At 36.8% G+C, this 72,089-nt stretch overlaps 1 long non-coding RNA gene across 4 annotated transcripts; it reads left to right on the top strand.

Moving 5' to 3' along the window:
• The first annotated feature begins 18,094 nt into the window (after window positions 1-18,094).
• Window positions 18,095-34,282, top strand: LOC139731477 (uncharacterized). Of its 4 annotated transcripts, none has more exons than XR_011710968.1 (7): window positions 18,095-18,224; window positions 19,529-19,573; window positions 21,563-21,673; window positions 22,342-22,475; window positions 23,516-23,588; window positions 33,363-33,386; window positions 34,115-34,282. It is a non-coding gene; the product is annotated as an uncharacterized lncRNA (long non-coding RNA). The 4 variants fall into 4 exon arrangements; XR_011710967.1 differs by having other exon boundaries at window positions 34,118-34,254; XR_011710966.1 differs by having other exon boundaries at window positions 23,516-23,580; window positions 34,118-34,210.
• Window positions 34,283-72,089: the final 37,807 nt, after the last annotated feature.

Below are 72,089 nucleotides of genomic sequence, written 5' to 3'. Positions count from 1 at the left end.
TGTGACTGAAAGTACTGACTGATCATTATACTTTAAATACTAATGACCGTGGTCATGAGCATAAATATGTGTTAGACAAAATAGATGCACGTTCATGTGTATGCTTTCAACCAGTCAGTTAAGTAATATCTGCTTCATCATTTTATAATAAATATTACCATTCTTATTCAGATTAACATTCTCTTGTGAAGTAGAATCTTGATGTACTGGTTCTGGGCTGGTTGAAATCTTTTATTGCCATGATCAATGTGCATTGGTGGTTCTATTCTTAGATGGTGGGCCTGACCAGTTTAACAAATGTGGTAAAGATATGTGATGATGGTTTGGGGTGTGTCATAGTATTACTGTGGAAGTAAGAGCACGCGGTTTCTTTCACATATATTTATTATTTTTTTAATGACTATTGCTATTGGCAAAATATTGATTTAGCTACTACTGCTGCTTCTACCACTATTTTTTTGTACTGATGATAATTATAGCCCCCATGATGAATTTTAGTGGCACTTGAAATGGTGTGAAAATCGTTGTCATCTGTTTTATCATTATGTCATCATCATTATTATTATGATTTTATTATTATAACTCCGCCAACGAAGTGGCCGGAGGCATTATGTTTTCGGGTCGTCCGTCCGTCCGTCCGTCCATCTGTCCCGTTTTGTTTTTGTCGATATCTCAAGAACCGTGTGGTGGTTTTACATCAAACTTGGTATGAGGGTATATCCTGGGGGGATAATACTTTGTTTGGATTTTAGGGTCACGGAGTCAAAGGTCAAAGGTCACAGGTTATTTTGTGAAAAAAGGTTGAAAATTCATGTTTTTCTCCATATCTCGCAAATGGTTCAAGGTATCTTCATGGAACTTAGTATATATGCTTGTTCCAATGGGCAATGATTATCTAGGGAAGTTGGGGGTCATGGTTCAAAGGTCAGGGGGTCAAAGGTCAAGGTCAACTCCTCAAAATATCACTACTTTCCTTATATTTATGCAATGCCTGAAAGTTTTCTTCTTCTTTTTAAACGTGATGTATACATGTATTACCCAATATATATTCTGTGGGAAGTTTCTTGCCAAAAGGTCAAAGGTCAAGTGAAAGTGCTGAATTGCACTTTTTCCTCCATATCTCAAAAGTAACTCAAGGTATCATCCTGAAACTTACATATTTATGCATGTTCAACCTAACAGTGATTCTCTTTGGAACTGTGAGGTCAAAGGTCAAAGGCCAGGTTTAGATAATGCTATTTTCCCATTTGATACTGAAATTATGCTTTTTCTCAATACCTTAAAAATTACTCAATGCGTAAACTTATAAAAGGGTCAAAAGTCAAGTAAAAATCATCAGTTCCCCAAATACCTGCACTCTGACATTTTAATCATTCATCCAGTTGAACCTAGTTCTAGGAAAGTGAACATTCAGCACATTTGTGTCAAACCTGTCATTTTAATATTTTGCCAATTGTGTGAAACTGTCATCACACATTGTCAAGACATTGAACTATAGACCTATTAGGAGAACCATGCATTATGGCGGAGGCATATCAGTCGCCGTAGCGATATATCTAGTTATTATTATTATTATTATTATTATTATTATTATTATTATTATTATTATCATTATTATCATTATTATCATTATTATTATCATCATCATTATCATCATCATCATCATCATCGATCACATTGTTTTATGATTAATGTTACTATCATTGCCATTATCATTTATCCCTTTCATGACCACCAGCTCAAAATCCAAATGCCTTTGTCTAAACATATTGCAAACAGGATTGAGAGAGTTCATTCATCTCTGTGAATCAGACCCCTCCTTTATATCACTCTCTTTGTGTTTGAGGTGAGAAGGGCTCTTCAGATGCAGTGCTTCAGAGCTCAGTTTGTCTGCAACAGGTGGCTGTATGTTCTCTGTTCTGTTCAACCCGTTGAGGACGGGCTGATTTTGCTACAACATGTACTGTAAAATGAGGAATGTTTGCGTGCATTATAATTTCGCTAATTTCGTGAGAGCCAAGATTCGTGAAATTAAAATGCACGTGAAAGTTCTTGTCTACACTATATGCATTGATTGTTAGAGGCAACTCGCGAAAATGTCATGCCGCGAAAAAGGCTGTTGGCTCCAATTCGCGAAAATTTCGTGCCGTGAAAATATTGTGTTTTACAGTATTTCCCATCTGACACTTGCCTGTGTATACTTGGGACTCATCCTCAATGGGTTAACCCATCCATAGCTGGACAAGATTTTTCTTTGGGAAAGTGTTCTCTATAATATCAAGTAACCCAGGGTGAACAAGGTGGTTTAGTGAGATATATTGACACAGGATGAAAAGGTTCTGTGAGAAGAAGATGAGGTAGAATCCCCTCTTCCTTCTCTCTCTCTCTCTACCCTCATGCGGTTTTAACACCCTTCACAAAACTTGTGTTTGCTTAGTCGAGGGACTTTTGTTTCCTCCCTCAGTACAGAATTCATACTTCTTACTTCAAACCCCTGTGTTTTCCATTATTTGGAAGAAACTTTCAAACTTTTCAAGGATCTTTCTCAACCCTTCAAGTACCAGACATTGTGACTTGAAGGTGTCATTTCATTCCACATTCCATTTAAGGTTGATGGAAAGAGTAAAAGCGAACGAACAGAGTGATAGTGGTTTCGTCACAATTGCACCTGCAATTGGAAAGTTTGGACTTGTAAGAAAGTTAGCAACTTCCTACCTGATGCAATGTTTATCCTTTGCAAACTTTGCCTTGTATACTTTTGTTTGTTTTATAAGGAAAACTCTGTTCTATATTCAAGTTAGATAAGGATTATAGATCAAAACAAATCATCAGTTATAAGTTTCATGAAAATCAGACAAAAGAAGAGAGATGTGAATTATGTCAAGCTTTTTTATATTTTATAGAACAGTAAATTCTGGCTGCCATCAAGTATGCAAATTAGTTAAGAATTATGATGTTGTCCCACACGGATCTGCTTGTTTCAAACGTGAAAATATCAAGAAGTCATTCACCGTGTCAGTAATTCAGCAACTGTACTGTAAATTCCTCTGATAAAGGCCTATAGAGTAATCTTTGCAAAATCACTACATCTGTATTCTAATTTGATGTGATGGTTTCTTTATGAATTCATGTCAAAATGGGAGGTTCAGACTGCCATGTGTGTGATGAAGTGACTGAAAAACTTGTGAGGCCCTGATATCATTACCTCAATTCATATCAGCTTCCTAAACTATCTCATCTCATGCCTGATTTTGATTTTTTTAAAAAAATGTTTTAGTTGTAGTCTTTTTACGAGAGTCGTCTTGAACATGACATGAATTTTCACTCTGATGTATTAAAAAAAAAAATGGTGTAAGAAATGCACTCTTCATCCTCATTCCATGTAAGTCTTATGGCTCATGATGTATTGAGGTTAACTCACAACACGTCTCGCATCAAAGCTTTACCCCATTGCATAATTGCATGAGATTTGTATGAGCTGTCAGTTCACTTACATTACAGGCCAAGATAAGACATTTTTAAAATGCAATCTCACATTCTCATTCTATTGAGGCATATTGTACTTGATTTTTTAGGACATGTTCAGGCCAAGTAAAGTTAAAAAGAATGAGTTAAAGTTACCTTCAAGGACTCCTTTTTTTTTTGGGGGGGGGGGAGGGAGATGTGTTGATTGTAAATTGTTTTGATCAAACTTTGGATTTCCATGTTTACCAAAAGAAAATTAGACCTGTCAAAAGGTATATAAACAGATAATATTTGTAGTATGAGAAAGGTATCATTGCAGGCCTATTTGAAAGGTGCACAGAATTTAGACTGATCAGCAATCAGAGTTGCTGTCTTTATGATTATCATTTAGCACCATTAAACATTTTTAAAGATGCACTGTAAGTGATTCTTCTTCTTCTTAATTTTTGTTAAACTGTGTTATTATTATCATTAGCATCTGTGTTGTATTAGATGCCAGTGGTATTTTAATGTTATGACCTCAGCTTATAAAGCAATGTAATGACTTCTTGTATTTGTCCCATTTAAACATGAGATATTATGTAAATGTGTCAAGAAATGTGTAGCAGTAATTCGACATTTGGCAACAGTTAGAAATCTGTTTGCGTACATAGGGATACAAAGGATGCCACATGCTTCCATTTTCGTTTTATCTATTTACCTCTCGAATGCATTGTTGGTTTTGATTATGTAACAGAATCAAGCTGGGTAGCTGGCAGAATTGCCCGTTTTTGTATTGTTGTCATCATTAGATCAGATGATCCTTAAAAGAGGCTTCCTGCTTCATCAATAAAACCAATCCCTTCTCATAAAAACCTAACAAGAACCAGTCAAGTGTTTGCCCCAATTTGAAGCTCTTGAGGCCCAGGTGGCACTTCCATTTTCCCCTATGTCTTTTGCATGGTATGGCTACCAGGAACCAGAGTTATTTCCATAACTCCCTCACTGGTCCACTCAATCATCATCCAAACTGTATGTTCATGCTTCTTCTAATGATACATATACAGGTGTAAAATTATATACTGTATAACGTGATGTATTCGCGGCATGAAATTTGCATGAATTGGAACCGATGGCATTTTCTGCGGCATGAAATTTTCACAAATTTCCACTAGCATTCAATGCATTGAACAGCGTAGACAAGAACTTGTTCATGCATTTTAATTTTGTGAATCTTTGCTCTTGCAAAATTAAAATACACATGAACATTCCTTGTTTTACATTATATCTCTCAGACCAGAGATTTCCAACCAGTGCACCCCCTCCCCTCCACAGTGGTAATATCTTGCGTTAAAACTCGCTCCTTTGCGAGACCATTTTAATTGGCAGGGGGTTGTTACCTCCCCCTTGGGGAGTTTGCCACAAGTGGTATTATACCCCTCCCTATTCATCACCCCCCTCTTGTCTGGCAAACCCTTTATGAGCGCAGATCGCAGCAATTGGAACCCCACTGACTGTCCGACAGGTTAGACAAAAGGTGATTTTGGTGTCAGTCGAATCTGGACTGCCCCCCTCCTTTAATCCCTCGGCATGTCTTGCCTTGAAACAGGTAGGAAACTGGAGCGGTGTGTGCACCCATTCATGTAACTGGAGGTGTCCGTCTTCTCTTTGATTCTATTGGCACAGGAGCGGACAGTTGTATGAGTTCTGCTTTAGCCACGGAACTCTGCCACGGCTGGAGGAGGATCCTATCGGCTTGGAGCGATATTTGCCGGAGTCATCGGGGAAACTTTGCACCGCTGTGCAGTAGATCTGTGGTCTTTGCTGAAGAGATGCCAGATTTTTGATCATTGACAGGTAAACGTGAGTGATTTATCTTTAAAGTGGGCGATGGATTATATAAAGCAGAATGCCGCGTTGTTGCCGTAGCTCCGCACTGAAATCTCCCTGCTGCCCTGCACCGGGTGTTTTTGTAAAGCAAGTGTGAAATTCTGAAACCCTTGGCGCTCAGTCACACTAAGTCGGTAGACTCTGACAGCAGAAATTTACATAGCTGTGCTCTTTATCTTATTAATTATCAGTCACATGCCAATGTTAACTCTTGACTAACACTCTTATTTACCACTTTGTTTGATTTTGTCGCTTCCATTTGACACCTGTTTATCTGCAGTCTAAATTTGCATTTGGATGTGATAGTTCTGAGTGGGTTAACGATGGAGAAGTTGACTCACTAGGGCTATTTGCAGTGGGCTTGAAACCTCGCAAAGTTACAAAACCTTTGAAGTTAAGGACAATGTTTGCCTTGTAATCATTCCAAATTCCACAGGAAACTTTGCATGAAAAGTGCAGAATTTCCAACTTTGCATGAAACTTCACAAGGTGTTTTGTAAAGAGAACATACACAGCAGAAAAAATTGCAATGTTATACATACGATTTTTGCAGATCCGCTCTTCAGTTATAGTGCATGTTGAATGAGTAAACTGGGTATGCACAGTTCTCCCAGAAATTTCGTGAGGTAATTTCACAAGTTTTTGGAGTATTGAGGACACACCGTTTAAGTTTTTATGTCTCAAAATTTTATAGTGAATATGGCCGTACTATCAGATTTTGTTCAGTAAGATTTTTTTTTTTCCTGGCTGAGCATGTCATTCGCAAGTGAGAAAGTTTTGAGTTCACTTCATCTTTGGTCATTAGATCCATCGATCAGAAACATGATGAAAAATCTTGACCACTTGCATTAAACTAAACCTATCTGCTATGACTGGACCATTTGTGGTCATATGTGTAAATTAGACAAAATAACAATGTCCTCTGCTCATAAACCTTCACAAATTTTCTTTTTTTTTTAGTGCAAAAAAAAAGAATTATCTCCATGACAACTATTGTAAAGTTGTCAGTGCCTGATGGTGTTAAGACATGTTTTTGAAGGATGGTGGGTTGCGGTTTGCATAATTACTAAACTTTAACATGACTTTTGTAGCATATTAGTCCACAACCAATCAGGAAGCTAGGAGGTGATTACATCATCCAGTCATGTGGTTTGCATGTATGGTAGTGACCCATATCACTGGTGCATGAAAACATGTGAGATTTTAATATTCATCAGTTCTTTCCATTACCAGTTTTGATTTAACTTTTTCCTTTCCGATTGTTATATCGACAACTTCTTTGACATTGTTCTTCAGATTTACTATGCCTGTGTAAAGTGGTGGTCAGTATTGGTGGAGATGAGGATTGGGTTTTGAACTTTTTGCTTATGAAAACCACTTATGAAATAATACAGAGCATACCATTCTAAGAGGAATTTAGAGTTTATTTAATGAAAATCGGTTTTGGAATGGCTGTGATATCTAAAAACAAAGGAGAACAAAGTGATTGTAATAGAAGGTAGGTCCCACCTTTTATTAGGACTGTTTTGGATATCTCAGCCATTTCAAAACCGATTTTCATGAAATAAATGTTCAATTCCTCTTGAAGGGCATGGCTAGTAACTGATTAGTGGGAATGCTGGGGGATGATTGTTACAATTCTTGTGGGATTCATTTAAGAGTACATTATATATCTATTGTTGCGTGAAAATTATTTGCTTCAGAATGGTCTCATATTCAAATAATGTGCACTTTGATGTTTCCAGGTTAGCATGCCTGTACAGTGACGGAGCATTAAACTGCACATTACTTGAATATGAGACCGTTCTGAAGCAAATAATTTTCACGCAACAATAGATATATAATGTACTCTTAAATGAATCCCACAAGAATTGTAACAATCATCCCCCAGCATTCCCACTGATTCCCACTGATCAGTTACTAGCCATCCCCTTTAAAATCACATGCTCTTTTATATTTCATAAGAGGTTTCTCATTATCTCACACACACAAAAAAGTTAGAAACCAAAAAATTAGGTCTCAACCAAAACTATATGATTCCTTTAAAGATAATTTGAATATTGAAATACAACTGAATTTGAAGACCATTTCTTACATTGTGATAGGTGAGAAGTGACACTGTGGCTCAGAGATTGGTCAAACTTTCCTTTTATCATGTTTGATAATATCACTCTTGGGCAGAAAGTTGAAGTTATAGGGTCTTTTGTTTATCTGAAATGAAATAGGCTAAAAGCATAATTTCACATTTTACAAAAAGTACCAGGTAGCGGATTTTCAGCTGAGTTGGTTTCTAAAGATGCCCAAGGCAATTTACCTCCAAGTTATGTCAAATCTATTAAAAAGTAGTTCATGCAATCCTGGCTTTATTCCAAATGGTGCAGGTAGTTTGATATCATCCCACGCTGAATATGATTACCTGAAGGAATTTTCCATCTAAAGCTGTAACGCATTTCATTTGATATGAAGAAACACCCGCCTGAAACATACTGACACTTTTGCAATTTCAATGCATTCCTGCATTTGCATATTGATTGGATGAAAACAAATTTTCAATACTTGTTAGCAGCCCCCAAACCTCTCTTTTATCTTTCCCGACAAGTTTTAAAGGATTATTTGATGTACTTGTGTTATATGAAATGTGAAACAAACAAACAACAAAAACTCATATATTTTTTTTCTTTGGAAGGGTGCTTTTTATGATTTCAAAGATCTGCGCCGAATGCAAAATCTGACAGTCTGTTCAAAGTTATGAATCTTTAAAATTTTTGTGCAGCCATCGCTGGATGAGAAGACTACGATAGACCTCCAGTTTGTAATATCACATATGAAGAATGCTCAAAATATAAAGAAAATTCAACATATTGTCACTTTTCTGATATAATAATTAGGGCACTTGACTTGACTCTTCAATGAAGCAGGGAAATAATATTAGACTTAAACATATGTCAGTAACATGTCGAGGGAATGTGTGCTTTTCATAGAAAATGAAACGTTGTAAAATTCTCGTTATTTTTCTTTACTATTTATCATTCTTCATATGATTATGGCATCACAAACTGTAGCATTGTTCTCATCTGGCATTGGCAGCTCACTGAAACTTTCAAATTTTTGAATTGATTGTCCAATTTTCCCCCAATCTTTCCCTGATGTGTTTTACTAATATAGCCGTATGATTCAATCCACACATATATTAGGGTGAAATTGTCCTTTGAATTCCCCATAGCCAAATTTACCTCTCCCATCCACCCAGAAAAAGAAGGAAGACCCTATTGAATAAAGACTAGTTGATAATAAACTTCAAAACCAAATGCCCAACATGAATAACCATGTTCACAAAATATCCATATTCACTTAATCTTTTTTTTTTTTTTTTTTTTGTAAGGAAGATATCAGAACATAGAGCCTTTTTGGGACCAGTATTTTCTAATGCCTGTCAAACTAATGTCAGTCAGTAGTCTGATCATTGCAAATACGAGGAATGTTTGCTTGCATTTTAATTTCGCGAAGTTCGTGAGAGCCAAGATTCGTGGAATCAAAATGCACACAAAAGTTCTTGTCTACACTATATGCATTTAACAAAAATTTGACAGCGTGAAAAAGGCTGTTGGCCCCAATTCCCCCAAAATTCATGCAGTAAGCAGATCTTGCTTCGCTGTATCTTGTTTGTGCGTGTGTACATGTGTGCAGGCTTTGAGCACACAGCAGCAAGAAATGATCATCTAGGCAGATTTTTTCAGTACAATAGCATACATTTTAAACTTAAACATATATCAAGGACCTTATGATTTATGAAACACACACACACAGATACACACACACATTTATATAATGTATATTTTACTTTTTTACATATACAAGTATGTATTAAAGTATGCCTTTACTAACCTTTAGTAATATACAGAAATTTCAATGTGTGGTGAACCTGGGTTTGATGTAGAATGTTGGTTTTGAGTGATCTGATTCCATGTCTAGAGGATTGTAGATACTCTGGTCATTTATTTTATCCAGTTTTTGCATGTTTGAGGCTTCTTTCAGTCTCACGTTTGAGTGTTTTTATTTCTTTCTTTTTCTGTTTTTTTCACCAGGCATTGGAAATGCACTGGATTAGGATTTTTCATATTCATAGTTTCATGTTTTTTAGGGAGCAGTTAAATGCCAGGATTATTTAGGAAGTTTCACTTCATACGCTTTGAAGATGTCAGCGGTAAGTGAAGAATTTCTTGCATACTTTTGAGGAGTTGAGAGGAGATGGATTTCAGGCCGCACTGTATAGTTGCCGCCGCTTCAGGCAGTTTTACCAGATTGTGTCATCTTTACTGAAAAGCGATGTACGTAATCCCAACATCACTCCAGATGCCATTTTGATCTTCATACATCCCTAATCACAGAGGAAAAATTCATTGAAGTCTTGGAAGAAAAGAATTGAAAAAAAAAGAAGAAACTGATAGTAGCCAGTTTACTGGTTCGGCATTTCTTTTGATCACCTAGAAGATTTAAAGGCTAATGGAAAAGATTGATGTCTGGTGTAGGCTTTTGTTTCTTGAAGAAAGATGACATGTTTTATATTCATAGAAGAAGCAGATCTCATTCATATGGTAAATAATTATACCTGTTAACTGCCTTTTCAATTATTTTCTTTTAATGAATATGTGATCAGTTGACATCTTTCATGTCTTTTTATGGGCAGTGCTGGTGTTTTAGCTGAGATCGATCTGCAAAATTTAACTAATTCACCCCTTAGCAGGTGGGCCAGCTCTGGAATTGATTCTTATTTATATATATTTTTACTGAAATGGGATAAGAAAAAAAAGTTTGTCTTCGAGATAGTTTCTCATAAAGTAGCCTGCTTGTGAAAAGATGATATTTTACGTCTTGGTCCACTGGCATTGAAGTTTTTGATTAAAATGAAACATAGAAATCAAACATATCTTGATTTTCAAACAGATATTGAGAGTGGCCGGTTGGCATGAAATAGATTGGAAAAGAAAAAATAATTGGATGATCACTGCTTTTGAAGCAATTGAATCATGTGTTTGCTCTGTTCCTGTTTAAATCCCACCGAAAGTTTTCAAAAGTTGTCGCCGTGAATTGCTCCATACAACCCGTCTCTTTCAAATCACTCCAAATTTTTGCTCAAAATGCAAAGCTGGGCTAATCTTCCCCAAGCCCACTGTGTGAGCTCTCGTAGTTTCAGGCGCCCGGGAATTCTCTTCTTGACTCAGTAAAACGATACATGTTTACCGGAGCCTGTATGGTTTCCCATTTCTATTGTACAAAGCAGTTACAGGCATGCAGTCAACACAGCAGGCTTTTTTCCCCTCGAGTAAGCATTGTGTTTGGCATGCATAAACTTTTTTTTTGAGGACAGTTTAAGTTTAGGCTTTGTAGAGTCATTGTTATGCCGGTTCGTCTTTGGTCTGACTCCAAACAGGTTGAAATGGTATAGGGAGCCAATTCCTTGGTTTACTTTCCCCAGCAAAAGGTCGAGAGCAATTATCTTAACATTCATGGATATTCCATTAATTTATGGACACCTTGTATGGACCATGACAAATATGATTATGGGAAACAAACATTCAGAAATCATAACTTCATTGCTTAAGAGGACTTTACACTATGAGTCAGTTCATATACATTGATAGGAATCATTGAACCATTTTTCTTTTCAAGTCAAAGGGTTAGGCATTTTGCCGACACCTCAACATTTTTGAAGTTCTTTGACAGCGCTGTGTCTGAAAGTAGGGTACCTCCTTGAAGGTGCTGCAGTTTGAAAAAATTTGCAAATATTTTCCCAGAAATGTTCCATTAAGTAAAGTCCACCTTGAATGATATCTATGTTTACTGAGATATATGACGAGGATGGAACAGTATTGTGACATGTACATAGTAATTTCCTGTCGGTGAAATAGGACTACTGTCTGATATGAATTTGCTTTATGTGCCAATAAATAAGTTTTCTTTCCAATTCAGAGGCTTTGTAGAAACTCTGTTGGGTGTTAACAATCACCGGGAGAGCAAACAATGACTGCTAGCTTCCTTTGTATGTATGTTTTAATACTCAGTTTAGCTATCATGTAATATTATGAGGATATTCACCCTGAAGACCTATCATTCAATACACCTATTCTTGGTGGAAAACATTGAAACCCAGTTTTTTCTGAAAAGCATTGGCAAACTTTCCTATGGTCAGGAACAGCCTTTATCATAATGTATGCATGAAGATTAAATACATTAATATAAACCACTCTGGTATGATAATACATGCAGCATTTGATTCCTGGTATGAATGAGCTGGTACACAAGACCATACCGGTCTACTAATATTCTACTTCCTGGTATGGATTATAGACAAAGAAAAAGAAACTAGAGATTGTAATTTGTCATCACTGACAAATTAAGGTGATCCGACTTTTTTCTATCAATGATTCGAGTCCTGGTCGCAATACGCATGACCATACAGGTTTCATATGTGTTTAGAGACATTGGCCGTGTGATGTTTGGATTCTCATTTAGAAAAGGGAGTCACATCTGCCATCTTTGGTGCCAAATTCTGTATACACTAAATAACGAAGATACAACAACAAATACATATGACCTTTGACTCGACTTTACACTCCTAAGTTGGCATCTGAGGAAGAAGTCGTTATTTTGTGAAATGATTCTTCCTACATCGTCTATACGTGTGCAAAATATGGGGAAAATAGGACAGGTGTTCACCAAGATACAAGATGAAACATTTATGACTTTTGACCCTAATTTACATACCCAAGATGGTGTCCGATCAAGTAGTGGTGTTTTATAAAATAAAGTACGTGACATGAACTAAACATGTGCAAAATATGGGGATGTTAAGGGCTGTTTTTCTTGAGTTACTGCAAAGAAAGTTGCAGAAAGAGTATCTCAATACATCGAAGTTAACCTTCAGTTTAACCAAGTTTTTAACGCGATTCCGACATCGTGTGAAAAAACGAAGGAGACTCATACGATAGCGCAAAGCCTCAGCTACAACATATCAATATCTGAGAGAAATTCACCGAGGGTGTTGAAGTTAGGCAGTGCTCGATAAAGACAATCATGTCAATTTTCACATCCAGAAAAATTCCCTCCCGTATGTACGTCATAACGAAGATACCTGTAGAAAGAAGTACACCACCTTTGAACGCACTTTGCACAGACAAGATGCCATCTAAGCAAAAAGTGGTTGTTTTATGAAATGATTCTTGTAACATGGTCTTTGCGTGTGTAAAATATGAGAAAGGTAGGTCATGTATTCACCAAAATAGAGGATGAAACATCTATCACCTTTGACCCTAATTTATACATACCGAAAAATGGCAGATATGACTCCTTTTTCTACATGAGAATGCAAACATCACACGGCCAATGTCTCTAGACACATTTGAAACCTGTATGGTCATCCTTTTGCGATCAGGAAACGAATCATTGATAAAAAAAAATCGGAACACCTTAATTTGTCAGTCATGACAAATTACAATCTCTATGGTTTTGTGAAACGATTCTTGGGCATTGTCTATACGTGTGCAAAATATGTGAAAGATAGGACAGGTGTTCACCAAGATGCAGGGTGAAACATTTATGACCTTTGTGTCTATACTTTACATACCCAAGATGTGTCCGATCAAGAAGTTGTTACGTTATAAAATAATGTATATGATATGAAGTAAACATGTTCAAAATATGGTTGTGGTAGGGGCCGTTTTTTAATAGTTATTGCAAAGAAAGTTGCAGAAAGAAAGAAATATCTCAGTACATCGAAGATAGGCTTTAATTTCAACCAGGTTTTCTAACGTGATCACAACATTGCTTGAAAAAACGAAGGGCACACATGCGATAGCGCAAAGTGTCAGCTACAACATATTAAAATCTGGGAGAAATTCACTGAAGGGTGAATGAGCAAGTGCTTGATAAAGGGGATCATGTCAATTTTCACTTCTAATCCCGACATCGGGTGAAAACATGGAGGACGCTCACACTACATCTCAAAGTGTCAGCTACAACATATTAAAATGTGGGAGAAATTCAGTTAAGGGTAAGTGAGCTAGTACTCGATAAAGACAATCATGTCAGTTTTCATATCTGGAAAAATTCCTTCCCATAGAGATAACACGTACGATCATGAAGATACAGAAAGAAGTACCTGGTGTAGTACGTATGTCGAACTTTGACTCCACTTTGCACAGGCTAGATGGCATCTGTGCAAAAAGCAGTTATTTTGTGAGATGATTCTTGTGAAATGGTTTTTGCGTGTGCGAAATATGGGAGAGATAGGACATGTATTCACCAAGATACAGGATGAGAAAATTGTGACCTTTGTCCCTAATTTACATACCCAAGATGGTATCCGATCAAGTAGTTGTAGTTATTTTGTGAAATAATGTGCGTGACATGAACTAAACATATGCAAAATATTGGGGTGATGGGGCTGTTTTTCATGCGTTTCTGCAAAGAAATTTGCAGAAAGAAATAATTATGCAGACCGATTTTTCGGCCAACGGCTACCCATGAAAGGGGGAAATGTACCATTCATCGCCGCAGCTTTGAGAATATTACTAGTACATGGGCGTCACCAGGGGGGGTGCGTTGGGTGCGAACGCACCCCCCCTTCAGATCCTTTAAAAAAAAAAAATAAAAAAAAAATTAGTCTGCGAGCGACCTCAACGCCGGACGCTAAATAATTATTCTTTTCTACTTTTTTTTATATTTTGCACCAGGGACACACACACACACACACACACACACACACACACACACACACAAAACAATTCGCACCCCTGGTTCTGGCAGCACTGATTTTATACTTATCTATTAGTATTCTACAGTATTTACTATTTATCGACCATACTGTACATCCGTACGATACGGAGCACTTATACACGTTTGCATGTACGTGTGCTACTTACAAGTATGTAGGGTCTATGTACGTTATTTCTGACCAATCCATATTGCCAGCCCAAGAGCGAGCCTTAGCCTCATAAAAAAAAATAAAAAGAAATGGAGGGGCAAGCATATTAATTGCCCCCCCCCCCGTAATCAATAATTCCCGAAATGAGAAGATTTTCTTGCTTTTGAAAGAAAACAAAAATGTTGCCCCCATGAAAATATTGGAAGGCAAGCGCACCATTTGCCCCACCCCACATAATCATAATTCCCGCGATGAAAAGATTTTCTTGCTTTTTTGTTAGAATTCAAGAAATCTGTCCAATTATTTCACCCAAAAGCAATGGCGTAACTACGGAGAGGGGGGGGGGGGGTGCGGCCCCTCCCAATGCGCTGGTTAAAAAAAAAAGGATTTCCCGAAATAGTAGTTCAAGTGTTAGTAAACTGCTTTTGAATGAAAGGGTGATCCAGAAATAAGATATCTTTCTATGATTTCTTTTAACCATAATTAAATAGGTATATAGTGTGAAACATTGTTCAAAAAGCCCGGACCCGACAAAAGATTGTGATTCCTGGTTGGCATTCTGCATATAAGCAGGATGTGCGCAGTGTACTCAGTACATCCGAACGAAGAGTCGCTACAATCAGGGCTTCCACCTCCCTGCTACAATGTTGCGCAATGTGATGTAGAATGTACACCTTTGTACGTTACGCTTCGTTATATCAAAGCTAGATCATTGATTTTGCAGTGTTGCTTTACATACTAGTCTATATATATATATATATATATATATATATATATATATATATATATATATAAATGTCTTGCATTGCCAATAAAAAGACTTGACCTGGGTTAATTCCTAACTTTTCCATGTATATAATATACACACACACAAACAAACACGCACAATTAGTTTAGGGGATGCTCTAAAGTGCAGATTTTGGACGTCCTTTCAACGCTTGGTCACTTCGACGCCACCTCGCTGGTCATACCTCCCCCAGTCATGAACATAAACCCACACCCTTGACTACCAGTGGCGGATCCAGGGGGTGGGGCGCACCGGGGCGTCCCCCCCACCCCTTTAATTTTCAAAGCGAAAAAAAAAATAGCTGCAAACGGCAGTTTGTGGACAGTAAATAATGTCAAATTTTCAAGCTTGCTCGCTCCTCTCGCTTGCATTTAGTCGTAATGCCATTCTCCTGGAGTTGCTGCCAGTAATTGCCGGCAGTTGCGCCTGGTGCGCCCCCCTTAATTTCCAAAGCGAAAAAATATACTTGAAGCTACAAACGGCAGTTTGGGGACTGTAAAATGTCAAAATTTTCAAGCTCGCTCGCTCCGTTCGCTCGCATTTAATCTGTATGCCATTCTTCTGATGTTGCTGCCAGTAATTGCCTGCAGTTGCGCCCGGTGCGCCCCCCCCCCCCCCCCTTAATTTCCAAAGCGAAAAAATATGGCTAAGAACGGCAGTTTTTAGACTGTAAAATGTAAAATTTTCAAGCTCGCTCTCTTCACTCACTCGCATTCAATCTTTATGCCATTCTTCTGATGTTGCTGCCAGTAATTGCCGGCAGTTGCGCCTGGTGCGCCCCCCCTTAATTTCCAAAGCGAAAAAATATAGCTACAAACGGCAGTTTGGGGAATGTAAAATGTCAAAATTTTCAAGCTCGCTCGCTCCGTTCGCTCGCATTTAATCTTTATGCCATTCTTCTGATGTTGCTGCCAGTAATTGCCTGCAGTTGCGCCCGGTGCGCCCCCCCCCCTTAATTTCCAAAGCGAAAAAATATGGCTAAGAACGGCAGTTTTTAGACTGTAAAATGTAAAATTTTCAAGCTCGCTCTCTTCGCTCGCTCGCATTTAATCTTTATGCCATTCTTCTGATGTTGCTTCCAGTACTTGCCTGCAGTTGCGCCCGTTGCGCCTCCCCCTTAATTTCCAAAGCGAAAAATATGGCTAAGAACGGCAGTTTTTGGACTGTAAAATGCAAAATTTTCAAGCTCGCTCATTCCGCTCGCTCGAATGTAATCATTATGCTCTCTTGATATTGCTGCCAGTATTTGCCAGCAATTGCGCCCGATGCGCCCCCTTAAATTCTAAAGCGAAGAAATATAGCTACAAACGGCAGTTTGTTTGTTTTTTACTGTAAAATGTCAACAATTTCAAGCTCGCTCGCTCGCTCGCTCGCATTTAATTGTTACGCAATTCTCCTGATGTTGCTGCCAGCAATTGCCGGCAGTTGCGCCCGGTGCGCCCCCCCCCCCTCCTTTATTTCCAAAGCGAAAAAATATGGCTCCAAAAGGCAGTTTTTAGATTGTAAAATGTCAAAATTTTCAAGCTCGCTCTCTTCGCTCGCTCGCATTTAATTGTTATGCCATTCACCTGATGTTGCTGCCAGTAAAATTGCCAGCAGTTGCGCCCGGTGCGCCCCCCCCCCCTTAATTTCCAAAGCAAAAAAAAATATGGCTACAAATGGCAGTTTTTGGACTGTAAAATGTCAAAATTTTCAAGCTCGCTCGCTCGCTCGCTCGCATTTAATTGTTATGCAATTCTCCTGATGTTGCTGCCAGTAATTACCGACAGTTGCGCCCCGTTGCGCCCCCACCCCTCCTTTATTTCCAAAGCGAAGAAATATGGCTCCAAACGGCAGTTTTTGGACTGTAAAATGTCAAAAATTTTCAAGCTCGCTCTCTTCGCTCGCTCGCATTTAATTGCTATGCCATTCACCTGATGTTGCTGCCAGTAATTGCCAGCAGTTGCGCCCGGTGCGCCCCCCTTAATTTCCAAAGCAAATAGATATGGCTACAAACGGCAGTTTTTGGACTGTAATGTCAAAATTTTCAAGCTCGCTCGCTCCCCTCGGTCGCATTTAATTGTTATGCAATTCTCCTGATGTTGCTACCAGTAATTACCGGCAGTTGCACCCGTTGCGCCCCCCCCCCCCCCACGCCTCCTTTACTTCCAAAGCGAAAAAATATGGCTCCAAATGGCAGTTTTGGACTGTAAAATGTCAAAATTTCCAAACTCGCTCTCTTTGCTCGCTCGCATTTAATTACTATGCAGTTTACCTGATGTTGCTGCCAGTAATTGCCAGCAGTTGCGCCCGGTGCGCCCCCCTTAATTTACAAAGCAAAAAAATATGGCTACAAACGGCAGTTTTTGGACTGTAAAATGTCAAAATTTTCAAGCTCGCTCGCTCCCCTCGCTCGCATGTAGTCGTCATGCCATTCTCCTGATATCGCTGCCAGTAATTTGTCGTTTCACACCGTCATTCCATAATCCATTTATAGGGGGTATACCCTAACCCTTTCCCCGCTTGGTTTCCCTCAAAAAACAGTAAAAGTCTAGGGATTGAGAGCTTCCTATATTCCAAATGTCTGTCCAAAAAATCTCGTAAACATTTAGTGTCAAAACGCACCCCCCTTGAAAAAAAGCTGGTGACGCCCCTGCTAGTATGTGAAGACAAAGTTGTGCGTAAATTGTTTCATAAAGCTGTTCGTATATCAAGTTACGAACAACTTACGAGCGACTGGTGATCACTTTTCGATTGCTATAGTTATTAGAATTTCAATAATTCAGCACAAGAACTGATCACCAGTCGGTCGAAAGTTGTTGGTGACTTTACGAACAGCTTTATGAAACACCCACGAATTCTCGGGCGTGTGCGACGGGCTTTCCATGGTAGTATCGCGTCTCTCGCAGTGCTCCCTCCGTGATCCACACAGTGCATGCCTGCGTGGAGTGTACGTACGTACTAAAGAGTATAGAAGCGCACGCGTGCTCGTACGCTTATACCATGGCTCTACTCTGTTAGTAGCTCCATGCTTTATGCGTAGTACCTTACCCACATATACAATACGGAGGTGGTGTACGTGTTTGTCAATTCGTAACCTACTGCATTGGCGTGGCAGCGCAGCGACAGGCTCACAAATACGACTTCTGAAGACCTTTGCGTGAGACTGACGGTTTGATTAGTTTGGAGTTCGAGTACCAGGTGGGTATTAGTCTGTAAACGCAGGCATGCCTAAACACAGATGTTTGGGTTTTTAGAACAAAATTTCATGTGTGTAGTCGTGGTGCTGTTAGTGTTAGTGACTATAATAAACGTTAGGGTCTATCAGTAGTATCACTCTTATGTGTTCAGTAGTGTCTGGGGACATGCCCATCGTATCACCACAGCTCAGGCCCTATACGTGTACGAAGCTGTTGTAGTGCGTAGACCGTACGTTTAAATGTCAGGAGTATCAGGAAGGAAGTTGCGAAGTTTTTAACGTTAGACCGCGTTTCCTGAATGGACAAGGTGTGAGCCATATCATGATTTGCTATGTAATTACTAGGAAGGCTAAGTTCCAAAGAACCTACTTTAAGAGTTGACGTTGACTAAGAGGGCTTAGCGTTACTCTGGTGATTTGCTTCTGCCAAATCTGGGCGAGATGCGGGCGCCATACTTTAATGCGTAGCTAACACCACGACCAGTAGAGGGCGTATTTTACAGTGCTATATAGCGGTGATTCCTGTCCCCCTTTCCTGTCCCGTAAATATTCCCTGTCCCCCTTTCCTGTCCCGTAAATATTCAATATTGAATGATGCGCCTTTAAGCACCACCAACAACAACAACCCTTTCATTTCACCTTTTTTTATAGGGGGCATGCAGGGGAAGAAATATAACGTTACTTAGCCTGGACCTTGTTTTGTCATACAGAAGTATCATTCCTGTTTAATCATGAAATGTAACTGAAGAGAAGTCATTTATTTTCCAATATGTAGTCCCACAATTACACATCACAAGCTTGACTTTGACCTAATTTCACTGAGTTATGCTGACCGTGTTATAACAATAGGGTTTCCCTGTGCAGATGTGTGCACAGTGAAAAATGTGTTTTTAAGCAAGATTATAAGTTTAAAAGATGGTTTTCCTTTGTTATAAGAATTGTTTAGATTGCAGGAACAGTAAAATAATTTTACAAAGATTTGTATAAAAAATTTGGGTGTTGTGCCTCATATTCCTCTCAAGTACCGGTATGTATTTTCAGAATGTGTGTACCTCACATTATTAGTGGTCTGTCCTTAACACAAGGTCCTCAGGACCAGAAAAATGTGCTTGTTATAATGAAACCTTGTTATATCAGGGTTACAAAAATAATACAATACAAATTGAAATTACAATCTAGGACCACAAAAAAATTACCTTGTTATAGTGAACTTCGTCGTATCAGTGATAATTGTAGAGAGTTCACTGTATAGCCTATACAGGTATTGTTGTAACGTTTGTATTTTTCCTTTCTTTTCTTTCTGCAGGTACTGGTTGCTTTGGAAGGAGATTTATGTTGGTCTTTGTTGAAAGTACGTTTGTGTTTGTGTTTGTTATTTGTTGAATCATCTTCATCCTACATTTCATCTCATACCATTTCACCTTCATCCTTGAATATTCAGTGAATATTCACTGAGATTACATCTGGAAATTCATCCTGGAATTCACGAACTCATCCCTGAAATATCTGAAATATACCTGAAATACCTGAACTTTACCTGAAATACCTTAACTTGAACTTTACCTGAAATACCTTAACTTGAACTTGAAGAAAGCTGAGAACAGAGAACTTCTGAGTGCATGAGAATAAGACAGTATCAGAAGGAGAGAAAGTTTCAGAATCAGAGGCAGAAAGGGTTAGAGTCAAAGAGAAAAAGAGTGAAATCAAAGAGAGGAAGAGTGAGAGTTGACGAAAAAGGAGTAAAAATTAAGCAGAATAACAGAGTTTTAAAGAGTGTTTGAATGAAAGAGTGCATTCTTTAAAAGGATAGTTAAAAACTGGAAAGAGAATTGTCCTAGAGAAGGCGAGAAGTTTGCTGGAAACTTGAAAATAGAAACAGTTAATTTGAGAAAAGGTGTTTAAGAGTCCAGATTACACTGAAAGATTATTAAAGAGTGCCGTCATAAGACGAAAGCATTATAGTGTTGTAAACTAATTGGGGTAGACAAAATTTGCACCTTCAAGGATTATTTGATATTTGATATATTCTGCATTGAAAGTTGCTGCAAATAAATCAACTACAGTTGGCAAGAGCTAATAGCTAGGAGTTGAAATTTTGAAGGAATTGTTAAAAGTGTGAGAAACAATTTATGAGGTGAGGCGAGAAGTATACTAAAAATTTTATGTAAAAAAAGTTTTTGGTATCTTGAGTCTTGAATTTTCGTTAATTGTTAATAGGATAAAAGAATAATTGAAGAGCGCCATCTTCAGATAAAAGCATTTTAGTCATAGTAAATGAAGGGAGAGACGTTAATATTGCACCTTAAAGGGCTATTTATAAATATTGGGCTGTGAAAACAAAAGCACAATTAGTAAAAGACATACCTTTATTGCAAAAGGAGTCATCTCAAAACAGAAACATTACTGTTTCTTTAATTGTCAGTGAAGACAAAGAATAATTGGTGAAATTGAAATTTTTGTTGCGAAAGACCCTACCCTAAGAGAAAAACATATAAGGGAGACCGATTATTGTGCAGTTAAGGCAAAAGCATAATTGGTAAAATTGTAACCTTTTTTACAAAGAGCATAATCTCGAGATAAAGGCATAATTTAGTCAAATCAAATGTTAGAGAATTGAAGCTGAAATTTCTGTTGGCAGATATCGTAAAAGGAAATTGGCATAGCTTTTCTATAAAGTAGGAATTGAAGCACGTAACAGACAAAGAGTGCCACCTGTTGCTAGAAACAAGCAAACATTGTAGAAATATCCCCACCTGTTGGTAGAAACATTATATGGATCGGTGTTGCAGCCTTCTGCTGGAATTTGTATTGCAGTGAAATATAGTACATGTACTGTACACATGTATTAGTGCAACTTTCAAAGCTATTCAATCCGACAATTTTGTTACCAATCGCAGTACTAGTGGAGTAGGTGTGATTCATAAAAGTATAGTGATTCAAGGAATATAACTGTGTTGATTGACAGTTGATTGATATACATTTATTTAGTAATAGGTACCATTATACTTTCAAAGATTCGAAAGCCCTGTAGTTTGACAATGGAAGCAAGTGAATTCAAGATTGTTATTGGTGATATCCTAGATATCCTCCATAGTTGTGACTTGATGAGAAATGTAGAGGTCAGTGAATGTGATGCATGTTGCAGTGTGATCAATGAAAATGAAAGCAGAGTACCATGTGAGGATTGTGGCAAGCAGTTTCATGTGATGTGTACAGGAACTATTTCTCATGAGGCTAGAATGTGTGATGCAAGGTTGATTTGGATATGTTCAGCATGTGGAAGCAATAATATTGCCCATCGCATCTTTGACAAAATTGGCATTCCTTGTCATTTCAATAGATACGAACTTCTCGAAGACCTTGGTGATGAAGATTTTCATGTTGATGTTTCACTTACATCACGCAAGAGCAACCAGAGAAAGAAACCAACGAAGATGAGACTGAAAAAGAGGTATGTGAGAAGAAAGAACAAACGTGGTGTTCTAGAAATGACAAATGTGTGTGTGGAGGAAAGAGCAAATTGTGACAGAGATGAATCAGATCCGACATTCATCTCAAATCTCACTAGGAGGCAATTTGAACCATTAGAAACTGCAGTTGATGATGGTTGGACAACTGTGAAATCAAGGAAGACAAAAGTGATTGAGAAGGCCAAACTGACAACATCCCAAACAATGACTAACAATCCTAAGACCAAGACCAATAACAAGAGCACAGTGAGATCAGTAAATGGTGTGATTCTCCAACCTGGCGTGACCTACATTGGCAAAGCAATGAAAGGCTACTATCTTGAAAAACAGAGAAGAGCCAAGACCAGCAAAGGCAAAAAATCAAAAGTAGAAACAAGGCAAGAAGAACATGGTGAACTCGTGAAGCGAAATATGAATCGAAACTTGGACACAGAACGAAATGATAGTCTGCAGGTGTATACTGAATCTGTATTGAATGTATATTCAAAGTGTGTTCAGTCACCTCATGTTATGGCAAAATACTCTGAGCAAATCTATGCAAAAACACAGAGAAGTTGGGCTGATGTGGCTAAAAGCACTCCGAATATGACTAATGGATGTTTCGTACTGAGTGGTGATCAGGCTACATGTGTCTCTGTCCTTTCCACAGACATTGAAAAAGAAGTTTGGAATGTAAACAGGCTCTATGGAGGTGGAAATGCACGGCAACCAAGAAAGAAAGGTCGTTTCACGAAGATCCGCAACAAACAAAGTGTGCCAGTGGTTAAAAATGCTGACTCACAGGTGCGTAACAATGAAAAGGTGAAACATGACATTTTTGAAGGAGAACATGCAGCAAAGAATGAAAAGTTGTGTAAGAATGAAATATCTGACCGTGAGGACAGTAATTCCACAAATAGAGACAACACAGGCTCGAATGATATGTCCAAAGTGAAGTGTGACAGAATCCACGATATGCATGAACTAAACCCATGTTACAGCGAAACAAAAGATGTTGAAGGTGACAGTCAAATATCAGTGAATGAATTGTTCTCTGTGAATTCTACTACAAATGTAAATGTTCACTCTCCGTGTCACAAACCTGTTTCAGGTATGCAAAACATGTGTGTTCAAGTTTGTAATGAATCAATATTCCTGCCTGAACGTGAAAAAACTATTAATCCATCTGATTGCATAGTAATGAATGCTGGTTCTGCAAATAGTGTTGACCACCATAATTCATATGATGTTCAAGAATCGTCTGTACTTATATTAGATGGTGAACCAGCTGCAAATGATTTAGAGACTGAAGAACGTGTCTGTAAGCCTGTTTCTCTTTCAGATTCAGAATATGATAGAAGGCAATCATATCCTCTGACTAAAACAATCGCACAAGGAAATTTTAATCAAGGTGATCAACGATTTGGTTATACTGCTGGCAAACAATGTGCATGTAATTCTATTGTGGCAGTTCTCTACATTCAAACAAAGAATGGAATCGAAATGAGACCTCGTGATCTTGATCAGATTCTGACCCTTGGGAATGAGTTGTATTATTACATAAAGAAGGATTCACAACTGAATGAAGAGCTTGTAATGATAGATGAATTACCGAAGGAACTTCATATTCTGGATGAAAAATTTCAAATAACCTATGGTGAATCGAAATATGGAGTGTTGGAAGGAGATCAAAACAATTTGTCAAATTTTGGTGCTTTGCCATTGAGTCAAGCATTAGAACAAGAACTGTGCCGATATGATGCATGTCTTATGAATTTTGCTGAGAGTACATTTGCAATCATTAGGCATCACAGTGGTTATTATGTGTTTGATTCTCATTCCAGAAGTCATGATGGATACTTGGTACAAGATGGATGCAGTGTCTTGCTTAGCATTTCATCATGGCAAGGTATACAGGTACACTGTTTGAATTTGGCAAAATCTATGGCATGTGATTTACGTACTACTCAGTTTGAATTAACCGGTCTGGCAGTAGAATTCAATTCTAAGAAAAATGTATTGACAACTAGTGGCTCTAAGAGATCAAAGACCCTAAATACTGCGTGTGGGAATATAAATGATCAAAACAGCGACTATTCGCAACATTGTCATCATATTGAAAGAAATCTGAGTTATAGTGATGAGACTCAAAATGTAACAATAAAGGAAACCAGAGTTAATGTAAGCAGTGATGACTATGGAAGTGAGAATGAAGTTGAATTTGTTTCACTTGAAAAGACAACACAAAGAAGAGATAGAAACTTCAAATTTGCACCAATTACATATGTGGACAAGCAGTGTTTGTGCAATAGATTAAATGTCAATTACTGTGGCGCAGCCAGTGAACCAGTGGAAGATACAAATGAAAATTTGTGTATGAGGAAACCTGTAAATATCAAGAGAGTTATGGGTGATGGCAACTGCTTTTACAGAAGTATTTCTCATGTAGTTACTGGCAGTGAAGGAAACCATTTCATGCTCAGGAAATCCAATGTGGCACATTTACTGGAAACGGGTGATTTATTTAAAAATTTAATTAACACAGTGAAATATCAGAATGTCAGGGACTTTGTACTTCAAGAGAAATTGATGGATTTAGGAACATGGGCTGGTCACACTGATATTAGTTCAATGGCACATATGCTAGATTGTGATATATATGTGTATGATGATCGTACAAAAAATTGGCAAATTTTGTCTGCAAGGAAACCGGGGTACTATAACAAGGTAACAACTGAAAGAGGCATATATATTGTGTTCACTGGAAGCAATCATTTTGATGTAGTTGAAAGTGTAACTGCTGTTCAGTCTAGTACTTTGGATGAAAAATTAAGTGTGTTTCATGTGAATTCAGATGCAAATGTGGAAAGTAAAAAAGAAAGTCATCATGAATCATCTAAGGCTACCGAAAACTTGACATTGAAGAAAGGCAGTGTTAGAGTGAAGAAAATGATGTCCAAACAAATAATGGTGTCAAACTTGCAAGAGACACAAATTCCATTACAAAACACATGTCAACAGACAGTAGTCGATGTTGATGCATCCGAGGTGAAGCAAGTGGGAGAAATTAAAAAGATTAATCTCATGTACACACCTGTGAATAAATTTGACAGAGAGAAGTTTTGTTGCAAATTAGGCATAAAAGTTAATGACAAATGTAGCAGTAATGATGTGCCAAAAGATATGGTGGAAAATGGTAATATTACTGTCCTGTCACAACCATTAACTATCTATAAAATTAGTGGTGATGGAAATTGCTTTTACAGAGCTATGTCATATGTCACATGTGGCAAGGAAGATTCACACCGTGATGTTCGAAAAGCAACAGTTATGCATATTTTACAAAACAAGCAAGATTATGTAAGCCTTTTAAAATCAGGATACACAGATGTTGTAAAATACATTGCAAAGGAAAGAGTATTCAACAATGGCACATGGGCTACAGAATTGGAAATAATGGCCTTATCAAATCTACTAGATACTGATATTTATACATATGAAGAAAACTGTTCAAAATGGAAATTATTTGGTGCAAGCAAACTTCAGTTTGGAATTGTTACATCACAAAGAGGTGTTTACTTGCAACACACAAATGGCAATCATTACGATGTTGTAGAGTCTGTATGTCCAAGGATCCAAACATTAAGTTCATGCCAAAACTTGTCAAGACCACAAAACATTACCGCTATGGAAACGCCTGTGACAAGAAAGAGAAGACTCACAACTGAGAGAAAAGTTACGAAACAAGTCGGTGATTGTCAAATAAATGTATTGAACAATGAAGTTTTAGAGGATGACATTGAACGTGCTGTTAAAATGAGTAGGGATACTGAAGAATCTGAAGAAGTTGAAACTACAAGGCAAACTACAAAAAGGAAAAAACAAAGAAAAAAAAGTAATGCAAATATTACCAGACGAAAAAATAGAGATCGAATGAGAGCACAGAGAGAAAAGAAAAAAAATGAGCAAAGACAGTTAGAAATAGAATGTTTATCAGATGTTCAGCCTTTTCTATTCCGCAAACTAAAAAATGCAGCTGCAAAGAAAGTAAAATATCAAACAGATGAACCTTACCGGTTCGAAAAGAGAAGAGAAATTAAGGAGAGACAAAGAAACAGGTACTTGTTCGATCCTACTTACAGAGAAAATGTCAAGAGAGCAATGAGCAGAAAGATGAGAGCTAGATATCAACGCAATGCTTTATTAAGAGAAAAAATCAAGAAAATGATGAGGACAAAGATGAAAGCTAGATACCAAAATGATGCTTCATTTCGAGAAAAAATTAAGAAAAGGATGAGAACAAAGATGAAAGCCAAATATCAAAACAGTGCTTCATTCAGAAAAAGGCTGAAGACAATGAGGAAAGTAAACTATGGGTGCAATGTTCTACATAGAGAAAGGCTTAAGAAAATGAGGAAAGCTAGATATCAAAACAATGCTTTATTCAGAGAGAGGCGTAAGAAAATTATGAGGAAAGTTTCAAACATTAAGTACAAGACAAATTTTTTGTACAGACAGCAGGTTGCAATGAGAAACATGAAACGAAAAAAACAAGAAAAAATGAATATGAGAAATTGTGACCATGTTTTGAAAAAATTTAGGGAAATTGTTTCACACGGCCCTGAATATGTATGTTGCGTATGTTTGAAATTATTATTCAAGAATCAAGTATTGAAGTGTACAAAAGCAAAATATAACGATTTGAGGTGCTTAAAGGAGGAGTATTTACATACATGCAGCGATGACTGTGATATTGACTGTCAAATAGTAAAGTCATCAAGAAATTTTTTATGGGTTTGTTACACTTGCCACAGGAAATTATTAGCTGGTAATATGCCTGCTGAAGCTAGCAGAAATAATTTAGAATTACGTGCTATTCCTGCGGAACTTGGAAATCTGAATCAGTTGGAAACACATTTGATTGCACTAAACATTCCATTTATGAAAGTTTTGAATTTGCCTAAAGGAGGACAATATGGAGTGCATGGCCCAACAGTTTGTGTACCTTCACGCACAAATGAAACTGTGAAGATATTACCTCGACCGGAGACTGATGATCAATTAATTCGCGTAAAGCTAAAGAGGAAACTGTCATATAAAGGACATTATGAATATCAGTTTGTCAAGAAAAACAATGTCCTAGCTGCATTGGAATATTTGAAAAAGAATAATAAGTGGTATTCTGATATTGCTATTGATAGCGAATGGGACTCTGATTTATCAGACAAAAATAGTAAAACAGCTTGTGGTAAACTATTTGATTTAAGTGAAACTAATGATGATGATGATGATATAGAGGATGATCAAGATGGACGATTACAAGGCATTCAGTTGGGCACATGTTTGCAGAAGGTCGATATGAGACAAGAAGTGCTTGATCAGTTTTTTGATGATATTATATGCTGTGCTCCTTGTGAAAAGAATAGTCCTGTGTCACTATTGATGGATGAGAGTAATGAGGCAAAATGTTTTCCTGCTCTGTTTCCAACAGGCCAGCCAACATTTCATGATACCAGGTACATTAAAGTAACACTTGGTCGTTATTTGCATAATCGTTTGATGCATGTAGACAACAGATTTGCAAAAAATACAGAATATATTTTCTATGCTCAGTGTATTTATGAACTGCAACAAATACTTTCTAGTGTTTCTATAGCTGTCAGAAAAAGCTCAGAGAAAATAGATAATTCCACATTGATGCGATGTTCAGATCTAAAGGATGCAAGAAAACTTCATGAGATACTGGATTCGAATAAAGGATATAAATTTCTGAAACAAATACGAGGAACACCTCCATACTGGCAATCTACACAGAAAGATGTATTAGCAATGGTTAGACAACTTGGAAAGCCTACATGGTTTGCATCATTTTCATCAGCTGAAATGAGATGGCCTGAAGTTATTAACACATTGCTAAATCAACAAGGTGATGGGAGAAAAGCAAGTGATCTGGATTGGACAGATAAGTGTAATTTATTAAAATCAAATCCAGTGACAGTAGCTCGTATGTTTGATAAACGCTTTCATGCATTTTTGAACAGAGTGATTCTTTCTGAGGCAGAACCTATTGGCAAGATAATTGACTATTTTTACAGGATTGAATTTCAACAGAGAGGATCTCCACATACACACTGTTTATTCTGGGTTGAAAATGCACCTAATTTGGGTGTCGAGAAAGATGAAACTGTCATAGATTTTATTGATAAGTATATTTCATGCAACATTCCATGTGAGGATGAAGATGAAGAACTGTATGAAATAGTGAAGAATGTTCAGCTTCACTCAAAGAAACATTCAAAATCATGCAAGAAAAAGGGAACCTCCTGTAGATTTAATTTTCCAAGACCACCTTCTGAGAAAACATTTGTTGTGAAGCCTGATGATAATCCAGAAGTTACAGATGAGGCTCAAGATGTTCTGTCTGCAGTAAAGAATTCATCATGTGTGGAAGGCAAATATGATAATGCTAGGCAGCTCTTTGAAGCTCTTGGGATGTCTCAAAAGGAATTTGAAGATGCCTATAATGCTGTAGCTACAAAAGAAGATGTAGTCATGAAAAGAGATCCAAAAGATATATGGGTTAATCAATATAATTCATTCTTACTCAGAGCTTGGAATGCCAATATGGATTTGCAGTATATAACAAATGAGTATGCCTGCATTGTTTATGTTGTGTCATACATGTCAAAAGCAGAAAGAGAAATGAGTTTGCTCTTGAAAAATGCTGAAAGTGAAATGAGAGAGGGCAATGAAGATGCTCGAAAGAGTATGAAAGAAATAGGACATGTGTATATGCAAAACTGTGAAGTTTCAGCACAAGAAAGTGTGTATCGTGTTTGTGGCCTGAGATTGAAAGAGTGCTCAAGAAAAGTAGAGTTTATACCTGTTGGACCAAACCCTGTGAGAATGAGTCTACCACTGAGTGTTATTCAAAGCAGACGAGACGATGATGATAGGAGCCCATGGATGCCAAGCAGAATTGATAAATATAAAGCCCGACCTGATGGTTTTGAATTTGAAAATATGTGTTTAGCCACATTTTGTTCAAAGTATAGACTACTCAGTGAATCTGATATAAAGGGTAAGAAACAGAAACAGAGTGTGTTTAAATTGAGAGATCAGCTGGGCTATATACAAAAAAGAACAAGAACCAATGATGCTGTAGTGAGATACCCTCGTTTTTCACCGACTGTAACCCCAGAAAAATATTATCAGAGTATATTGCAACTATTTTTGCCATATCGTACTGATAAACAGTTAAAACCTGACCAATTTTTGACATATGAGGAATTTTATCAAAATGGATCTGTTCGAATGTTTAATAAGAATTTGGAAAGTGTCAAAAGTATTGCCAATGAAAATCTCAGGCAGTATGAAAAAAACGCTGATACAATTGATCAGGCACAAGAATATCTTGAGAAATTTGGTGCACAAGAAGATGCATGGGGATTACTCTGTCCAGAAACAGAAGTTGAAAGACATGAAACAGCTAAAATCCATGTAGAAGTTGAAGATGCTGACAATGAGTTTAGAATCCCAGATCTTGAATCTAAATCTCAGGAGAAAGAGTCATATGGCATAGAATTTCGATCATGTAGCATTTCGAGAGAAGACAGTAATGTCTTATTAAGAACTTTAAACAGCAAGCAGCAAAAAGTGTTCTACAAAATACGACAATGGTGTCTTGACAGAGTTAATGGAAAAGAAGCCACACCGTTTCAGATATTTGTGACAGGTGGTGCTGGAACAGGAAAAAGTCATCTGGTGAAATGCATATGTAATGAAGGGACAAGAATTCTAGGTAAAATGATGCATAATCCAGATGATCTTTCAATTATGAAAGTAGCTCCAACTGGAATTGCAGCCTACAATATTGATGGTAGTACTATTCATAATGCACTGTCCATACCCATTTCTGCTTCATTACCTTATCAACCCCTTGGAGAAGAAAAGATAAGTCATTTACGTACTCAGCTGGGCCAATTACAGATACTAATAATTGATGAAATATCCATGGTTGATCAGAAGCTACTGTGGTATGTACATGGACGTTTAAGGCAAATAAAGCAGACGCGTGATGATGCTCCATTTGGAAAGGTTTCAGTTATTGCAGTTGGAGATTTTTATCAGTTACCCCCAGTAAAAGGTACTCCTTTGTATAAAGATACATTGCAAAGTTCTTTATGGACAGACAACTTCTCTATGATTAACTTGGATGAAATAATGAGACAAAAGGATGATGCAGACTTTGCTGTTCTTTTGAACAAATTAAGGGTAAAAGAAAAGAAAGATGAATTATCAAGTGATGATTTTGCAGTTCTTCAATCATGCCAAACTGGAGAGCAATGTGAGGATGCACTGCATATATATTCTTCAAACAAACAAGTAAATGACTGGAATAAAATAATGCTTCACAAGAAATGCACAAATATCATCTGTCTTGATGCAGAAGATTTTGAACTTGGCGATAAGGGTAAAAACAAAGCATGTGACAAGCCACGGAGATGTACTAAAGCTTCTTTGCCAGCATATCTTTGGGTTGCTGAAAATTCTAGAGTGATGCTGATCAAAAATGTGAATGTGACCAAAGGTTTATCAAATGGCTGCATTGGCACTGTAACTGACTTAGTAAGAGTAAATGAAAATGCCAGACCCTCAAGTGTGCTTGTGAAATTTGACAATGAAAAAGTAGGAACACAGTCAATAGAAATGCAACAGGAATCAATTGGGAAAAAATATACGAGGAAACAATTTCCCTTGAAATTAGCATATGCATGCACAATACATAAAGTACAGGGCATGACAATGGAAAAAGCTGTTGTTTCTCTGAAAAATATATTTTTGCCCGGACAAGCATATGTTGCTCTGAGCCGTGTCACATCAATACGTGGACTAACTATTGAAGATTTTGATCCCAAAGTTATATATTGCAATCCAACTGTTAAAGAAAGTTTAGAAAACATGCCAACATTTGTTGATGAAAAGAGCTTTGATAATGATGTTTCTGTTGCGACTCTGAATATAATGCTACATAACATTCAAGGTCTTAAAGCACATTTCAAAGATATCCAATCAAACCTCCTATGTAGAAATTCTGATATTATTTGTTTAACTGAAACTTGGCTTAATGATGACATTTTTGATGTGAATTTAGATCATTTTAAAATGTACAATCAACCTCGGTCAAAATCTTATTCAGATGAAAGTCCCTTATTTTCGGCACTGAAAAATCAAGCACATGGTGGAGTTGCAGTGTACAGTAAAATCAAATCTATTAGTAGGCTGGATTTACATGTCAATAATCTAGAATATATTACATTTGCAGTAACTTGTCCTTCATGTCTCATTTCTGTGATATATAGACCTCCCAGATATGATAAGAAACAATTTTGTGAGAAACTGAAGAGACTACTCGTAGAATTGCAGCAGAGAAGTACGAAACGCATAGTTATTGGTGACTTCAATGAAAATCTCAGACAAGGTTCAAGTGATTCATGTGTGCATAAATTGATGTATTCTTACGGATATCAACAACATGTACTTGATGCTACAACAGAAGGTAATACATTGATTGATCATGTATATAGCACAGGTATAGACTCACTTCATGTTGAAGTTATTCCACTTTACTACAGTTACCATGAGGCTATCAGAATACAGTTCTGATGAGTGATGTCTTGAGTTTACGCAAAGTAATGTGGCACATATATTCAAATCAATTGATATTTATTTTCTTTTGTCATCATATTTCCTTTTGTAATACAGAATGAGGAAAATAAAAAAGTGTGAATAGGACAGAGCATACAGCAATTCAAAAACAAATGAGTAGAAGTGATACTTATGATCAATACTGAGGTGTTTGAAGTTAAAAAAAAAAAATTGCAATGAGTAAAACATGTGAAGTATGGAGGGTTCCACTGGGAAGATTATGCTTGTGAATATGAAACAAGACTTCAACAAAAGTATGACTACTAGTACTACAGAAAACAGCGACATTATGAGACAGAAAGTGACAATTCAGTGATTATAGACTTCCTAAATATGACCCAAAAATAATGTGAGAAATTATGGAAATTAGTTGTTGAATTGCACCAAATAAGCACAAAAAGCATAGTTATTGGTGAATTTAATGAAATTCTCAGACAAGGTTCAAGTGATTTGCTTGGCATAATTTGATGTGTTCTTATGAATATCAACAACATGAAGTTGATGCTACAACAGAAGGTGGCACATTTATCGGTCATGTATGTAGTATAGGTATTAATGATCTCACCATTGAAGTTATTCGCCTTTACTACAGTTACCATGAAGCTATTTGAATACTGTTTCACTGAACTTGTTTTTACTAATAACATTAGATGTTTATTCAAGGTTTTTTTCACAATGCTGAAATCAAATGAAATATATTTTCATCTTTCATCATACATATTTTTATGATGTTATGGAGAATAGATGAAATATGATGAATGAAATGAACAGAATGTTCAACAGTAGTGAAACCTTATGATAATATTAAATTGTAATGAATACTGAAGTGATTGAAGTGAGGAAAACAGTGTGCCATGAGCAAAGTGTGCAAAGGGTGGAGAGATCCACTGAAGCGACCTTGATTGTGCACAGGAAACAAAACTTGGGCAACAATAAAAGTACTACATAACACATTGACATTATAAAGAAAAAATAAATAGACAACGACAAGAGCATGCAACAGAAACAATGATCTTTGATTGCTTGTTGAAAGAAATGTGGGCTTGCATGTCAAGAAGAAGGAAAAACACATAAATTGTGTAATTGCAAAAATGATTTAAAGGACTGTAATTATAATGTTACATGTATGTCAGCAATAGTGGTGATATTAAAAATTTATGAAGTGGTAATGCTGAATCTAGGTGAGAATTATCAACCCTTTTCACAAAGCAGTAGCTGAGCTGGTAGTTGCTCTTCTCTAAATATCATTGTTGGAAATGTAACTATAAAAGGAAGATACAAGTTCAGTATGGAACAGAAATAAAACAAAAGACAGAAAATGGAATTGAAATAGAATAGACAAAGAATAAAAATAGAACAGGCACAACAGAAATAAAACATAGCCCAGAAAATGACAGTGCAGAAAGGTAGATTTTGGCATAATAATCATTTTGAAAAATATTTTTTTTCAGAGAATTAAATGCTGATAATGATAAGTTTGTGTTACTATTTGATGAGCGTTTAGAGCTGAGGAAAATCAAATTGTAAATGCTGATGAAAGTGCTTTGAAATAAATGGAAAAAGTAGGAGTTGCATTTATATGTGCAAAACCTGATCAATAGGCATATGTTGTAATTGATAGAAATGAATATTTCACCAGAGAAGATAGAGTGAAATCCATGAGTGATCATGTATGTGGTGCAAGAATTGTATTTATTACGTAAACATTATGAGCTACATAGCACAAGTTTTGATTGATTTCATGCAAATTTATGAAAAATGTTTTGAGTTTTCAAACCCCTGTTTCTCAAACATTTGCTTTCATTGATTGATGTCATTGTTTCTCTTTAGCACCCATGGTAGTGAGAATAAAGCACTGGCCAAAATGAAAAAAGCATCAATTAGGTGTATTTCATCTAGGTGTTTATGGCTAACATCTTTATGTCTTTACATTTGCCTGGTGAATGATGAACTGGTCTGTGCTTGTGCCGCAATCATGTCCAGCCTTGTACCCAAGTGTTTCCACCGGTGAGTTTTATTTCTTTTTTGCTTTTTTTTCCCCCTACTTTTTGTCAGATTTGTATGCATTTAACTTTTCACACAACTTTTTGACAAAATCAGGCTCAATCATACTCAGTGTTCAAATTAAATTCTCACAATAATCTCTCCAGGTGTGTTTTTAAGCTGTATTAGCATAACCTGTAGAATTATGCATACACAGGTGTTTCTTCAGAATTATTTTTTTTTCCCCTGAAATGTTTGTAATATATGTTCTATCATCTAAAGTCTGTGATCTGAAACAGTTTGTTAATTCCATATTACATTTATGAAATGTTATTCACATATTCCTTATTCTTATAAATGTGACTGTACAAGTGTAGTTTTGTTCTGTCCAATTTACATCGTAGCTAAACATGATATACATCCAGAGAACTATGATGTATATGCTGTACTCCTGTAAGAGAAATAGGTGTATGTATTCATGAAAAGAAAGGTTAACATAAAAGGTGATGTGATGTTATGTGAAGTTGTGAATGTTTCAGTACAGTTGTGTTCGCAAGTTATGACTACAAGAAATTGGTTGTATCTGTCTAAAATATGTAAAACATAATGTAACTTTCTTCGTAACATTTGTGATAATGATATTTATGTTCTCCCATTCTAACAACACATATTTCAGTTCTTTCATTTTATCGATGTTAAAAGATAAGCAGTGTACTTCATTTGTAACAGTATGTTGTTTATGTATTTTAAAGCAGGGTCTTGACCAACAGAGAGAACACACCAGCTTTGCTTTGCAGCGTTGGTGTAGCACAGGGAGTAGAACTCTACTGGTTAAAGGCTCAAAACCAGTCAATTGGACCAGGTGTGGATCGCATCTATTTCAACTGTGTGGACAGCTGTCAATCTTGGATCAAACTTGGTTGACATGCAAGCACTTCATATCAGATGATAACAGATGAGCAACGTAATAGTTTCTCAGGACTTCCACTCTCTTCCATCTACAATAATTCTAAGCACAGTGAACAGTATGCATGATAAATGCAAAAGCAAAGGGTATAAATGTAATTGAAGTATTGTGGAATGATTTACGCAACATAAAATACCTCAATAATTATTAATTTTATGTTTATGTGGTGGTAATCAGATCATGTGTAGTATTGGAAGGTACGGTAAGTTAGCCATAGTGGCATGTTAAGCCACCGTCCCTGGAGACACTCAAGTGGTAACGTGTTAATGACCCATAGCATAATCATTTACACCACCATATTGTTTTCGTGATTGACACAGAAACGTCTTTGATTAAGGGCAAAACCAAAATGTAGACCATAAAAGTAGAAGTATGTGAAATGCAAATGTGCAGTATTTTTACATTTTTCCATTATGGATCAAAGCTATGACTTAGATATTAGATGATGATTGTGAGAAGCAAGTGTGGGTCTTTTTTTCTGTTTTATCCTTTGAATAATTGCAAAGATGCAAAGTTTAAAAAAAATTAACAACAAGATTTTCATGACTTAGTGTCTTTGCGCTCGCGCAAACGAGAAGGGTATTCCCCCTCCCACAGTAAGGAGCCTTTTTTAAATTTGTAGCTGTTAATAAAGGATCTGGTGCATAATTAAGTGACTATTGTTTGCTAATTTGGCATGATGAAGGGAAATACACCTTCAATTGCAAGCATCACTTCAATCCTTTTAGCTACACTCCTCATTTTTGGTTCAAGTTGCAATTTCACTTGATGTCTGAGAAAAATGGGTACTATGTGTGAAATCGTGAGACAGACCCTAAATGCATGAGTCTCACCATAATGAGAGACTTGGTCTGTAATTGATGCATATATTTTGTGTATGCACATATATGTAAACCTTCAGTAATGCTCTAGGTGTGGGGTTAGTTGAGGAAGACTCTATGACCCTGTTTACAGTGTGGGGCTGCACCATGCTGCGGCCAAGCCGTGGTTGAGCATAACCTCAATTGCGAGGCCAAGCCCCGCAATTTTGTTCCTTTACACTACTGGGCTCGGCCGCGCTTTTATTTCAAACCTTTTAATATTTTGTCATAGTGGCGCTCTACTTGTAAACAAACACAATTCGGTGTTGTCTGGTTTTCAGACCCTTTGCCAACTGAATTTCATGGCAACGAAATCACCGTTCGGGCAAAGGCCTTTTCTGAAGGGAAAGATCCTTTGCAGGACAAGATCACATTAAACTATGCTAGTTTTCGATGTTGAGGGGGTTAATATCCTGAATAGTGAAATAGTACAAGTACGGGGTTTGGAAACCAGAATAAAATTGGCAGCGCATTTGGCCCCATTTGCGTTTACACAGAGAAAAAGGCCAGGCTCAGCCGCGGCTTAGCCACCTCCAGAGCGAGGCCAAATGCAAGGCCAACTTTGGCCTTGCATTTGGCCTTTTGCACGTTTACACTGAAATGGAGGTTGGCTGGGCTATCGTTGAACTGCGGCCAAGCCTCGCATCGTAAACAGGGTCTATGTGGCAAATTGAGCTATGGCTCAACTTGCCCTAAAGACCTGCATTCATGTCCATGGTACAATTGAAAACATAGTTGAGACCATGGACAATTTGTATGGAGCACTAGGCGTGGTGTGGCCTATTTTGTTAGGAAATTAGTCATTTGTCAACGTAATGACCATTTCTTTAAAAAATGTTCATTTCATTCAACATTTTGAAACATTACAAAGTGACTGATTTTGTAATGAAATAGGCCATGCAATATTTAAGGCTCTATTCAAATAGTCCATGATTTCAATTTTACCATCTTCATAAATTTATGCCATAAAGTCTAGCACATTTTACTAAATATAATGCGTGTAATCACTTCATACTTTTAAATACTTCTGAGATATGAAACTAAAAAAAAGAAGTCCATTTGATTTATGTTGGATAGTAAAAAACAAAACAAAAAACAAAAACATGTTTTTTAAAGAGAGTTTCAAAACTTACACTGCTTCTCTGTGTGGGAGTAGCAAGTAAGCACTACATGTTGCTACCTCGAATTTTTCCAGAGGATTAATTGCAATGGCATGACACAAATTTCTGCAAGACACTCAGTTATTTCTGATGCATCATGCGAAAAACAAAAATTGACCCATAATACCTTACATTCACCAAGTGCAGATAAAGTAAAATTTTAAACCATTTGAGGGTTTTCATGAAACAAGAATGGAATTTGTGTGTAGAATATGTTTCAGTGGTAATTCTAGATGCTGCATTTTTCTGGGGAAAAATATATTTGAAGAGGTTGCTTTGTCATATTTAGAATTGTTGAATATTGTCATTTGAATTGAATCAAATGATGGAAAAATCTTTTGTGTTATAAATTGTGCATTAGGAAATTTAGTGTCCATATAACATATTGTCAATGTGACTTGAAAGAAAATGATGGCCATGTTGAAAGTAGCTCTCATTGCTTATTCAATATTTTGTTTCATTGTAAGTGTAATCAATTCCAGCAGTATTGATGTTTTAGTTATATGTTTTAATAGATATTTATTGCCTACATATCAGATATGACCTGTGACAAAAGTGGTGCCATTTTTGTAGCTGCTTGCTTTCTTCAAGAAAGCTGCCATTGTTAATTGATGTTTTTTGATATTGTTTATAAAGGTTTAAAGTTGAAGGGAAGAAATGTTTCTCTTTTGTATTATAAATCACAGATCAGCAGTTTCTACTGTTTTTATATTCAGCTGAGCATTGGTTAGTGTCAAAAAAGGCTGCCATTGTCATAATGATTGCCATTGTTTATTTGAAATTCTTTGACATTGTCAAATCAATTTAAGGATTGGAACTATTTGTATGTGTGAGTGTGTGTGTGTGTGTGTGTGTGTGTGTGTGTGTATAAATCAGGAATTTCATTGTCCATGTTTTAGTTAAAGTGGCAAATAATTGAGTCAATATTGTGACAAGTCAATTTTTAAAGCCATGATGCGCCAAGTAATGGACATCATGAAGACTGTAGTTGATGTCCTGAACCCCGGTCAGATTCCAGTCCTTACATGTAATCAAGCACTCTACACTATGGCAAAGGGGGTCCAATGGAGCAGCCCTAGAAGTTATATTCCAGGGATTATTCCATAGTGATTTTTGGTTGACGATGCGTTTTGAGGATATCCTGACTCATATCACATTGTGTCAGATCTAAACACACATTGCAGCAGATAGGATCAACCCAGTCCTGAATGCAGTTTGCAGAGCTATCTCTGGATGTCTGCGACCAACAAGAGTAGATGACCTTTATTAACTGTGTGGTATTGCCCCACCACACATCAGGCGAGAGGTCTCAGCACAGATGGAGAAAACCAAGCAAGAAGTTAACCCTCGCCACCCACTCTACAATCGCGAACTTGCTAAAAAGAGACTCAAATCCAGACGCAGTTTTCTCCATTCAACCGAATCCCTTGATGGCACCGCCCACGGTCGAAGGATTACCCTATGGTCCAACCACCTCCAGTCTGTGACGAATAAGCTCTCCTATGGACCAAGTGAATCACTCCCTCCGGGTTCAAGTGAGGCATGGCCCACCTGGTCATGCCTGAATCGCCTACGGACAAGAACAGGACGATGCAAAGTCCTCATGCAGAAATGGGACTACAATAGGGATGGAGAAACTGCTTGCAACTGTGGGCAGGATCAGACAATGCAACATCTTTTGGTCTGCCCCCTCCTACCAGAGCCATGCACTGTCAATGATCTGGAGACTTTCAACACCAAAGCCGGATCCTGCACTCTGCACTGGGCAGGACTTGTGTGGTGACTCGAGAAGAAGAAGAAGAAGAAGCAGATAGGTTGCAGACAGATTCTTGCAGCATGAGAGCAAACTGAGCAGGAGACAATTTGAGCTATCAACTGTGGTTACTAAAATGGCAACATTTTTTGCATAACATAATTAAAACCAGACGACTCTGCTGTACTTCTTGGTCTCTAATGGAAGAGACATTAGCACCAACAAAGATCTCATCACCACACAAGGTAGTGACATTCTTTGCTGCGATTGTCCGGACATGTCAGATGATAGCACCGTGCACGTGTGAGGAGGCAGACACTGGTACATCATATACTTGTGCACCTATAGGATGCCGTACATTCGCAGATTAGCAACGTGCCAATATGCACTGTTCATACAAGTGTTGCACCCTTTGAGCTTGTCCTAGCAGCAGCCATCACCGGAATATCCATGAACAGTGGATTGCCTTTGGAGCTGGGAAGAACTTCAGGTTCATAGCTTCTTTATGGGATCACCAAAACTTGGCTGATGTGTTGCCATGCCAATGTTTCATGTTTTTAGTGGCTGTGGCTTAGCGTCTTGTTTTTGTAACAAGGCAGAAAGATTGCGTGGGTACCTGGACTACCTATGAACAAATCACAACCGTATTCAGCGCCTTCTATGCTATGCAGACTTACATACTATTGAGGAGTAGATGCAGCTCAATGGAGCAATTTGTAGTTTGTTGGAGTGTCGCTGAAAGAAAAGAATAGATGCAGAGTGTTAAAGTTGACAATGCCAGAATGTGACTTTGCAGTGTGCAGCTCCTTATTTGTTGTTGTTGTTGTTGTTGTTGTGTTTTGTTGTTTGTTTTGTTTTGTTTTGTTTTGTTTTGATTTTTTTTTTTTTTTTTTTTGTGCAGGGGGAATTGGCCTGAGTTTCAAACCCACAAAAAAAAAAAGGGTGCTGGCAAGCATCTTGAAAGGTAGCTATTTTTGTCACAGGTCAAATCTGAGATGTTATGCACACAGTAAAATTACTGATGTTTGACTGAAAATACCACAGGAAAACATTTGCACCCAACAATGTATTTAATCTCTAATATCAAAAACTTGCTAATAAAGATATATAGCCATTTTCATAATGGTCACCATTTTTGTCAAAGTCAAATTTGCCTAGCTCTACATCCGTATTTAAGCTAGTATTTTCACGTACAGTTATTTTGGTAATGAGAAGATCACATGAAGTGTATTAACAGGGTATTATACAGTAGAAATCAGTGTGTGACCAGTTGGACTGTCTGTTGCAAATGTTGCGTAGAGAATTCTTACAGTTTTGAAGCAATCTTTATGGAAATAGGGATACATCATGAAATTGAGGCTTCTTGGCTGAGCAAAACTGGAAGGGTGTCATAATTTTCTTGTTACTATTTGCTGTGTTTTTCACTTTATATTGAAAGATACAACAGAGGTTAATGTTAATTGGGCAAAATTGTATACCTCATTGGAAAACATCGAGTGTTGTTGTCTGGGAAAGCTGATTTTTTTTTTTTCAGCCTTTTTTTACAGGAATCTGCCACATATTGTCAGTTGAGAATGATAAGGGCTTTAAGGTGCCACTGAATCTATAATGTTCAAGACAACTTAATGCCCTTCTCATTCTCAACAGATGAGTATGATGGATGTGTGTCAGTTGAAAGTTCATGTCACAGAAGGAAATCCCCCAAATATGCAAATGGAAGTGATAAATCAAGGGTCTTTTGTTTGATATTGGTATGTAAATGTTACATGTAGAATTGCACAGATGCGAATTATGAGGTATGCAACAATGGAATGTTGTGTGAGCAAAACATGCCATTCTAAAAATGTCTGTCAGTGAATGTGCTTAGACTGTAATTGCACAGGTATTATTATTGTTATTGTTACTATTTTTGTTATATTTATTTGTTTCATTCATTTACTTATTTATTTATTCATTTATTTATTTGGCCATGCAATTGCAATTTAAAGTACAATTTCATGTTACATACAGGGTATAAAGACTCATGTATAAACCCATAATTGCTGGAAATTGCACATGTAAACATAAATGTCAAAGTTGGGTTGAAGCAAATTGACCAAGTTTGCAACTGACATGAAAGAAAGTTAAGTCACATGGCACAGAAATTAGGGCATGAACATTGCATGTTTTGTAGACATGGAAATGGAAAAAATGAGACTTCCTGTGATGCAGCCATAAATAATGAATGAGTTGATGAGAGTTGAGAATAATTGCAGAAATCAATTTAAAGCTCTGTTGTAGTTGATGCAGCTGTATTGTGTCAGTTTAGTTCAGATTTCAGAGTTCTACGCTTATTCATACAGTGGTGAAAATTATGGATAGATATTTCCCTTGGAGCAAGACTGAAGGTGTTATGTCAACGGAACTGTAACACACAAACTATGAATCAGTTTGAAGCTGACATGCACTTCAGAATGTGGTAAAATTATTAATACCGGCACATGTATGCAAAAGTTGCAGCTACCGTACAGTGTAATTGTGTACTTGCAGCCTTATTTCAATAAAAATTGGATTAGTTTCATGATTTGAGAACAGACACAGTGCATAAATTATGTATTTAGTGTTGATATTTTGGGTGCTTGTTTGTTAAAATTATTCCCAAGGTTCGCTATTCTGAAGGGTCGTTAATCCGAAACACAGAAATTTCCTGCACCGAAAGGTTCGTTAATCCGAAAATGAAAAAGGGTTCATTATCCGAACATTTGTGGCGTTATTCCTAAGGTTTGTTATTCCAAAGATTCATTAATCCGAAATGAAATTCGGAACAATGAACCTTCGAAATACCAAATCTTTTGACTAAAGAGCCTTCGAAATAACGAACCTACACAATAACGAGCTGTAACCAATATTTTAAGTCTTGAGATCAAATACTTGATTAGTTCATTTTGTTCATTGCATGCAAGGCAGGTAGTGATATAACAGCGGAGTAAAATATACCTGTACATGTGCCACTTTGACGTAGAGATACAGCAATACATACAAAAAGTGCATTGGCTGTTAATCCCCAACCATTGTATGTGACAGTGTAAAGGGATGGCACAGTATTGGTGGAGATGAGGATCGTGCTTTTAACTTTTCGCAGGATACCTAGTAACTTATGAAGTAGTATGTAGCATACCATTTGAAGAGGAATTCAAAGTTTAATTGAAGAAAATCAGGTTTGGAATGACTGAAACTTGAATTTTTCATGGATTTACATGTTCTTTCATATTTCATAAAAGGTTTCTCATTATCTTACCAAAAAAAAAATGTTAGAAAGCCTGAAATTAGGTCTCGAATAAAACTTTATTGCACAATCATTTTAATGAGTCAGAGCATGCATTCATCAAGAGTAAGAGCAAAAAAGCTTACACACGTATGCACATAAGAGGTTGAATGTGTGGTTACAAAGTAAACTATGCTTTTTTCATGTGACAACAAATATCTGGTGTATCAAATAGGAATAGTAAGATAATTTTCAGATGATAAGAGTAGCCGGTTCAATATCATTCATAAGAGCATGCATTAAGCACACAATGGTGATTGTGCTAACTACAGGTATGTGGGTGGATAAAAAGGAATACACTGTATATGCAATAGCAAAGTACAGTTGTATGAGCTATACATTGTTTAACAGGCAAGTGTTAAAAGAATATGCACACAACAGAAACTGTGTAACACGAAAGCAACATTATTTATGGAATATGAATATTTCTGTTGTTCACCTATGTGTACGCAGATGGAATTAACCATGACCATGACCATGAGAGTAACCAGAGTAGCTGACCCTTGGTGAATCTTTTAAGAATGCAATAAAGAAACATATCACAACAATCAAAATATGATAAGAATCTACTTTCTTCCTAAGCTATTCAGAGGCGTAGATATGCAAGGCAAGTTGCTTTTGGGGTTTTTTCAAACGTGTGTGTCTGTGTGTGTGTGTGTCTGTGTGTGTGTCTGTGTCTGTGTGTATGTGTGTTTGTCACAAAAGATGTTGCTTTGGTAATCACAATTGTCCAGAACCTTAGCTTGTGGAGCAAAATTCTTCTACAGTATTAAAACATTTTTTTTTTTTAAATACAAATCAGTGATTCGAGTCTTGATCGTAATAGGCATGACCATACAGACTTCATCTGTGTTTAGAGACATTGGCCGTGTGATGTTTGGATTCTCATTTAGAAAAATGGAGTCATATCTGTCATCTTTGGTGCCAAATTCTGCATACACTATAACGAAGATACAGCAACAAGCACATATGACCTTTGACCCACCTTCATACTCCCTAGATGGCATCTGAGCAAAAAGTGGTTGTTTTGTGAAATGATTCTTGCGACATCGTCTATACGTGTGCAAAATATGGGAAAGATAGGACCGGTATTCACCAAGATACAGGATGAAACATTTATGACCTTTGACCCTAATTTGCATATCCAAGATGATGTCCGATCAAATAGCTGTTATTTTATGAAATGATGTACGTGACATGAATTAAACATGTGCAAAATATGAGGGTGTTTTGAGTCATTGCAAAGAAAGTTGCAGAAAGAAAGAAATAACTCAAAACATCGAAGATAAGCTTTAATTTCAGCCAAATTTTTTAACGTGATCCCGACATCGTATGACAAACCAAAGGGAACACATACGATTACAACATATTAAAATCAAGGAGAAAATCTCCGAATGGTAAGTGAGCTAGTGCTCGATATTTAAGACAATCATGTCAATTTTCACATCTAGAAAAATTCCCTCCCACAGAAATAACACGGCACAACGAAGATACACAAAGAAGTACATATGACCTTTGACCCCACTTCGCACAGACAAGATGGCATCTAAGCAAAAAGTGATTATTTTGTGAAGTGATCCCTGTAACATGGTCTTTGCGTGTGCAAAATATGGAAGAGGTAGGACATGTATTCACCTTGACCGAAAGATCGGTCTGTATCTGTCCGTCGGGGAATGTTCCGCGGAGACTGCGTCTGGCTTCACGGATCCCCTCCGACAGCGTTAATGGCAAAACATAAAAGAGTCCTCCGGACAGACGGATCTTTCTGTCTAGTATTCACCAAGACACAGGATGAAACATTGATGACCTTTGACCCAATTTACATGCCCAAGATGGTGTCTGATCAAGTAGTTGTTATTTTATGAAATAATGTACGTGACATGAACTAAATATGTGCAAAATATGGGGATGATAGGAGCTGTTTTTCTTGAGTTATTGCAAAGAAAGTTGCAGAAAAAAAGAAATATCTCAAAACGTCTAAGATAAGCTTTATTTTCAACCAAGTATTTTGACGTGATCCTGACATCGCATAAAAAAACAAAGGGCACATTACGATAGCCCAAAGTCTCAGCTATAACATATTAAAATCTGGGAGAAATTCACGGAAGCATAAGTGAGCTAGTGCTCGATAAAGACAATCATGTCAATTTTCACATCTAGAAATATTCCCTCCCATGAGATAACACGTCATAACGAAGACACACAAAGAAGTACATGTGACCTTTGACACCTGGGGCTGTTTTTCTTGAGTTATTGCAAAGAAAGTTGCAGAAAGAAAGAAATATCTCAATACATCGAAGATAAGCATTAATTTCAACCAAGTTTTTTGACGTGATGACGACGTCGTATGAAAAAACAGAGCGAACATTATCGATAGCCCAAAGTCTCAGCTACAACATATTCAAATCTGGGGGAAATTCACTGAAGGGTAAGTGAGCTAGTGTTCGATAAAGACAATCATGTCAATTTTCACATCTAGAAAAATTCTCTCCCATAGAGATAACACGTCATAACGAAGATACAGAAACAAGTACATATGACCTTTGACCCCACTTTGCACAGACAAGATGGCATCTGAGCAAAAAGTGATTATTTTATGAAGTGATCCTTGTAACATGGTCTTTACGTGTGCAAAATATGAGAAAGATAGGACATGTATTCACCAAGATACAGGATGAAACATAAATGACCTTTGACCCTAATTTGCATACCCAAGATGTTGTCCGATCTAGTAGTTGTTATTTTATGAAATAATGTACGTGACATGAACTAAACATGTGCAAAATATGGGGGTGATAGGGCGTGTTTTTCTTGAGTTATTGCAAAGAAAGTTGCAGAAAAAAGAAATATCTCAATACATAGAAGATAAGCTTTAATTTCAACCAAGTTTTTTCATCGTGATTCCGACATCGTATGAAAAAACGAAGGGCAACTTGACGATAACGCAAAGTCTCAGCTACAACATATTAAAATCTGGGAGAAATTCACCGAAGGGTAAGTGAGCTAGTGCTGGATAAAGACAACCATGTCAATTTTCACATTAAAAAAAATCCCTCCCATAGAGATAACACGTCATAACCAAGACACAAAAAGAAGTACATATGACCTTTGACCAAAATTTGCACAGACAAGATGGCATCTGAGTAAAAAGTAGTTATTTTGTGAAATGATCCTTGTAACATGGTCTTTGCGTGTGCAAAATATGGCAAAGATAGGACATGCATTCACTAAGATACAGGATGAAACACTTATGACCTTTGACCCTCATTTACATACCCAAAATGGTGTCCGATCAAGTAGTCGTTATTTTATGAAATAATTTACGTGACATGAACTAAACATGTGCAAAATATGGAAGTGATAGAGGCCGTTTTTCTTGAGTTATTGCAAAGAAAGTTGCAGAAAGAAAGAAATATCTCAATACATAGAAGATAAGCCTGAATTTCAACCAAAATTGTTGACGTGATCCCGACAACGTATGAAAAAACGAAGGGCACACTTACGGTAGCGTAAAGTCTCAGCTACAACATATTTAAATCTGGGAGAAATTTACCGAAGGGTAAGTGAGCTAGTGCTCGATAAAGATAGTCATGTCAATTTTCATTTCCAAAAAAACTGCACTCCCATAGAGATAACACGTAAACTGGTCAAATTTGACAAGATTACTTTCAACCCATTTTTACGAGGTGATACCGTTATCCAGTCAAAATTTTGTAATTTTATGTTTGAAAGAACATTAAATAAGCTACAACATACTGAAATATGGGTGAAAATTGACAAAGGACTAGTGAGATACGCTCGAATAAACTTGAAATTTGATGACGTCATTTTGAAAATTTACTTTTTTTACTTTATTAAGAAATTTGATATCTTTTAATCATTTTGTCAACATTGCCACCCTATGAAATGACACGTACAACTCATCAGCTTTCAAAATATGTAAAGAAAATGGGGGGTCACCGTCCATCCTGACGAGTAAAATCGGATTTAAAATTGGTGGTTTTTTGGCATAGTTGCACTGTACATCGCCATTGACGTGCGCGCGGAATTTCAACTTTGACGGGCCCGTATGACGTCATATTGAGTTGGATTGAGTTGAAACTTGGTAGAAATATTCCTTGACATTTCAGACATCCGATCAAAGTGAAAAAAACGGGAAATTTCAATTGCATATGAGCTGTGCGTGCGTATATGCGCGCGCGCGTACGCGTCCGTCCGATTTTTTCAATTTTTCAAAAAATGCTCCAAATGGTCTGAAACGTGTGCAAAAAAAATTTGAGCTCGATTGGAGCATACAAATATTTTAACGCGCGCGTACGCGCACGTTTTAAGAGAAAATATGAATTTTGAGAACATGAGTAAAATGCGCATAACTTCAAATATATGTGACGTAAATTTCATTGAAAATTTTTATTCCATTAATGAGATATGATTGAGAATGTGTTTTCATATAATGACGTCATAGTGACGTCACGGTCAACTGATCACATTGATACATTAGATTTGTCGTCTTTGGGACATGATGCATACATGGTATGATTTTGAAATTGATAGGCAGCGGACTTTCTGAGCTAACCTCTGCACAACTTTTGCGGAGAAATAAAGAAAGAAAGAAGAAGAAAGAATCCGTACAGATACAGAAGGTGATCCGAAGGATACTCGGATCACCTAACTAGAGATTGTAATTTGTCATTACTGACAAATTAAGGTGATCCGATTTTTTGTAATCAATGATTCCAGTCCTGATCGCAATAGGCATGACCATACAGGTTTCATCTGTGTTTAGAGACATTGGCCGTGTGATGTTTGGATTCTCATTTAGAAAAGGGAGTCATATCTGCCATCTTTGGTACTAAATTCTGTATACACTAGATAACAAAGATACAGCAACAAATACATATGACCTTTGACCCACCTTTACACTCCCAAGATGGCATCTGACGAAAAAGAGTTTATTTTGTGAAATGATTCTTGCGACTTCGTTTATACGTGAGCAAAATATGGGAAAGATAGGACAGGTATTCACCAAGATACAAGATGAAACATTTATGACCTTTGACCCTAATTTACATACCCAAGATGTTGTCCGATCAAGTAGTTATAATTTTATGAAATAATGAACATGACATGAACTAAACATGTGCAAAATATGGGGGTGATAGAGGCTGTTTTTCTTGAGTTATTGTAAAGAAAGTTGTAGAAAGAAAGAAATATCTCAATACATCGAAGATAAGCTTTAATTTCAACCAAGTTTTTTAACATGATCCCGACATTGTATGAAAAAACGAAGGCATACATACGATAGCGCAAAGTCTCCGCTACAACATATTAAAATCTGAGACAAATTCAACGAAGGGTAAGTGAGCTAGTGCTCGATAAAGACAACCATGTCAATTTTCACATCTAGAAATGTTCCCTCTCATAGAGATAACACGTCATCACGAAGATAGAAAAAGAGGTACATATGACCTTTGACCCCACTTTGCACTCCCAAGATGGCATCTGAGCAAAAAGTAGTTATTTTGTGAAATGATTCTTGTAACATGGTCTTTGAGTGTGCAAAATATGGGAAAGATAGGACAGGTATTCACCAAGATACAGGATGAAAAATTTATGACCTTCGACCCTGATTTCCATACCCAAGATGTTGTCCGATCAAGTAGTTGTTATTTTATGAAATAATGTACGTGACATGAACTAAACATGTGCAAAACATGGGGGTGATAGGGGCTGTTTTTCTTAAGTTGTTGCAAAGAAAGTTGCAGAAAGAAAGAAATATCTCAATACATCGAAGATAAGCTTTAATTTCAACCAAGTTTTTTAACGTGATCCCAACATCGTATGAAAAACAAAGAGAATTTTAACGATAGCGCAAAGTCTCGGCTACAACATATTAAAATCTGGGAGAAATTCACAGAAAGGGTAAGTGAGCTAGTGCTCGATAAAGACAATCATGTCAATTTTCACATTTAAAAAAATTCCCTCCCATAGAGATAACACGTCATAACGAAGATACAGAAAGAAGAACATATGACCTTTGACCCCAATTTGCACAGACAAGATGGCATCTGAGCAAAAAGTAGTTATTTTGTGAAATGATCCTTGTATCATGGTCTTTGCCTGTGCAAAATATGGGAAAGATAGGACATGTATTTACCAATATACAGGATGAAACATTTATGACCTTTCACCCTAATTTACATACCCAAGATGGTGTGCGATCAAGTAGTTGTTATTTTATGAAATAATGTACGTGACATGAACTCAACATGTGCAAAATATGGGGGTGATAGAGGCTGTTTTTCTTGAGTTATTGCAAAGAAAGTTGCAGAAAGAAAGAAATATCTCAATACATCGAAGATAAGCTTTAATTACAACCAAAATTTTTGACGTGATCCTGACATCGTATGAAAAAACGAAGGGCACACTTACGGTAGCGTAAAGTCTCAGCTACAACATATTAAAATCTGGGAGAAATTTACCGAAGGGTAAGGGAGCTAGTGCTCGATAAAGATAGTCATGTCAATTTTCATTTCCAGAAAAACTGCATTCCCATAGAGATAACACGTAAACTGGTCAAATTCGACAAGATTACATTCAATCCATTTTTACGAGGTGATACCGTAATCCAATCAAAATTTTGTAAATTTATGTTTGAAAGAACATTAAATAAGCTACAACATACTGAAATCTGAGTGAAAATTGGCAAAGTATTAGTGAGATACGCTCGAATAAACTTGAAATTTGATGACGTCATTTTGAAAATTTGCTTTTTTTACTTTATTAAGAAATTTGATATCTTTTAATCATTTTGCCAGCATTGCCACCGCATGAAATGACATGTACAACTCATCAGCTTTCAGAATATGTAAAGAAAATGGGGGGTCACCGTCCATCCTGACGAGTAAAATCGGATTTAAAATTGGCGATTTTTTGGCATAGTTGAACTGTATATCGCCATTGACGCGCGCGCGGAATTTCAACTTTGACGGGCCCGTATGACGTCATATTGAGTCGGATTGACTTGAAACTTGGTAGAATTATTCCTTGACATCTCAAACATCCGATCCGTGTGAAAAGCCGTTAAATTTATATTGCATATGAGCTGTGCGTGCGTATATGCGCGCGCGCGTACGCGTCCGTCCAATTTTTTCAATTTTTCAAAAAATGCTGCAAATGGTCTGAAACGGATGCAAAAATATTTTGAGCTCGATTGGAGCATACAAATATTTCAACGCGCGCGTACGCGCACGTCTTAAGGTAGAGATGATTTTTGAGAATATGGGCACAATCCGCTTGACTTGAAATATATGTGACGTAAATTTCATTGAAAAATTCCATTCCATTAATGAGATATGAATGAGAATGTGTTTTCATATAATGACGTCATAGTGACGTCACGGTCGACTGATCACTATGATTTTATTAGATCTGTCGTCTTTGAGACATGATACATATATGGTATAATTTTGAAATTAATAGGAGTAGCACTTTCTGAGCTAATCGCTGCACAACTTTTGTCCAGAAATAAATAAAGAATCCGTACAGATACAATAGGTGATCCGAAGGATACTCGGATCACCTAACTAGAGATTGTAATTTGTCATTACTGACAAATTAAGGTGATCCGATTTTTTTTTCATCAATGATTCGAGTCCTGATCGCAATAGGCATGACCATACAGGTTTCGTCTGTTGTTAAAAACGTTGGCCGTGTGATGTTTGAATTCTCGTTTAGAAAAGGGAGTCATATCTGCCATCTTTGGTACCAAATTCCGTATACACTAGATAACGAAGATACAACAAATACATATGACCTTTGACCCACCTTTACACTCCCAAGATGGCATCTGAGGAAAAAGTGGTTATTTTGTGAAATGATTCTTGCGACATCGTTTATACGTGTGCAAAATATGGGAAAGATAGAACAGGTATTCGCCAAGATACAAGATGAAACATTTATGACCTTTGACTCTAATTTACATACCCAAGATGTTGTCCGATCAAGTAGTTGTTATTTTATGAAATAATGTACGTGACATGAACTAAACATGTGCAGAATATGGGGGTGATAGGGCGTGTTTTTCTTGAGTTATTGCAAAGAAAGTTGCAGAAAGAAAGAAATATCCCAATACATAGAAGATAAGCTTTAATTTCAACCAAGTTTTTTTATCGTGATCCCGACATCGTATGAAAAAACAAAATCAAAATTAACGATAGCGCAAAGTCTCAGCTACAACATATTAAAATCTGGGAGAAATTCACCGAAGGGTAAGTGAGCTAGTGCTCGATAAAGACAATCATGTCAATTTTCACATTTAAAAAAATTCCCTCCCATAGAGATAACACGTCATAACGAAGATACAAAAAGAAGTACATATGACCTTTGACCTCAATTTGCACAGACAAGATGGCATCTGAGTAAAAAGTGGTTATTTTGTGAAATGATCCTTGTAACATGGTCTTTGCGTTTGCAAAATATGGGAAAGATAGGACATGTATTCACTAAGATACAGGATAAAACACCTATGACCTTTGACCCTAATTTACATACCCAAGATGGTGTCCGATCAAGTAGTTGTTATTTTATGAAATAATGTACGTGACATGAACTAAACATGTGCAAAATATGGAAGTGATAGGGCGTGTTTTTCTTGAGTTATTGCAAAGAAAGTTGCAGAAAGAAAGAAATATCTCAATACATCGAAGATAAGCCTGAATTTCAACCAAAATTTTTGACGTGATCTCGACATCGTATGAAAAAACAAAGGGCACACTTACGGTAGCGTAAAGTCTCAGCTACAACATATCAAAATCTGGGAGAAATTTTCCGAAGGGTAAGTGAGCTAGTGCTCGATAAAGATAGTCATGTCAATTTTCATTTCCAGAAAAACTGCACTCCCATAGAGATAACACGTAAACTGGTCAAATTTGACAAGGTTACTTTTAATCCATTTTTACGAGGTGATACCGTTATCCAATCAAAATTTTGTAATTTCATGTTTGAAAGAGCATTAAATAAGCTACAACATACTGAAATCTGGGTGAAAATTAACAAAGGACTAGTGAGATACGCTCGAATGAACTTGAAATTTGATGACGTCATTTTGAAAATTTACTTTTTTTACTTTATTAAGAAATTTGCTATCTTTTAATCATTTTGTCAGCATTGCCACCCCATGAAATTACATGTACAACTCATCAGGTTTTAAAATATGTAAAGAAAATGGGGGGTCACCGTCCATCCTGACGAGTAAAATCGAATTTAAAATTAGCAGTTTTTTGGCATAGTTGCACTGTATATCGCCATTGACGCGCGCGCGGAATATCAACTTTGACGGGCCCGTATGACGTCATATTGAGTCGCATTGATTTGAAACTTGGTATAAATATTCCTTAACATTTCAGACATCCGATCAAAGTGTAAAAACTGGAAATTTCAATTGCACATGAGCTGTGCGTGCGTATATCCGCGCGCGCGTACGCGTCCGTCCGATTTTTTCAATTTTTCAAAAAATGCTCCAAATGGTCTGAAACGTGTGCAAAAAAATTTTGAGCTCGATTGGAGCATACAAATATTTCAACGCGCGCGTACGCGCACGTTTTAAGAGAAAATATGAATTTTGAGAACATGAGTAGAATGCGCATAATTTGAAATATATGTGACGTAAATTTCATTGAAAATTTTCATTCCATTAATGAGATATGATTGAGAATGTGTTTTCATATAATGACGTCATAGTGACGTCACGGTCGACTGATCACAATGATACATTAGATTTGTCGTCTTTGGGACATGATGCATACATGGTATGATTTTGAAATTGATAGGCAGCGGACTTTCTGAGCTAACCTCTGCACAACTTTTGCGGAGAAATAAAGAAAGAAAGAAGAAGAAAGAATCCGTACAGATACAGAAGGTGATCCGAAGGATACTCGGATCACCTAACTAGAGATTGTAATTTGTCATCACTGACAAATTAAGGTGATCCGATTTTTTTTTAATCAATGATTCAAGTCCTGATCGCAATAGGCATGACCATATGCAGGTTTCATCTGTGTTCAGAGACATTGGCCGTGTGATGTTTGGATTCTCATTTAGAAAAGGGAGTCATATCTGCCATCTTTGGTACCAAATCTGTATATACTATAACGAAGATACAGCAACAAGTACATATGACCTTTGACCCCACTTTGCACAACCTAGATGGCATCTGAGCAAAAAGTGGTTACTTTGTGAAATGATTCTTGTAACATGATCTTTGCGTGTGCAAAATATGGCAAAGATAGGACATGTATTCACCAAGATACAGGATGAAACATTTGTGACCTTTGACCCTAATTTACATACCCAAGATGTTGTCCGATCAAGTAGTTGTTATTTTAGGAAATAATGTACGTGACATGAACCAAAGATGTGCAAAATATGGGGGTGATAAGGGCTGTTTTTCTTGAGTTATTGCAAAGAAAGTTGCATAAACATAGAAATATCTCAATACATCGAAGATAAGCTTTAATTTCAACCAAAATTTTTGACGTGATCCCGACATCATATGAAAAAACAAAGGGCACGTAACGATAGCGCAAAGTCTCAGTTACAATATATTAAAATCTGAGAGAAATTCACCGAAGGGTAAGTGAGCTAGTGCTCGATAAAGACAATCATGTCAATTTTCACATCTAGAAAAATTCCCTCCCATAGATATAACACGTCATAACGAAGAAACAGAAAGAAGTACATATGACCTTTTGACCCCACTTTGCACAGACAAGATGGCATCTGAGCAAAGAGTGGTAATTTTGTGAAATGATTCTTGTAACATGATCTTTGCGTGGGCAAAATATGGGAGAGATAGGACATGTATTCACTTAGATACAGGATGAACCATTCATGACCTTTGACCCTAATTTACATACCGAAGATTGTGTCCGATCAAGTAGTTGTTATTTTATTAAATGATGTACGCAACATGAACTAAACATGTGCGAAATATTGGGTAGATAGGGCTTGTTTTTCTTGAGTTATTGCAAAGAAAGTTGCAAAAGGAAATTAATATGAAAATACATCGAAGATAAGCTTTAATTTCAACCAAGTTTTTGGACGTGATTCCGACACCATATGAAAAAATAAAGGGCACACTTACGATAGCCCAAAGTCTCAGCTACAACATATCAAAATCTGGGAGAAATTCACCGAAGTATAAGTGAGCTAGTGCTCGATAAAGATAGTCATGTCAATTTTCATTTCCAGAAAAACTGCACTCCCATAGAGATAACACGTAAACTGGTCAAATTTGACAAGATTACATTCAATCCATTTTTACGAGGTGACGCCGTCCTCCAGTCAAAATGTTGTTATAACATAAGTGAAAGACCATTAAATAAGCTACAACATACTGAAATCTGAGTGAAAATTGGCGAAGGATAAGTGAGATACGCTCGAGTGAACTTGAAATTTGATGACGTCATTTTGAAAAGTTACTTTTTTTACTTTATCAAGAAATTTGATATCTTTTTTAATCATTTTGCCAGCATTGCCACCCCATGAAATGACATGTACAACTCATCAGCTTTCAGAATATGTAAAGAAAATGGGGGGTCACCGTCCATCCTGACGAGTAAAATCGGGTTTAAAATTGGCGGTTTTTTGGCATAGTTGCACTGTATAGCGCCATTGACGCGCGCGCGGAATTTCAACTTTGACGGGCCCGTATGACGTCATGTTGAGTCGGATTGACTTGAAACTTGGTAGAAATATTCTTTGACATTTCAGACATCTGATCAAGGTGAAAAAGCGGGAAATTTATATTGCATATGAGCTGTGCGTTCGTATGTGCGCGCGCGCGTACGCGTCCGTCCGATTTTTTCAATTTTTCAAAAAATGCTCCAAATAATCTGAAACGTGTGCAAAATAAATTTGAGCTCGATTGGAGCATACAAGTATTTCAACGCGCGCGTACGCGCACGTTTTAAGGGTAGAGATGACTTTTGAGAATATGAGTAAAATGCGCTTGACTTGAACTATATGTGACGTAAATTTGACTGAAAAATTCCATTCCATTAATGAGATATGAATGAAAATGTGTTTTCATATAATGACGTCATAGTGACGTCACGGTCGACTGATCACAATGATTTTACAAGATTTGTCGTCTTTGGGTGACCATACATATATGGTATAAGTTTGACATTGATAGGCAATGCACTTTCTGAGCTAACCTCTGCACAACTTTTGGGGAGAAATAAAGAAAAAGAAGAAGAAAGAATCCGTACAGATACAGAAGGTGATCCGAGAGGATACTCGGATCACCTAACTAGAGATTGTAATTTGTCATCACTGACAAATTAAGGTGATCCGATTTTTTTTTATCTATGATTCGAGTCCTGATCGCAATAGGCATGACCATACAAGTTTCATCTCTGTTTAGAGACATTGGCCGTGTGATGTTTGCATTCTCATTTAGCAAAGGGAGTTATATCTGCCATGTTAGGTACAAAATTCTGTATACACTATAACGAAAAAACAGCAACAAGTACATATGACCTTTGACCCACCTTTGCACTCCCAAGATTGCATCTGATGAAATAGTGGTTATTTTGTGAAATGATTCTCGCGACATCGTCTATACGTGTGAAAAATATGGGAAAGATAGGACAGGTATTCACTAAGATACAAGATGAAACATTTATGACCTTTGACCCTAATTTACATACCCAAGATGTTGTCCGATCTAGTAGTTGTTATTTTATGAAATAATGTACGAGACATGAACTAAACATGTGCAAAATATGGGGGTGATAGGGCGTGTTTTTCTTGAGTTATTGCAAAGAAAGTTGCAGAATGAAAGAAATATCTCAATACATAGAAGATAAGCTTTAATTTCAACCAAGTTTTTTATCGTAATCCCGACATTGTATGAACAAACGAAGGTAACAAAACGATAGCGCAAGGTCTCAGCTACAACATATTAAAATCTGGGAGAAATTCACCGAAGGGTAAGTGAGCTAGTGCTCGATAAAGACAATCATGTCAATTTTCACATTAAAAAAAAATCCCTCCCTTAGAGATAACACGTCATAACGAAGATACAAAAAGAAGTACACATGACCTTTGACCTCAATTTGCACACCCAAGATGGCATCTGAGTAAAAAGTAGTTATTTTGTGAAATGATCCTTGTAACATAGTCTTTGCGTGTGCAAAATATGGGAAAGATAGGACATGTATTCACTAAGATACAGGGTGAAACACTTATGACCTTTGACCCTAATTTACATACCCAAGATGGTGTCCGATCAAGTAGTTGTTATTTTATGAAATAATCCACGTGACATGAACTAAACAGGTGCAAAATATGGAAGTGATAGAGTCCGTTTTTCTTGAGTTATTGCAAAGAAAGTTGCAGAAAGAAAGAAATATCTCAATACATCGAAGATAAGCCTGAATTTCAACCCAATTTTTTGACGTGATTCTGACATCGTATGAAAAAACAAAGGGCACACTTACGGTAGCGTAAAGTCTCAGCTACAACATATTAAAATCTGGGAGAAATTTACCGAAGCTTAAGTGAGCTAGTGCTCGATAAAGATAGTCATGTCAATTTTCATTTCCAGAAAAACTGCACTCCCATAGAGATAACACGTAAACTGGTCAAATTGGACAAGATTACTTTCAATCCATTTTTACGAGGTGATACCGTTATCCAATCAAAATTTAATAATTTTATGTTTGAAGGAATATTAAATAAGCTACATCATACTGAAATCTGGGTGAAAATTGACAAGGACTAGTGAGATACGCTCGAATGAACTTGAAATTTGATGACGTCATTTTGAAAATTTACTTTTTTTACTTTATTAAGAAATTTGATATCTTTTAATCGTTTTGTCAGCATTGCCACCCCATGAAATGACATGTACAACTCATCAGCTTTCAAAATATGTACAGAAAATGGGGGGTCACCGTCCATCCTGACGAGTAAAATCGGATTTAAAATTGGCGGTTTTTTGGCATAGTTGCACTGTATATCGCCATTGACGCGCGCGCGGAATTTCAACTTTGACGGGCCCGTATGACGTCATATTGAGTCGGATTGACTTGAAACTTCGTAGAAATATTCCTTGACATTTCAGGCAGCCGATAAGAGTGAAAAAACGGGAAATTTCTATTGCATATGAGTTATGCGTGCGTATATGTGCGCGCGCGTACGCGTCCGTCCAATTTTTTCAATTTTTCAAAAAATGCTCCAAATGATCTGAAACGTATGCAAAAAAATTTTGAGCTCGATTAGAGCATGTCAACATTTTAACGTGCGCGTACGCGCACGGTTTGAGTGTAAACTGAAATGTGAGAGAATGTGTAGAATACGCTTGATTTGAACTATATGTGACGTAAATTTCATTGAAAAATTCCTTTCCATTAATGAGATATTAATGAAAATGTGTTTTCATATAATGACGTCATAGTGACGTCACGGTCCATTGATCACAATGATTTTACAAAATCTGTCGTCTTTGTGACATGATACATATATGGTTTAATTTTGAAATTGATAGGCAGAGGACTTTCTGAGTTAATCTCTGCACAACTTTTGTCCAGAAATAAAGAATCAGTACAGATACAATAGGTGATCCGAAGGATACTCGGATCACCTAACTAGAGATTGTAATTTGTCATTACTGACAAATTAAGGTGATCCGATTTTTTTTTTCATCAATGATTCGAGTCCTGATCGCAATAGGCATGACCATACAGGTTTCGTCTGTTGTTAAAAACGTTGGCCGTGTGATGTTTGAATTCTCGTTTAGAAAAGGGAGTCATATCTGCCATCTTTGGTACCAAATTCCGTATACACTAGATAACGAAGATACAACAACAAATACATATGACCTTTGACCCACCTTTACACTCCCAAGATGGCATCTGAGGAAAAAGTGGTTATTTTGTGAAATGATTCTTGCGACATCGTCTATACGTGTGCAAAATATGGGAAAGATAGGACAGGTATTCGCCAAGATACAAGATGAAACATTTATGACCTTTGACCCTAATTTACATACCCAAGATGTTGTCCGATCAAGTAGTTGTTATTTTATGAAATAATGTACGTGACATGAACTAAATATGTGCAGAATATGGGGGTGATAGGGCGTGTTTTTTTTTAGTTATTGCAAAGAAAGTTGCAGAAAGAAAGAAATATCTCAATACATAGAAGATAAGGTTTAATTTCAACCAAGTTTTTTATCGTGATCCCGACATCGTATGAAAAAACAAAATGAAATTTAACGATAGCGCAAAGTCTCAGCTACAACATATTAAAATCTGGGAGAAATTCACCGAAGGGTAAGTGAGCTAGTGCTCGATAAAGACAATCATGTCAATTTTCACATTTAAAAAAATTCCCTCCCATAGAGATAACACGTCATAACGAAGATACAAAAAGAAGTACATATGACCTTTGACCTCAATTTGCACAGACAAGATGGCATCTGAGTAAAAAGTGGTTATTTTGTGAAATGATCCTTGTAACATAGTCTTTGCGTTTGCAAAATATGGGAAAGATAAGAAATGTATTCACTAAGATACAGGATGAAACACTTATGACCTTTGACCCTAATTTACATACCCAAGATGGTGTCCGATCAAGTAGTTGTTATTTTATGAAATAATGTACGTGACATGTACTAAATATGTGCAAAATATGGGATTGATAGCCATTGTTGTTGTTCATCTATTGCACAGAAAGTAGTAGAAAGAAAGAAAAATAAAGAAAAAATTATGTTATTTTATAGAAATTTGAAGGAGAAGCATAAAAAAATCAGAAAAAGATAAAGTAAGGAAAGGGAGATTAAGATTAACTAAAGAAAAAGAAGAAAAAAAGTGTTTAAAAAAATTTAAAAAATATTGGCAGGAGTGAGCCTCGAACCAGGGACCTTAGGATTACGAGTCGGATGCGCTACGCAATGACCTATTTCATTCTCCACAGGCCCTGTGTATTAAGCAAAATGACGCTGCATCGAAGCCTCGTGCCATTTTCAACCAAGTTTTTCGAATTGATGCCGACATCGTATGAAAAAATGGAGGGCACATTTACGATAGCCCAAAGTCTCAGCTACAACATACTAAAATCTGGAAAAAATTCACTGAAGCATAAGTGAGCTAGTGCTCGAAAAAGATAGTCATGTCAATTTTCACTGCCAGAAAAACTGCTCTCCCATAGAGATAACACGTAAACTGGTCAAATTTTACAAGGATACTTTCAATCCATTTTTACGAGGTTATGCCGTCCTCCAATCAAAATGTTGTAGTTATATTAATGAAAGATCATTTAATAAGCTACAACATACTGAAATTTAAGTGTAATTTGGCAAAGGATAAGTGAGATACGCTCGAGTGAACTTGAAATTTGATGACGTCATTTTGAAAATTTACTTTTTTTACTTTATTAAGAAATTTGATGTCTTTTAATCATTTTGCCAGCATCGCCAACCCATGAAATAACATATCCAACTCATCAACTTTCAGAATATGTAAAGAAAATGGGAGGTTACCGTCCATCCTGACGAGTAAAATCGGATTTAAAATTGGCGTTTTTTTGGCATCGTTGCACTGTATATCGCCATTGACGCGCGCGCGGAATTTCAACTTTGACGGGCCCGTATGACGTCATATTGAGTTGGATTGACTTGAAACTTGGTAGAAATATTCCTTGACATTTTAGGCATCTGATAAATGTAAAAAAACGGGAAATTTGTATTGCATATGAGCTGTGTGTGCGAATATGTGCGCGCGCGTACGCGTCCGTCCAATTTTTTCAATTTTTCAAAAAATGCTCCAAATGGTCTGAAACGTGTGCAAAAAAAATTTGAGCTCGATTTGAGCATACAAATATTTCAACGCGCGCGTACGCGCAAGTTTTAAGATATAGATGAATTTTGAGAATGTGAGTAGAATGCGCTTAACTTGAACTATATGTGCCGTAAATTTGATTGAAAAATTCCATTCCATTAATGAGATATGAATGAAAATGTGTTTTCATATAATGACGTCATAGTGACGTCACGGTCGACTGATCACAATGATTTTACAAGATTTGTCGTCTTTGGGTCACCATACATATATGGTATAAGTTTGACATTGATAGGCAATGCACTTTCTGAGCTAACCTCTGCACAACTTTTGGGGAGAAATAAAGAAAAACTAGAGATTGTAATTTGTCATTACTGACAAATTAAGGTGATCGATTTTTTTTTTCATCAATGATTCGAGTCCTGATCGCAATAGGCATGACCATACAGGTTTCGTCTGTTGTTAAAAACGTTGGCCGTGTGATGTTTGAATTCTCGTTTAGAAAAGGGAGTCATATCTGCCATCTTTGGTACCAAATTCCATATACACTAGATAACGAAGATACAACAAATACATATAACCTTTGACCCACCTTTACACTCCCAAGATGGCATCTGAGGAAAAAGTGGTTATTTTGTGAAATGATTCTTGCGACATCGTCTATACGTGTGCAAAATATGGGAAAGATAGGACAGGTATTCGCCAAGATACAAGATGAAACATTTATGACCTTTGACCCTACTTTACATACCCAAGATGTTGTCCGATCAAGTAGTTGTTATTTTATGAAATAATGTACGTGACATGAACTAAACATGTGCAGAATATGGGGGTGATAGGGCGTGTTTTTCTTGAGTTATTGCAAAGAAAGTTGCAGAAAGAAAGAAATATCTCAATACATAGAAGATAAGCTTTAATTTCAACCAAGTTTTTTATCGTGATCCCGACATCGTATGAAAAAAAGAAGGAAACAAAACGATAGCGCAAAGTCTCAGCTACAACATATTAAAATCTGGGAGAAATTCACCGAAGGGTAAGTGAGCTAGTGCTCGATAAAGACAATCATGTCAATTTTCACATTTAAAAAAATTCCCTCCCATAGAGATAACACGTCATAACGAAGATTCAAAAAGAAGTACATATGACCTTTGACCTCAATTTGCACAGACAAGATGGCATCTGAGTAAAAAGTGGTTATTTTGTGAAATGATCCTTGTAACATGGTCTTTGCGTTTGCAAAATATGGGAAAGATAACACATGTGTTCACTAAGATACAGGATGAAACACTTATGACCTTTGACCCTAATTTACATACCCAAGATGGTGTCCGATCAAGTAGTTGTTATTTTATGAAATAATGTACGTGACATGAACTAAACATGTGCAAAATATAGAAGTGATAGGACGTGTTTTTCTTGAGTTATTGCAAAGAAAGTAGCAGAAAGAAAGAAACATCTCAATACATCGAAGATAAGCCTGAATTTCAACCAAAATTTTTGACGTGATCCCGACATCGTATGAAAAAACGAAGGGCACACTTACGGTAGCGTAAAGTCTCAGCTACAACATATCAAAATCTGGGAGAAATTTACCGAAGGGTAAGTGAGCTAGTGCTCGATAAAGATAGTCATGTCAATTTTCATTTCCAGAAAAACTGCACTCCCATAGAGATAACACGTAAACTGGTCAAATTTGACAAGGTTACTTTCAATCCATTTTTACGAGGTGATACCGTTATTCAATCAAAATTTTGTAATTTTATGTTTGAAAGAACATTAAATAAGCTACATCATACTGAAATCTGGGTGAAAATTGACAAAGGACTAGTGAGATACGCTCAAATGAACTTGAAATTTGATGACGTCATTTTGAAAATTTACTGTTTTTACTTTATTAAGAAATTTGATATCTTTTAATCATTTTGTCAGCATTGCCACCCCATGAAATGACATGTACAACTCATCAGGTTTTAAAATATGTAAAGAAAATGGGGGGTCACCGTCCATCCTGACGAGTAAAATCGAATTTAAAATTAGCAGTTTTTTGGCATAGTTGCACTGTATCGCCATTGACGCGCGCACAGAATTTCAACTTTGACGGGCCCGTATGACGTCATATTGGGTCGCATTGATTTGAAACTTGGTATAAATATTCCTTAACATTTCAGACATCCGATCAAAGTGAAAAAACTGGAAATTTCAATTGCACATGAGCTGTGCGTGCGTATATGCGCGCGCGCGTACGCGTCCGTCCGATTTTTTCAATTTTTCAAAAAATGCTCCAAATGGTCTGAAACATGTGCAAAAAAAATTTGAGCTCGATTGGAGCATACAAATATTTCAACGCGCGCGTACGCGCACGTTTTAAGAGAAAATATGAATTTTGAGAACATGAGTAAAATGCGCATAATTTGAAATATATGTGACGTAAATTTCATTGAAAAATTTCATTCCATTAATGAGATATGATTGAGAATGTGTTTTCATATAATGACGTCATAGTGACGTCACGGTCGACTGATCACAATGATACATTAGATTTGTCGTCTTTGGGACATGATGCATACATGGTATAATTTTGAAATTGATAGGCAGCGGACTTTCTGAGCTAACCTCTGCACAACTTTTGCGGAGAAATAAAGAAACAAAGAAGAAGAAAGAATCCGTACAGATACAGAAGGTGATCCGAAGGATACTCGGATCACCTAACTAGAGATTGTAATTTGTCATCACTGACAAATTAAGGTGATCCGATTTTTTTTTTTAATCAATGATTCGAGTCCTGATCGTAATAGGCATGACAATACAAGTTTCATCTGTGTTTAGAGACATTGGCCGTGTGAGGTTTGGATTCTCATTTAGAAAAGGGAGTCATATCTGCCATCTTTGGTACCAATTCTGTATACACTGAATAACGAAGATACAGCAACGAATACATATGACCTTTGACCCACCTTTACACTCCCAAGATGGCATCTGAGGAAAAAGTGGTTATTTTGTGAAATGATTCTTGCGACATCGTCTATATTCGTGTGCAAAATATGGCAAAGATAGGACAGGTATTCACCAAGATGCAAAATGCAAAGTCTTAGGTACAACATAAAATCCTGGAGAAATTCACCGAAGGGTAAGTGAGAGCTAGTGCTCGATAAAGAAAAGCATGTCAATTTTCACATTAAAAAAAAATCCCTCCCATAGAGATAACACGTCATAACGAAAATACAGAAAGAAGTACATATGACCTTTGACCTCACTTTGCACACCCAAGATGGCGTCTGAGCAAAAAGTGGTTATTTTGTGAAATGATCCTTGTTACATGGTCTTTGTGTGTGCAAAATATGGGAAAGATAGGACATGTATTCACCAAGATACAGGATGAAACATTTATGACCTTTGACCCTAATTTACATACCCAAGATGGTGTCTGATCAAGTAGTTGTTATTTTATGAAATAATGTACGTGACATGAACTAAACATGTGCAAAATATGGGATTGATAGCCATTGTTGTTGTTCATCTATTGCACAGAAAGTAGTAGAAAGAAAGAAAAATAAAGAAAAAAATATGTTATTTTATAGAAATTTGAAGGAGAAGCATAAAAAAATCAGAAAAAGATAAAGTTAGGAAGGGAGATTAAGACTAACTAAAGAAAAAGAAGAAAAAAAGTGTTTAAAAAAATGAAAAAAAAATATTGGCAGGGGTGAGCCTCGAACCAGGGACCTTAGGATTACGAGTCGGATGCGCTATGCAATGACCTATTTCATGCTCCATAGGCCCTGTGTATTAAGCAAAATGACGCTGCATCGAAGCCACGTGCCATTTTCAACCAAGTTTTTCGACGTGATGCCGACGTCGTATGAAAAAATGAAGGGCACACTTACGATAGCCCAAAGTCTCAGCTACAACATACTAAAATCTGGGAAAAATTCACCGAAGCAAAAGTGAGCTAGTGCTCGAAAAAGAGAGTCATGTCAATTTTCACTGCCAGAAAAACTGCTCTCCCATAGAGATAACACGTAAACTGGTCAAATTCTACAAGGATACATTCAATCCATTTTTACGAGGCAATGACGTCATCCAATCAAAATGTTGTTTTTACATTAATGAAAGAACATTTCATAAGCTACAACATACTGAAATATGGGAGAAAATTGGCAGAGGATAAGTGAGATACGCTCGAGTAAACTTGTAATTTGATGACGTCATTTTGAAAATTTACTTTTTTTACTTTATTAAGAAATTTGATATCTTTTAATCATTTTGTCAGCATTGCCTACCCATGAAATGACATGTACAACTCATCAGCTTTCAATATATGTAAAGAAAATGGGGGGTCACCGTCCATCCTGACGAGTAAAATCGGATTTAAAATTGGCAGTTTTTTGGCATAGTTGCACTGTATATCGCCATTGACGCGCGCGCGGAATTTCAACTTTGACGGCCCCGTATGACGTCATATTGAGTCGGATTGACTTGAAACGTGGTATAAATATTCCTTGACATTTCAGACATGCGATAAAAGTGAAAAAAACTGGAAATTTCAATTGCATATGAGCTGTGCGTGCGTATATGCGCGCGCGCGTACGCGTCCGTCCGATTTTTTCAATTTTTCAAAAAATGCTCCAAATGGTCTGAAACGTGTGCAAAAAAATTTTGAGCTCGATTGGAGCATACAAATATTTCAACGCGCGCGTACGCGCACGTTTTAAGAGAAAATATGAATTTTGAGAACATGAGTAGAATGCGCATAACTTTAAATATATGTGACGTAAATTTCATTGAAAAATTCTATTTCATTAATGAGATATGATTGAGAATGTGTTTTCATATAATGACGTCATAGTGACGTCACGGTCGACTGATCACAATGATACATTAGATTTGCCGTCTTTGGGACATGATGCATACATGATATAATTTTGAAATTGACAGGCAGCGGACTTTCTGAGCTAACCTCTGCACAACTTTTGAGGAGAAATAAAGAAGAAGAAGAAAAACAAAGAATCCGTACAGATACAGAAGGTGATCCGAGAGGATACTCGGATCACCTAAAAAGAAGAAAGAATCCGTACAGATACAGAAGGTGATCCGAGAGGATACTCGGATCACCTAACAAAGAATCCGTACAGATACAGAAGGTGATCCGAGAGGATACTCGGATCACCTAACTAGAGATTGTAATTTGTCATCACTGACAAATTAAGGTGATCCGATTTTTTTTATCAATGATTCGAGTCCTGATCGCAATAGGCATGACCATACAAGTTTCATCTGTGTTTAGAGACATTGGCCGTGTGATGTTTGCATTCTCATTTAGCAAAGGGAGTCATATCTGCCATGTTAGGTACCAAATATTGTATACACTATAACGAAGAAACAGCAACAAGTACATATGACCGTTGACCCACCTTTGCACTCCTAAGATTGCATCTGATGAAATAGTGGTTATTTTGTGAAATGATTCTCGCGACATCGTCTATACGTGTGAAAAATATGGGAAAGATAGGACAGGTATTCACTAAGATACAAGATGAAACATTTATGACCTTTGACCCTAATTTACATACCCAAGATGTTGTCCGATCTAGTAGTTGTTATTTTACGAAATAATGTACGAGCCATGAACTAAACATGTGCAAAATATGGGGGTGATAGGGCGTGTTTTTCTTGAGTTATTGCAAAGAAAGTTGCAGAAAGAAAGAAATATCTCAATACATAGAAGATAAGCTTTAATTTCAACCAAGTTTTTTTATCGTAATTCCGACATCGTATGAAAAAAACGAATGGCACATAACGATAGCGCAAAGTCTCAGCTACAACATATTAAAATCTGGGAGAACTTCACCGAAGGGTAAGTGAGCTAGTGCTCGATAAAGACAATCATGTCAATTTTCACATTTAAAAAAATTCCCTCCCATAGAGATAACACGTCATAACGAAGATACAAAAAGAAGTACATATGACCTTTGACCTCAATTTGCACAGACAAGATGGCATCTGAGTAAAAAGTGGTTATTTTGTGTAATGATCCTTGTAACATGGTCTTTGCGTGTGCAAAATATGGGAAAGATAGGACATGTATTCACTAAGATACAGGGTGAAACACTTATGACCTTTGACCCTAATTTACATACCCAAGATGGTGTCCGATCAAGTAGTTGTTATTTCATGAAATAATTCACGTGACATGAACTAAACATGTGCAAAATATGGAAGTGATAGAGGCCGTTTTTCTTGAGTTATTGCAAAGAAAGTTGCAGAAAGAAAGAAATATCTCAATACATCGAAGATAAGCCTGAATTTCAACCCAATTTTTTGACGTGATTCTGACATCGTATGAAAAAACAAAGGGCACACTTACGGTAGCGTAAAGTCTCAGCTACAACATATTAAAATCTGGGAGAAATTTACCGAAGCTTAAGTGAGCTAATGCTCGATAAAGATAGTAATGTCAATTTTCATTTCCAGAAAAACTGCACTCCCATAGAGATAACACGTAAACTGGTCAAATTTGACAAGATTACATTCAATCCATTTTTACGAGGTGATACCGTTATCCAATCAAAATTTTGTTATTTTATGTTTGAAAGAACATTAAATAAGCTACATCATACTGAAATCTGGGTGAAAATTGCCAAAGGACTAGTGACATACGCTCGAATGAACTTGAAATTTGATGACGTCATTTTGAAAATTTACTTTTTTTACTTTATTAAGAAATTTGATATCTTTTAATCATTTTGTCAGCATTGCCACCCCATGAAATGACATGTACAACTCATCAGCTTTCAAAATATGTACAGAAAATGGGGGGTCACCGTCCATCCTGACGAGTAAAATCGGATTTAAAATTGGCGGTTTTTTGGCATAGTTGCACTGTATATCGCCATTGACGCGCGAGCGGAATTTCAACTTTGACGGGCCCGTATGACGTCATATTGAGTCGGATTGAATTGAAACTTGGTAGAAATATTCCTTGACATTTCAGACAGCCGATAAGTGTGAAAAAACGGGAAATTTCTATTGCATATGAGCTGTGCGTGCGTATATGTGCGCGCGCGTACGCGTCCGTCCAATTTTTTCAATTTTTCAAAAAATGCTCCAAATGACCTGAAACGTGTGCAAAAAAAAATTGAGCTCGATTGGAGCATGTCAACATTTTAACGCGCGCGTACGCGCACGGTTTGAGTGTAAACTGAAATGTGACAAAATGTGTAGAATACGCTTGATTTGAACTATATGTGACGTAAATTTCATGGAAAAATTCCTTTCCATTAATGAGATATTAATGAAAATGTGTTTTCATATAATGACGTCATTGTGACGTCACGGTCCATTGATCACAATGATTTTACAAAATCTGTCGTCTTTGTGACATGATACATATATGGTATAATTTTGAAATTGATAGGCAGAGGACTTTCTGAGTTAATCTCTGCACAACTTTTGTCCAGAAATAAAGAATCAGTACAGATACAATAGGTGATCCGAAGGATACTCGGATCACCTAATGATTCGAGTCCTGATCGCAATAGGCATGACCATACAGGTTTCGTCTGTTGCTAAAAACGTTGGCCGTGTGATGTTTGAATTCTCGTTTAGAAAAGGGAGTCATATCTGCCATCTTTAGTACCAAATTCCGTATACACTAGATAACGAAGATACAACAACAAATACATACGACCTTTGACCCACCTTTACACTCCCAAGATGGCATCTGAGGAAAAAGTGGTTATTTTGTGAAATGATTCTTGCGACATCGTCTATACGTGTGCAAAATATGGGAAAGATAGGACAGGTATTCGCCAAGATACAAGATGAAACATTTATGACCTTTGACCCTAATTTACATACCCAAGATGTTGTCCGATCAAGTAGTTGTTATTTTATGAAATAATGTACGTGACATGTACTAGGCATGTGCAAAATATGGGATTGATAGCCATTGTTGTTGTTCATCTATTGCACAGAAAGTAGTAGAAAGAAGAAAAATAAAGAAAAAATTATGTTATTTTATAGAAATTTGAAGGAGAAGCATAAAAAAATCAGAAAAAGATAAAGTAAGGAAAGGGAGATTAAGATTAACTAAAGAAAAAGAAGAAAAAAGTGTTTAAAAAAATTTAAAAAAATATTGGCAGGAGTGAGCCTCGAACCAGGGACCTTAGGGTTACGAGTCGGATGCGCTACGCAATGACCTATTTCATTCTCCATAGGCCCTGTGTATTAAGCAAAATGACGCTGCATCGAAGCCTCGTGCCATTTTCAACCAAGTTTTTCGAATTGATGCCAACATCGTATGAAAAAATGGAGGGGACACTTACGATAGCCCAAAGTCTCAGCTACAACATACTAAAATCTGGGAGAAATTCACCGAAGCATAAGTGAGCTAGTACTCGAAAAAGAGAGTCATGTCAATTTTCACTGCCAGAAAAACTGCTCTCCCATAGAGATAACACGTAAACTGCTCAAATTTGACAATATTACTTTCAATCCATTTTTACGAGGTGATGCCGTCCTCCAATCAAAATGTTGTAATGATATTAATGAAAGATCATTTAATAAGCTACAACATACTGAAATTTAAGTGTAAATTGGCAAAGGATAAGTGAGATACGCTCGAGTGAACTTGAAATTTGATGACGTCATTTTGAAAATTTACTTTTTTTACTTTATTAAGAAATTTGATATCTTTTAATCATTTTGCCAGCATCGCCAACCCATGAAATAACATATCCAACTCATCAACTTTCAGAATATGTAAAGAAAATGGGAGGTTACCGTCCATCCTGACGAGTAAAATCGGATTTAAAATTGGCGTTTTTTTGGCATCGTTGCACTGTATATCGCCATTGACGCGCGCGCGGAATTTCAACTTTGACGGGCCCGTATGACGTCATATTGAGTTGGATTGACATGAAACTTGGTAGAAATATTCCTTGACATTTTAGGCATCTGATAAATGTAAAAAAAAGGGAAATTTCCATTGCATATGAGCTGTGTGTGCGAATATGTGCGCGCGCGTACGCGTCCGTCCAATTTTTTCAATTTTTCAAAAAATGCTCCAAATGGTCTGAAACGTGTGCAAAAAAATTTTGAGCTCGATTTGAGCATACAAATATTTCAACGCGCGCGTACGCGCACGTTTTAAGAGAAAATATGAATTTTGAGAATATGAGTAAAATACGCATAACTTGAAATGTATGTGACGTAAATTTCATTGCAAAATTCCATTCCATTAATGAGATATGAATGAAAATGTGTTTTCATATAATGACGTCATAGTGACGTCACGGTCGACTGATCACTATGATTTTACTTGATCTGCCGTCTTTGGGACATGATACATATATGGTATGAGTTTGACATTGAAAGGCAATGCACTTTCTGAGCTAACCGCTGCACAAATTTTGGTTAGAAATAAAGAAGAACTAGACTTGGAATTTGTCAACACTGACAAATTAGGTGATCCGATCTATTCGGAAATCAATGATTTACGTCCTGATCCCAATAGGCATGACCATAAATGTTTCATCTGCGTTTAGGGGACATTGGCCGTGTGATGTTTGGATTCTCATTTAGAAAAGGGAGTAAGACCTGCCATCTTTGGTACCGAATTCCGTATACACTAACGAAGATACAGAATTAAGTATATTTGACCTTTGACCCCACTTTGCACACCCAAGATGGCATCTGAGCAAAAATTGGTTATTTTGTGAAATGATTCTTATAACATGGTCTTTGCGTGTGCAAAATATGGGAAAGATAGGACATGTATTCACCAAGATACAGGATTAAACATTTATGACCTTTGACCCTAATTTACATACCCAAGATGGTGTCTGATCAAGTAGCTGTTATTTTATGAAATAATGTACGTGACACGAACTAAACATGTGCAAAATATGGGGGTGATAGAGGCTGTTTTTCTTGAGTTATTGCAAAGAAAGTTGCAGAAAGAAAGAAATATCTCAATACATCGAAGATAAGCTTTAATTTCAACCAAGTTTTTTAACATGATCCCGACATTGTATGAAAGAACTAATGGTACATGACGATAGCCCAAAGTCTCAGCTACAACCTATTAAAATCTGGGAGAAATTTACCGAAGGGTAAGTGAGCTTGTGCTCGATACAGACAGTCATGTCAATTTTCATTTCCAGATAAACTCCACTCCAATAGAGATAACACGTAAACTGGTCAAATTTGACAAGGTTACTTTCAATCCATTTTTACGAGGTAATGACGTCACCCAATCAAAATTGTGATCGAACTAAACAGAAAGAGCAAATAATAAGCTACAACATATTAAAATCTGGGAGAAATTCACCGAAGGGTAAGTAAGCTAGTGCTCGATAAAGACAATCGTGTCAATTTTCACATCTAGAAAAATTCCCTCCCATATAGATAACACGTCATAACGAAGATACAGAAAAAAGTACATATGACCTTTGACCCCACTTTGCACAGACAAGATGGCATCTGAGCAAAAAGTGATCATTTTGTGAAATGATTCTTGAAACATGGCCTTTGCGTGTGCAAAATATGGTAAAGATAAGACATGTATTCACCAAGATACAGGATTAAACATTTATGACCTTTGACCCTAATTTACATACCCAAGATAGTGCCCGATCAAGTAGCTGTTATTTTATGAAATAATGTACGTGACACGAACTAAACATGTGCAAAATATGGGGGTGATAGAGGCTGTTTTTCTTGAGTTATTGCAAAGAAAGTTGCAATAAGAAAGAAATATCTCAATACATCGAAGATAAGCTTTAATTTCAACCAAGTTTTTCGACGTGATGCTGACATCGTATGAAAAAATGAAGGACACATTATCGATAGCCCAAAGTCTCAGCTACAACATATTCAAATCTAGGAGAAATTCACTGAAGCATAAGTGAGCTAGTGCTCGATAAAGATAGTCATGTCAATTTTCATTTCCAGAAAAACTGCACTCCCATAGAGATAACACGTAAACTGGTCAAATTTGACAAGATAACATTCAATCCATTTTTATGAGGTGATGCCATCATCCGATCAAAATGTTGTTAAATATGACTGAAAGACCATTTAATAAGCTACAACATATTGAAATCTGGGTGAAAATCGGCAAAGGATAAGTGAGATAAACACGAGTGAACTTGAAATTTGATGACGTCATTTTCAAAATTTACTTTTTTTATTTTATTAAGAAATTTGATATCTTTTAATCATTTTTTCAGTATCGCCGACCCATGAAATGACATGTACAACTCATAACCTTTTAGAATATGTAAAGAAAATGGGGGGTCACCGTCCATCCTGACGAGTAAAATCGGATTTAAAATTGGCGGTTTTTTGGCATTGTTGCACTGTATATCGCCATTGACGCGCGCGCGGAATTTCAACTTTGACGGGCCCGTATGACGTCATATTGGGTTGGATTGACTTGAAACTTGGTAGAAATATTCCTTGACATTTTAGGCATCCGATAAGTGTGAAAAAATGGGAAATTTCTATGTCGTATGAGCTGTGCGTGCGTATATGTGCGCGCGCGTACGCGTCCGTCCAATTTTTTCGATTTTTCAAAAAATGCTCCAAATGGTCTGAAACGTGTGCAAAAAAAATTTGAGCTCGATTTGAGCATACAAATATTTCAACGCGCGCGTACGCGCACGTTTTAAGAGAAAATATGAATTTTGATTATATGAGTAGAATGCGCTTGACTTGAAATATATGTGACGTAAATTTCATTGAAAATTTTCATTCCATTAAAGAGATATGATTGAGAATGTGTTTTCATATAATGACGTCATAGTGACGTCACGGTCGACTAATCACTACGATTTTACTTGACCCGTCGTCTTTGGGACATGATACATATATGGTATAATTTTGACATTGATAGGAAGTGGACTTTCTGAGCTAACCTCTGCACAACTTTTGTCCAGAAATAAAGAAGAAGAATAAAGAATCCGTACAGATACAGAAGGTGATCCGAGATGATTCTCGGATCACCTAACTAGAGATTGTAATTTGTCATCACTGACAAATTAAGGTGATCCGATTTTTTTTTATCAATGATTCGAGTCCTGATCGCAATAGGCATGACCATACAAGTTTCATCTGTGTTTAGAGACATTGGCCGTGTGATATTTGCATTCTCATTTAGAAAAGGGAGTCATATCTGCCATCTTTGGTACCAAATTCTGTATACACTGAATAACGAAGATACAGCAATGAATACATATGACCTTTGACCCACCTTTGCACTCCCAAGATTGCATCTGATGAAATAGTGGTTATTTTGTGAAATGATTCTCGCGACATCGTCTATACGTGTGAAAAATATGGGAAAGATAGGACAGGTATTCACTAAGATACAAGATGAAACATTTATGACCTTTCACCCTAATTTACATACCCAAGATGTTGTCCGATCTAGTAGTTGTTATTTTATGAAATAATGTACGAGACATGAACTAAACATGTGCAAAATATGGGGGTGATAGGGCGTGTTTTTCTTGAGTTATTGCAAAGAAAGTTGCAGAAAGAAAGAAATGTATATCTCAATACATAGAAGATAAGCTTTAATTTCAACCAATTTTTTATCGTAATTCCGACATCGTATGAAAAAACGAAGGAAATGAAACGATAGCGCAAAGTCTCAGCTACAATATATTAAAATCTGGGAGAAATTCACCGAAGGGTAAGTGAGCTAGTGCTCGATAAAGACAATCATGTCAATTTTCACATTAAAGAAAATTCCCTCCCATAGAGATAACACGTCATAACGAAGATACAAAAAGAAGTACATATGACGTTTGACCTCAATTTGCACAGACAAGATGGCATCTGAGTAAAAAGTGATTATTTTTTGAAATGATCCTTGTAACATGGTCTTTGCGTGTGCAAAATATGGGAAAGATAAGACATGTATTCACTAAGATACAGGGTGAAACACCTATGACCTTTGACCCTAATTTACATACCCAAGATGGTGTCCGATCAAGTAGCTGTTATTTTATGAAATAATGTACGTGACATGAACTAAACATGTGCAAAATATAGAAGTGATAGAGGCCGTTTTTCTTGAGTTATTGCAAAGAAAGTTGCAGAAAGAAAGAAATATCTCAATACATCGAAGATAAGCCTGAATTTCAACCCAATTTTTTGACGTGATTTTGACATCGTATGAAAAAACAAAGGGCACACTTACGGTAGCGTAAAGTCTCAGCTACAACATATTAAAATCTGGGAGAAATTTACCGAAGCTTAAGTGAGCTAGTGCTCGATAAAGATAGTCATGTCAATTTTCATTTCCAGAAAAACTGCACTCCCATAGAGATAACACGTAAACTGGTCAAATTTGACAAGGTTACCTTCAATCCATTTTTTCAAGGTAATGTCGTCATCAAATCAAAATTGTTTAATTACATTAATGAAAGAGTATTTCATAAGCTATAACATATTGAAATTTGGGTGAAAATTGGCAAAGGATTAGTGAGATACGCTCGAGTAAACTTGAAATTTGATGACGTCATTTTGAAAATTTACTTTTTTTACTTTATTAAGAAATTTGATATCTTTTAGTCATTTTATCAGCATAGCCAGCCCATGAAATGACATGTACAACTCATCAGCTTTCAGAATATGTAAAGAAAATGGGGGGTCACCGTCCATCCTGACGAGTAAAATCCGATTTAAAATTGGCGTTTTTTTGGCATAGTTGCACTGTGTATCCCCATTGACGCACGCGCGGAATTTTGAATTTGACGGGCCCGTATGACGTCATATTGAGTCGGATCGACTTGAAACTTGGTAGAAATATTCCTTGACATTTCGGACATC

Source organism: Diadema antillarum, unplaced genomic scaffold, assembly GCF_040938485.1.
Source record: "Diadema antillarum isolate AM-2024a unplaced genomic scaffold, OU_Dant_1.0 seq00000375_RagTag, whole genome shotgun sequence".
NCBI lineage: Eukaryota > Metazoa > Echinodermata > Echinoidea > Diadematoida > Diadematidae > Diadema > Diadema antillarum.
This window is presented reverse-complemented; position numbering and strand designations above follow the sequence as displayed.